This window comes from Monodelphis domestica, chromosome 2 (assembly GCF_027887165.1).
Source record: "Monodelphis domestica isolate mMonDom1 chromosome 2, mMonDom1.pri, whole genome shotgun sequence".
Lineage (NCBI taxonomy): Eukaryota > Metazoa > Chordata > Mammalia > Didelphimorphia > Didelphidae > Monodelphis > Monodelphis domestica.
Window position 1 is genome coordinate 334,656,624 of NC_077228.1, and position 72,089 is coordinate 334,728,712.

At 36.7% G+C, this 72,089-nt stretch overlaps 1 long non-coding RNA gene across 1 annotated transcript; it reads left to right on the forward strand.

Annotated features, from left to right (window-relative positions):
* The first annotated feature begins 17,671 nt into the window (after positions 1–17,671).
* LOC130457009 (uncharacterized) lies at positions 17,672–24,042 on the forward strand. The gene is made up of 3 exons (XR_008915944.1): positions 17,672–17,783; positions 18,168–18,261; positions 21,784–24,042. It is a non-coding gene; the product is annotated as an uncharacterized LOC130457009 (long non-coding RNA).
* Positions 24,043–72,089: the final 48,047 nt, after the last annotated feature.

A 72,089-nucleotide genomic window follows, 5' to 3' on the forward strand; every position in this document is an offset into this window, starting at 1 on the left:
CACAATGTCTGGCATATAATATGAGTTTAATACATTCTTCCTCCTCTCCCTCCTCCAGTTCCATTTTTCTGTCCCTCCCTTTTCTTCCATTTTCTCTTCCTTTCACTCATTTTTCTATCTTTCCCCCTCCTTCCTTTTTTCCTTCCTTCCTTCCTTCCTTCCTTCCTTCCTTCCTTCCTTCCTTCCTTCCTTCCTTCCTTCCTTCCTTCCTTCCTTCCTTCCTTCCTTCCTTCCTTCCTTCCTTCCTTCCTTCCTTCCTTCCTTCTTTCCTTCCATAGCAGCAGGGATTAAAATCCAGTGTCCTAATTTCCAATTCAACTGTTTTTCTCAAAAAATTCTCTCTTTTAAAAACGTGGGGTGGAATAACAGACACTTAGGAAAGTAGTGGAAAATATTTGTTTAATGAGCACATTTAATTTTCAGGGACTTTAAAGACCAATTCATTTGACTTATTGGGATATGAAATGACATATTAGATGAAAAACAGTCACATCTTACAATCTGCATTATTCTTCTATACCACACACTGCACTCTACAGTGAAGCATACTATACTCCATCTCTGTGGACTCTGCTCACCTTTGAAAAATGGGGGTGGGGATGCCATTATTTCCTAGCATTGTCAGATTTGCCCTATTCTCACTGGTAGCCTTTAGAAGGTATTTTAAATTAGCTTAGATTTCTTGGTACTCTCAATAGTTTATTACTCCAGTGGTGCTAGGATCTCCACAGGCAGAATAAGTATCCATGGCATTTCAGATTTGAACATCTCTATTTAAGTTACCTTTTACAATGCATTTGATATGGCTTAAAAAAAAAAACAAGTTTGTAGGGTTAGCTGGTCTATTATGCTATGCTTTTAGTGGATAGAGAGTGACCTAGGAATAAGAAAGACCTGGGTGCAAGTCTTGCCTCTGAGACACACTTGCTGTTTGATCCTGGGAAAGTCATATAGTCTCTCATGGCCCCAGAAAGCTCCAAAGGCAGAAGTCACAAATGAATGGACTGATCAGAATCAGTAAAGGGAATTTCCACATGTAGAGTTCTTCACATTGAATTAGAGTAATCACAAGTTTATTCACTCTCCTTCCCTCTTTTCCTTCTCAAGTTTCAGTTTCTCTGTTTCACTTGTCAAGTCTTTGAAAATCCCCTTCCTAATGTTGTAGTGAAAAACGTTGTTGTAGTTGGCTTTGGAACTAGAAAGTCTAGGTTCAAATCTTTACTTTGCCAAGATTAACAACTTACTTCACTTTTCTGGACCTCAGCTCCCTTGTCTATAAAATGAGGAAATTCGATTAAATGACCCCAGAGACCTTTTCCAGCTCTAAATCCAGTATCTTAGGATCCTAGCCCTATCTTTCCATTAATATTCACAACATTGATATTTCAGTAGCAGAACTGATAAAAAAAAATATAGGTAAGGATAGAGAACTTTGACTTTAATTTTCAAACCCAATTATTTTAGCCTGTGGTATAGTGTGTATTTTTGTGAAGAGAAAAGTTTCTATCTCTATTTTATATTTTAGCAACATTTGCATTGATCTAGAATCACAGTACACATCTGTTTTCACTGAGGAATATCTTGATTCTTTGAAATAATCTTGACAGTTTATGTCAATATTTCCTGGGGAACAGTACAAAGACTGCAGGCCCTGGAGATTGAGGAACTGGATTTGAATTGTTGCATTTGTCACTTAATAACATGCCATTTGGGACATACTACCTCACCCCTGTGGGCCTCAGTTTACTCATCCACAAAATGAGAGGGTTGGGCTAGTTGGTTTCTGAAGTTCCTTCCAAATATTCCTCATTTGTTATATGGGGATGATAATAGTATCCTATTTCATAAAATTTTATCAGAATCAAATGAGATAATATATAGAATTATTCAGTCAACTTTAAAAATGCTATTTAAATGTTTACTATTATTGTGAATGCTTACTTCTTATGTTCTCATATGAGCCAATAATCTAATTCTAGATAGCTTAACCAGTGAGTAGGAAAAAAAGTTTCTTAATTCTGGGTTTCTTAAATTTTGAAATGTTTTTAATAGAATGTAGGACTTGGTCCTGTCTTAATAATATTGACTGAAAATTTATTTTCTTGATGGCCTTCTAGGAGAAGCTTAGAGATATCTGAAAAGTATATATGTATTATCCATCCCCAAAGAACTCAGTAGAGTTTTAAGCTTAGATATATGTATGTATAAATTCAAAAACAGTCTTGTACATGCATATGTACATGGTATTTGAGAAGTGAGAATCCATAATAATAACAAATATTTTTATAGCATGCTCAAAGGTAGCTAAGTAATTCCATATATTATCCCATTTGACTCTTACAATCCTTATGAGGTCAGCTACTATTATTGTCCCCATATTACAAATGGGAAGATTGAAGTTGAGAGAGATCAAGTCATTTGCTCAATCTCACTAAGTACTATTTGAGGCAGGATTAAAATTCAGGTCCTTTTAATTTCAATTACAATACTCTATTTTCTATGCCAACTAATTGCCTTATACCCAAACATACTATATATATATATATATATATATATATATATATATATATAACATATATATATATATATTTATGTTTATATACTTTTACATTTATATATATATTTGATGCCTTTTGTCTTTTTCTTTTCACTGTTGTTATTTTGTAATTTTCCTTTGCCTCTCAGAGAGCCTTCCTTTTAAAGTTTTTTTTTCAGACTGGTTCTAACTATCTTGTTGGAAGGGTAGGGGCTACTACCCATATGCTTGATCAGGACAAGGGCTTTGACCTACTGCATTTATGAACCAGTTCCATTCATCCCTACTTAGGCAACCTGAGGGTGCTCTGCTTCTGGGGGCTGACCATATTAATAATGCTGAAATTAGTGTGGACACCAGATCAGCTTAGCTCACTGTAGCTCAAAACTCCTGCATTCGAAACATCTGTCTGCTCCAGTCTCCCCAGGACCTGTGATTATAGGCATTCACCAGCATCCCTGGATGAATCACAAAATAGCCAACTGACATAATGACTGTCACTGAATATCCTTGCAGTATTCTGAATCTGCAGTCCAGCACATATGAGAAGAGTAATCTTAGAATCAAAGATTCTGGGCCAGAAAGCATCTGAGTGGTTCCCTCATTTTACAGATGAAGAAACTGTGGCACAAGATACTTAAGGGACTTGCTTGAAGTTTCAGTTGTAGTAAATGGCAGAGCTAGGTTTTGAACTCAAGTTATCTGATACCAAATTCAGTACTTTTTCTCTGTGTATTTCAGCATCTGTATTCTGGGAGGAGGAGTAGTCCTTGCATTCAATCTGAGCTTTAGCTGCCTTTTAGTGTTGTTTTTATTGACATTATTGTAGTTATTGTGCATATTGTTTTTTTAGTTCTGCCACCCTGGCTCTGCATCAGCTTCTACTCTCCCTTTACCTTTACCTCCCCACCAAACAATTGCCTGCCCAAACAGGGTGAGTTGATTGACCGTGTGAATTTCCACCAAAAGTGTATGCTTCCTTCCTCCAGTTCTCCCCTTTGATATGAAAGATTTCAATAGCTTTTCAACTTTCCCCTACAAATGCTACTTTTGTTGAAGTAACCTTCAGGCTGAATTTCTTTTGCATCTTTATTTAGCAGTGTCCTGGAAATTCTGCCCCTTTGTCTATGGGTTCCTTCTGGAGATATGCAAGTCTGGCTGGTCTGACTGAAGAAGTTAGAGCTGTCTGTTACTGCAAGAAAATTGTTCTAATGATCTACAACTGCAGAACGTTATTGCTTTGTATTCTCCTCTTGGTTACTAACTTTTAGTTTGGAATATAGTAGCTCTGGAACAAAAACTCTACAGTCTTTTCCTCTAAAGCTTCTGGTATTATGCTTTCTAATTTGCAAATTGAGTTGTTTTTATCTGGTATTTGATTAGAAGTAAGATTAAATAATGTAAAATACATTTTTAAACTGCCTTTTTCTTTATTCTTTGTCTTCTATCTATTTTTTCTAACTTCTGTCCTAGACTGTGATAGACTGACATTGTCCAGTGTAGTTTATATTTTTATAGGGCTTCTGTTTTCCCTTGATCTCCTCTTTTGAGCTATAAAATCTATAAATGTAAGTTTCAAGCTGATCTGGGAAATGTCATACACAGTAAAAGATGTGTGCTCCTCCTGGCTATTTTTCTGTGAAAAAAATGTGGTTAGACACAGCATATGCTGGATGCTACCAGTATCTCTTTATTTCTATGAATCAGTATTACAGATGGTTATAATTTTCCAGAAAAATTTATTCTCAGTAGCTAGTACCTCTGATATTGGATTATTGCTGAGATGTGAGGTGGAAAGGAAATGAGGGACAGGGGATGTAGATTAAATAAAATTGTTTTTCAAGTGCCTGCCATGTGCTAGGCACTGGAGTATATTAAGGTGGTAGAGAGAGTGATACATGAAATCAGAATGGCCTGAGTTCAAGTCAAATCAAAAAAAATATCTTTTTTTTTTTCACTCATTACTGGTTGAATGATTCACAAGATCTAAATATGTTATTCTCTGAAGGTGAGCACATACCAGACTTACTGGTATAGCAATTTGAATTGGCAAGAATAAGGAAGAGAAATGAAAGGAATATGTATCTATATAGCACCTACTATGTGCCAGAAACTATGCTTAGCCCTTTACAAATATCTCATTTGATCTGATTTAATCTGTCATTTGATAATTAAGATAATAAAGCTTTCCAGAATTTCATATTTTATTGGATTGAAAGGACTATTTTTTCCTCTTGTTTGGCTGATGCTCTAGGTTGCTGAAGTTAATATTTTACTGATGACAAATTGCTTTTAAAATATGCTTATGCAGTGAGAGGATACATTCAAAATTAGGAGTAGAAATTAGCAAAAAAGACACTTAATTGTTTATAAATAGAAACATGGTTGATAAACAAATACTTGGCAGTTAGGAAGTCAGAGCACTTTCATTGAGCCATGCCTTCTTAATGCCAGAATTCAGCACACTAGTTTCATAAATGTCTTATTTTTTTTTTCCAGGCAGTTCAAATAGAGCATAGAAAAATGACTCATCATCATGTCAGGAAAAATGACAATTATGAGAGAGTAGCCATATTCTTTGGAATTGAATTCACATGGAGGCATTTCCTATAGTGAAATAGCTATGTAGCTGGCCATATTTCTATCATCAAAAAATTTAAAAATGACAATGTAACTTTTATAAATGTATAATTTGCATAGGTCACTCATGATATATGAAGAAAATGTGGCATTAGGATCATCATGATATAAGATCTCACTGGGGCAATTCACTACCCCTTCCATATTTTTTCTCCTATAAGGTTCTTATCCTCCATGTCTCTCTATAAACCCTCCAACCAAAGAACTTCTTGTGGTCTTCCTTTTTGTTCTCTTAATACCTTGTGGGTACCAGAGTACTAGCGTTATTCATCTGTCATGCCTCATTCTTGACATGTGACTTACCCATTTGCTTTTCTAAATGATGCATGTCTTTGATTTTGCATTATGCCACAAACTCCTTACTTTGAGGCCATATAATGATGTGGCGAGGTCTAGCAGACTCTACCAAACTGGGAAAGTATCACTTGGGTCCTGGTATTCATTTTCAGAAGTGTGTCTACTAGGTGATTTTTTTTTAACCACAGTCAAAACAATCCATCAGTCAACAAGTATTTATTAAGTACCTACCTACAATATGCCAAGTGCTAGGGGTATAAATACTATGAATGGAATAATCCTTATAATGCCTCATGTAAAACAGTGTCTTTTGGGGGGCATCTGGGTAGTTTGGTGGATTGAGATTCAGAACCAGAGAGAGACAGGAGGTCCTGGGTTCAAGTTTGACCTCAGACACTTCCCAGCTATGTGTCTCTGGGTAAGTCACTTGACCCCTATCGCCTAGCCCTTATCACTCTTCTGCCTTGGAACCAATACACAGTATTGATTCTAAGATAGAAGATAAGGGTTTTAAAAAAGTGTCTTCTCTTCAACAAGTTATGTTTTTTAAGGAAGTTCTTTAATATTAGTATACATGACCTGGGCTTAAAGGTAGATATCATAAACAAATCAGAAGCAAAAGGAAAATATTACCTATCAGGTTTATGAATAGGAGAAGAATTTATGAATAAACAAATAGAAATCAGTGTGATATGTAAAATGGATAATTCTGAATTCATTAAATAAAAAAGGTTTTGTACAAATTAAATTAACATAGTCAAGATTAGAAGGGAGGCAAAAAATTAGGAAAAAATTTTATAGTTTCTCAGGTAGATATCTCATTTCTAAATAATATAAGCAACTTTGTCAAATTTATAAGAATACGAGATGTTGTCCAATTGGCCCAAATGATCAAAAGATATGAACAGACAATTTTTGGATGAAGAAATCAAAGCTATAACTATAAAAAATGCTCCAATTTATTATTAGTTAGAGAAATGCAGGTCAAAACAACTCAGAAAACATCTCATACCTATTAGGATTGGCTAAATGTCAAAAAGGCAAAATGACAAATGTTGGAGGGAATGTGGAAAAATGGAGACATTAATACACTGCTGGCGAAACTGTGAATTGATCCAACTATTCCCAAGAACATTATGGAATTATTCCCTAAGAGTTATAAAACTGTAGATCTATTGACCAAGCAATCCCACTATTAGGTGTATTTCCTGAGGTTATCAGGGAAAAATTAAAATATACTACATGTTCTAAAACATGAATAGCAGCTCTCTTCATGGTGACAAGGAACTGGAAATTGAGAGGCTGTCTATTGGTCAGAGAACCGGTAAACAAGTTGCGGCATATGGTTGTGATAGAATACTAATGGATCTTAAGAAATAATTTTGATTTTTTAAATTAAAAATATGGAGAGACCTAACAGAGATTATGAAAAGTGAACAAAGCAAAATAAGAGCACATTATATCATTATATATAGCAACAGAAAGAAAAAAGTGATTCCTGTAAAGTAGATTCTGTTACAGTAGAAGGGAGAGAATAGAGGAAAATGGGTAGTGAGATGGGATACAGCTGGACTCTTTATTGACTAGAGATGAAGACTGGTCAGAAAGGAAGGAGTGCTCCTTTGGGCAGACAAAATATTTGAATCACAAAAATTAATGGGGGATTTCATGGTGAGAATTAGCAGAGTTGTAGGATAAAGGAGATTTCTATTTGCTTAGTCCTATGAGTTCTAAAAAAACTCCTTTCATTTGGCATTGATCAATCAATTAATTAACAATTATTTATTTACTACACAATTTGTGTTGGCTGCCATGAACTTGGGTATAAGTACAAAGAGAAACAATTTCACCTTGCATTGAGGTAGCATTCTAATGGGAGACATGAGTAATTATAAATACGTAGAACATAAGTACAAAGTTATTAAATTCAAATATATACAAAGTAATTAAATATAAAATCACTTGGGAGAGAGGTCACTAGCAATTGGGAGGAATCAGAAAAAAGTTTCTTGCAAAAGATGGTACTTGAGCTGCATTCTAGAAGAAGAGAAGGACTTATGAAGCAAATATGGAGAGATTATATATTCTAACAATGGGGGATAGCCAGTATAATAGTACAGAGATAGAAGATAGAGTGTCATACATAAGGAAAAGAGAAAAGGACAGTTTGGCTCAATCATAGAGTTTAGGAGGGAGAGTAATGTCCCATGTGGCTGGAAAGAAAGGTTGGAATCAGGATATGAGGGACTTTAAAGGCTTATTGGAGGAGTTTAAATTTGATCCAAGCCACTGGAGTTGGTTGAGTAAAAATTATGACATAGATATTAATTTATTCTTACCATTCATTAAAAATAAAATTCGGATCTAATTTTCTTTCTTCCTCTCACCCCTCCCCCAGCTATCAAAAAGGCCCACTACACATGATATCCATTGTGTGAAGTCTTGTAAAACATATTTTTATGTTAGCCATATTGTAAAGAAAAAAAATAAAAACATGAAAAAATGCTTCAATCTACCCTCAGTGATCATCAGTTCTCTCTGTGGAGATGGATAACAGTTTTCATTGTGAGTCCTTTGGAATTGTCATGGATGAATTGATGAATGGATGGATTGTATTCATCAACACATGGATGTATTGATGTATACAATAATTCAATGAATGCAATAAATACAATAATAGTTAAATCTTTCACCAATGATTATCATCACAACATTGTTGTTACTGTGTACAATGTTCTTGTTCTGCCTTCTCCACTGTGCATCAGTTAATATAAGTTTTCCTAGGTTTTTCTGAGATAATTTTCTTTATCAATTCTCACAGGACAAAATTCTTCCATTACAATCTTATGCCACAATTTATTCATCTTTTTCCCAATTGATGGGCATTCCCTCAACCTCCAATTCCTTGACACCATAAAAAGCTGCTATAATAGCTGTATTCCTGAGTCTAAGTGTATGCATAGTTTTATAGCCTTCTGGGCATAATTTCACAAGGAAGGAAAATTTCTTTGACAGCAATATTTAGGAGGGACTTGAAGGGAGGCGCTAGGGAGACCATTTAGGAGGTTGTTTCAGTAATATAGATGAGGGGTGATAAAAGCGTGAACCATATTGGTAGCTATGTAAATGGAGAGAAGGGTTTGTATATGAGTGATGCTGTGAAGATAGAAATGACAATATATGGTCCCTCTTTGATATGGAGGTGAACAAGAGTCCAGAATAATGCTGAGATGCCTTATTTCATTTTGGGTTGGGGGGAATGATGCACACCCATAGGTGAGTCCACAGATAGACTTACCATGTGGTTTCCTGGTTATGTTTAGCATCAGAAACCCTGGTTCTGAAAGGAGTGCTGATGCTTAGGCTTGTGATAGTTATGGACCTAAAGAGGGTTGGTCTTTTTGGGCAGTTGGGAGAAGGATGAAATAGATGTTTCCTCTCAGGATCACAGAATTATAGATTTAGAGTTGCTAGAGATTTAAGATACCATTCTTCATACCATTTCTTCATATAATAAGTGAAAGAATTGTTGCCTAGAGACTTTCATTGACTTTCTCAATGTCACATAGGTGAAGACCTTTGACAAAGTCTTTAGTATACAGAATTTCCTTTGCTGGGTTTTTAGCAGTTGGAGCAATGGTCAAGTCTCATCTCTAGCAGATGAAGGTAGCAAGGGTTAGGCTGGAAATAGGATTGGTGACCTGAGTTGCATACACAATAGTAGCATTTGGTCAGTTGTTGTTGCTGAAGATGGTAGGTCTCTTCTCTTATGGTGGTTAATTTACAAAATCAATGAAACCTTTATGCGTATTTTAGGTTACCAGGTTATCTCTGGAAGCCAAATGATATCAGTTTAGGGAAAGGAAAATGGGTGTTATAGATTTGAAAATGGACAATATCTTAGAATCTATGTAGTCCAATGCAAAAATATGACAGATGAAGAAACTGAGTCTCATAGAGGCTGTGTCTTGCCCAATATCACACAGGCCATGACAAAGGCAATATTTGAATATTGTCCTTTGACTCCAAAACCAGTACTCTTTCCACTATACTCATTGTATCTTCTGGATGATCTTAGTAAACTAAAGTTTGAGTTGTCTGTATTCCTTGATTTGGTCTTTTGTCTCCTGGATATTGGCCAACTCTTATTACTGGGAACCTAGCTTGGGTACCTCATTGCTGTTTAGTTTTTTTTTTTTCAGTAACATCCAACTCTTTGTGACCATATTTGTGATTTTCTTGACGAAGATATTGAGTGGTTTGACATTTTCTTTTCTAGCTCAATTTACGGATGAGGAAACTGAGACAAACATGATTAAGGGACTTGCCAAAGGTCATATGGCTAATAAATGTCTGAAGGTGGATTTTAACTCAGGAAGATGAGACTTCCTGACTCCAGAGCATCATTCTATCCACTGTACCATCTAGATGCCCTCATTACTTAGGGCAGTGGTGGCAAACCTATGGAATGGGTTCCAAAGATGGAACACAGAGTGCTCTCTGTGGGCACACATGCTGCTCCCCCGCCCCCTCCAGAGTTCCTTACTGGAATGGCAGAGGGACTTAGGTGGAGCTGCTCCCTTCTCTCTCTCCACTGTGTCCAACAACATTTTTTCCACAGCTCCCACCCCTCTGCCCAGAAGCTCAATGTGAACTCACAGAAAGTAAGGTAGGCAGCTAACAGATAGCAGAGCTGGAGGGGAGCAGAGCACTTGGGCCATGCCCCTGCATTCCTCTAAATTCTCTTAGGACATTCTTCACTTTGCCTACCCCTCTGCCTAGGAGCCCAATGGGAGCGCTTCCTTCCTTCCCTGTGTGGAGGAAAGAGAGGGAGCAGGCAGTGCCAGGGACTTGGGTAGGGGAAGGGATACAGCACTTGGTCTAGGGGGTAGGGTGAGGGAAGGGCCTAGCACTCTATCTTTAGGAAGTTTGCAATCACTGACCTAGGGCTTTATCTCTCTGGCTTAGAATGTCTGGCTATACTTTGCCTTTATAACTTAATTCAACCTTATTTGTTCTATGTTTCAATGTATCAGGGTCTAGGCCCTGGTTTCTTTCAAAATCATACAGAAACAAAATAAACAAATCTATGTGAATGGGAAGAAGTTAAAGAATGTCCCAGAAGATTTACTTTCCTCAATAATTGGACTGAATTTTAAAGTCTTCAATTTTGTTGTTTATGCCAATCATGCCTTTAGGTTAGAGAGGACAAGAGGGTGGTGCCCTGGTAGATAATGAAAGAGATGCTTTTGGGCTAGGCTTTTTGTTGTTGTTGTTGTTGTTCAGTCATGTCTGATTCTTCCTGACCTCACTGGGGTTTTCTTGGCAAAGATTCTGGAATAGTTTGCCTTTTCCTTCTTCATGTTTTCTTGGATTCTAGTCCCACCTCTGACTTATACTAGGGAGGTAACCTTGGGCAAGTCAACCTCTTAAATGTATTATTTGATAAAGGAAAGTTTTGGAGAGCTCCTTTGACCTCCTCCCATTTATGTAGTTTTGTTCAAGGAATTTGTAAATCCTTTAAACAATTGAAAGGAAACAGGACCTTGACACAGCAAAATCCAGGTTTCTGGATACACAGAAGATCTTTTAACCCCAGTTTAACTATGAGGAGAAACTACTTTTTATTTCTCCTAATCTCTAAGGGTTTTTAGGGGTAGTATGAGAAGTTAATGAAAATTCAGTATGATTGGGTTTTTTGGGTGGATATGTACATGTGTGTACAAGCATGAAAGTGTGTGGGCCAAGGGGGGTGACCACAATTAAATGTAGGAACAGAGAAAGTTCTGGGGCTGCTGACCAAACTCCCCTCTGTCAGTTTGGTGGTACAGTGGACAGAGCACTGCATCTGGAGTGAAGACCTGTATTCAAATCCAACTTAACTCTTGGAAGCAATCTAACCTTGGATAAATCACTTAACATCTGTCTGCCTCAGTTTCTTCCACTGCAAATTGAGGGGACATAATGACACCTATTTCCCAGGATCGTTATCAGGATTAAATGGGATTGTATTTATAAAGCATCAACAATGCCTACCACATAGTTTATACTTAATAATTGCTTGCTCCCCTTTAATTCAAACTGAATACAGTTTATGTTTCTGTGTGGGAGGGATGGTGCTGTTAGGTGGCTAACTTGGAGATTGTCTAAATAACTTCTCAGAGTTTACTTACTGATAGATATAGATCTGTTTTAATGGTTATGGGCTCTTATTCTATAGCAGCTATGAATCATTTAAGGCCCTGAAAGAAATTTGGTAAATCTCAAAGAAACCAAGTTTTACTGTGGCTTGTAAAAAAGCAGGCCTTTCTGGTACTGTGATTTGAAGGTTCAGAAGGATTACTAGATTTCTATTTCTGTAGTTCACTGCTAATGCCATTAGTTATCAGCATTTGGAATATACTTCCAAAATGACAAAGATTATATTTGTGCAGGGCTGGGACTGTGGTGGGAACCTATCTGTAAAGCTGGATTTATGTGAATTTGGTGAGTTCTCACTCATTTGGAGGGAAAGTTGAAAAACTACTTGTTGGAGATTCTTAATGGTATCTTTTGTCCTGGCTCTACTGCATGCTCAGAAAACACTCTCTTCTCATGTCTGCCTCTTCTAATCTTTCTCCTACTTCAGAATACATCACCTTCTGTGTGCAACTGTTTCTGATTCTCCTAATGGCTAGTTGTCTTCTCTCTCTGATTAACTTGTACTTAACTACCTTTAATTTATCTAGCATATATTTAGATATGTACAAATACTTGTTCCCCTTTCCCCCAACAAAATATAAACTGCTTGATAATAGAGATTTTTTCTTTTTCTTTTGTCTACTTCAAGCACAGCATATGGCTGGCATGTAGATGCTTAATATATATATTGATTTATTGAGAGTGTCTCAGTGGTTAATAAAGTCCCTCCCCATGCTGCTATTTTGAAAATCCCTGTATTATCCCACAGTTTTGTTGATTAGTAGTCTTAAAAAGGTATTTATTTCAGTAAAGCAAGCAGATTTCAATCAAAGCAAGTTAATATAACAGCTGAAGAAAAATAAGATTTAGTTTTGAAAAAAAATTTTTTTTGGATAGTAATCACAATTTAAAAACTTACTGGGGGAGGGTGGATGTTGGTCAGCAAAAGGATCATACCTGGAAAGTCCACATTTACTCTCATCCACAGTAGTCATTCACTCAGTAAATCTCATGGAATAAAAAGTCAGCAGAATTGAATCGTTGCTAAGAAACAACCCCAAGCACAAATAGAAAAGGTAAAAAGGTTCAAAGGACTTTGGGGATTATTAATAAGACTTGAAATCTGCCAAATAATTACAGCAATAAAAGTGGAAAACTAATATCAAACAAGACTAAACATTTCAACTAACTGTTGACAGAATTTTAAAACAAGTACACGCAAGACAGGAAAAAGGCAGGGGAATGTCTTGAAGATTCCAGGGAACAATAAATGAGGAAAGAAGATAAAACAATGGCAAAGAGATTATTACAGCAAAAATTGTTTGGAATCTAGCTTTACAAATGGGAACATGCTTTGATCAGGATGAAAGATGAGTGTAGAGGGAACATGCTGGTCAAAGTTGCTAAAAAACTTACCAATATTTTAGGCTTTGAGATTTGACTGGTTTCTCAGTCCAAGTAAAATACAAGCAGGGGTGTTAAAAGGAAGTAGAAACCGAAATAGGACACCTTTTTACAGATAGTTTTACAAGTCTACTTAGCTCTGGACAGACACTTGAGAATTGACCAATATGATGGAATTATTTTTAAAGAGTCTGGTAGTGTACCAAGTGGCCCCCAGACCAGTTGACATCACTTGGAAGGAAAGTGTTAAAAGGTATTTTGAGGGTCAAATAAAGAAGTTTTTGGAAGCTCATATATATTACTTAAGGAAAGCATGCCAACCTCGTTTTTTTTTAAGGCAAAGAGATGCTTCATTAACTTGTCAAGATTCTTGATGAGTATTATTTTGAGGGCAAAAAAGAGGTGTTGGAGCTTGTCATATTCCAAGCATTTTTTGAGGAGGCAATTCACTGAATTACTTTTCTTGGGTTAAAATGACCTGTTCACTAAGATGTGTCCTAATAGGATAATTAATAGATTGACTTAAAACTTTCCAAGTTACCAGAAAAAGAAGTTAGACATTTCTAACTCCGAAAAAGAATGTCTCTAGAAAATGGATATAATTCTCTCATTCAGAAAGCACCTATGTAAAGTTTTTCTGTGATTAATATGTGAATGTAGAATTTTTTAGGTAGTAAGAGTGAGCTTTGGAGTCAGGAAGACTTGGTTTCAAGTCCTATATTTGATGTATACTAGTTGTATGATCACAGACAAGTCAATTAACCTTTTAGTAACCAGGTTATTTTATAACATGAATTAGTGGTATGCTGATCTTCATCTATGCCAGAAATTCCCCACACTAATGAATTCACAGGTCCAGATGAACACATACACACACACACACACACACACACACACACACACACTCACATACAGTCAGATGAATATACTTAAGAGGAAGATGAGTCAACAACTGTGAAAATTTTCCATTTTCTTTCACAGACAGAATTTACATACAGCATATGTAGTACCAAGGAACTTCCTTATTATAATAGAATATATAAACATATTTCAGGGTCCTTGGATGCCTGATATATAAATAATATTTAGAAAAGAATCTCTTCTTCTATATAACAGTCATGTGGTTATCCAGACTTTGTTGGAAGACATCTAGGTAGAGGGACACGTATGATGACATCTCAAAGCAGCCCATTCTTCTTTGTGATTGCACTACTTATAAGACAAGTTTCCCTTCCATCAAACCTAAATATTTCATCCTTGCATTTTATACCTTTTGCATCTAGTTGGATTCCCTGAGACCAAAGACAATTTGAATTACTGCTTTACACAACAGTCCTTCAAAATTGTGAAGACTGCTTTCCTGTTCCCTCAGATTACTCTTCTCCAGTCTATGCATCTCTGGTTACTTGAGCTAGTTCAGTTCTCATATGGCATGAACTCAAGGCTCTTCACACTTCTGTTCATTCCTCTAATTCTTCTCTACCTTATTGAAGTCCTCCCTAAGATATGGCACCTAGAACTGAATACAATACTCCAGATACATTGTTTAAATATAGTATAACTATTATTTTGTACAGCCTTTCAAGCCACCACATCTTACTTTGGACATATATAATATTATGGTTGAAAATTCACAAAACCTGATAGATCTTTTACAGATGGACCACTTTCTAGCCATACCTTCCTAAATTTCTACTTTGGATGTTAGTTTAATTTTTAAAAAATAAGTCATAGCAACGAGTGTCTCATTTGTCAGTCTCTGGATTCTAATCTGTGATCTAATGCTAATTACTACATTACCCATATTTTAGATGGCATGACTAAAATTTTCAGATTAAAATATCAATTAAATACAAGAATAATGGATATTTTTTTATACAGGATACATGTTTTGTTTCAGATACACATACATTTTGAATAGCTGTATAGTATTATAGGTTTGCATCATTTCAAGGTCCAGATTTGAATCTTCTATTAATTAATTATCTTATTCATTTACTTAATTAAAAATGATTGGTTGGGAATACATCCAATTTTATTTTCATCTGAGTCAGGTCAATATGAACTTCTTTCTAAATTCTTTTCAGTTCTGAATTCCTTCCTCCCTTCAATACTTCTACTACATATGAAGAAGGCAGGAAATACTATATACATAATACATATGAAGTCATGAAAAACATATTCCCACCTTAGTCATGTTGTGAAAAAAAGCATAAAAAATAAAGTAACAGAAAAATCTGTTTCAATCTGTACTAAGCATTCCTTAGTTCTCTGTACAGGTGGATAATTTTTAAAAAATGTGATTCTTTTGGATTTGTTATGGATCATCTCAGTGATCAGAGTAGCTATGCTTTTCTCATTTAGTTATTGTTATAATGTTATTATTGTATACAATGTTCTATTCTGCTCTCTTCACTTTACACCAATTCATATGAGTTCCCAGGTTTTTCCAAAATCATCCTCTCCTTATCCTTTCTTTTAGTATAACGGTATTCCATCAATTATAACTTGTTCAGTCCTTCCCCAACCCATGTGCATTCCCTCAATGTCCAATTCTTAGACACAATGAAAAGAGCTTCTATCAACATTTGTATACCTATGGGGTATTTTTCAATTCTATCTCTGAGAATACCTGGGTTTGTTTTTTTTTTCAAAATTCAGCTTGAAACCTATCTTCTGGTTCCCTTAGATACTAGAACTTTTCCTTTCACTTCTTCCATATTATGTTGTAGATATCTGCTTATTTTCATGTTGTCTCCCCTATCAGAAAGTAAGCACCTTGATAAATTGACTATTTCTGTTCCATTCTTTACATCCCTCAATACCATAGTGCATTGCATATAGTAATTATTTAAAATTACTGATTAATTACTTTTTAATCAATTCAGATAATATTTGTCTCATGGTAAGATTTTTGTAGGATGCTTTTGGTTTCTTTATTGCAAAAAACTGTTAATATTAAATTGTTATTTGAAAGATTGATAGAATTTGTCTTTAAATCCATTTGGTGCTGTGTTTAAAAATTTTTGAAGTTAATAATAATTATAACTGCTAAGGTTTTTATAATGCTTTTAGATTGGCAAAATAGATTAAAATTATTTTATCATTTTATCTTCACGATAACCTTAGGAGATAAGAGTTGTTATATCCATTTTACCTCACTTCACTCTATTCTTCTTTGGTTTCTCTTAAGTCACAACCAAAGTCCTACCACCTATAAGAAACCTTTCTCAACCACTCAATTCCAGTACCTTCTCTTTGCTAACTATTTCCTATTTATCCTGTATAACCCTTGTTTTGTATATATATATATATATATATATATATATATATACATATATATATATACACACACACACACACACACACACACATGTTTTTGTGTTCTCTCCTCTATTAGACTGTAAGCTCCATAAGGATAGGAAGTGTCTTTTGTCACTTTTGGTATCTCCAGAACTTAGCAAAGTCCTGGCACATAGTGAGTGCTTAATAACCATACATTTAATTAAACTGTTCCAGTTAAACTAATCTACTCTCACTGTTCTGTGAACTTGGGAATTCTAGCTCCTCCTCCTGTGCCTTCATAAAGATTCAACCACAGTATATTTTTTTGTGTCTAGAATAAGCTACCTCCTTAACAACCAACCTCTCACCCCTCCTTTGGAATCCTGTAGGAAGCTAGGTGGCACAGTGGATAGAATCCTGAGATGGGCGTCAGTAGGAACTGAGTTCAAATTTGACCTTACCGACTAATTATAGGACTGTGGGATAATAATTTTACCACAATTTGCTTTAGGTTCCTCAATTGAAAATAGAGAAAAACAATAATTATTATCTTGCAGGGTTGTTTTTGAGTTCAAATGAAATAACACTTGGAAAACGCTTAACAAATGTCTTTCCCCCATCAATTGTGAAATGGTTGATGAAGTGAAATATATGATTATAATGGAATGCTATTGTGCCATAAGAAATGATGACCAAGGGGGAAGTTGGGTGGCTCAGTGGATTGAGAGCCAGGCCTAGAGATGGTAGGTCCTAGGTTCGAATCTGACCTCAGACCTAGTTCACAGACCTAGCTGTGTGAACTTGGGCAAGTCACAACCCCCATTCCTAGCCCTTAACTCTTCTGCCTTGGAACCAGTACACAGTATTGATTCCAAGACCAAAAGTAAGGGTTTAAAAAAAAAGAAATGATGAACAGGATGATCACACACACACACACACACACACACACACACACACACACACAAACCTGGAAAATGAAGTAGGTGGAACCAGGGGAAAGTTGAACCCAGTAATAATAATGTACATTGATCAACTATGAATGACAACTATTATCAGCAATGTAAGAATCCAAGACAATTTCAAGGGACTCATGCTGAAAAAGGCTATCCATCAACATAGAAGAAACCAATGGAGTCTGAATAAAGATTGAATCATACCATTCTTTACTTGATTTCTTCCATGAATTTTTCTCTAGTGTAAGCAATATGTGCCTTCTTTCAATATGATAACACATGTACAACATATATTATCTGCCATATTGTAGAGGGGGGAAGAGTGGAAGGAAGGGTAAACGGATCACAAAATTTCAGAAAATAATTATTAAAATTGTATCAATATGTAAAAACTGCCTTTTCCTTTCCCCCTTTCTTAGAATCATATTCTTTTGGAGCTTAACTCAGGAAATATCTCTTAGGGGAAGCATTTCCTGATTTCATTTGAGGTTAGTACCTGCTACATTTTCAAATGATCTCATCCGCATACATCTCTTCATGTCATGTCCCTCTTCCATTCACCTTTCCCACCAAGAAGAAAGTAAGCTTTCTCAAAACTGTTCCATTTATTTCTATCCACATCATCTTGAACATAATATGGACTTAATAGGTGCTTATTGAATTGAAGTACATTGAATGTTTTGTTCTTGTCCCCATCTCAGCTTTAAGTCTTCTACAATACAAAATTATATTATTCATGTTTCTGAAATGAAGTATTTACATTTTCTTATTTATTCACCTTAGTATCTTTATATTATTGGGCAGACTTGTGCATACTGTATATGTGAAAATATATATTTGAGATTTGTTATTATTTATTGTTTTTATTTTAGCATGAAGACTTGAAAACACACATTTGGGTTGTTTGGGCTTGCAAATTCAAGAAACCTCTGCTGTTGCTGCCACACACTTTAAGATGAGTAAAAGGTTTGTTGCATCCAAAACAAGTGACTACTAGTGGAATTCATTTAAAAAGGTCCTACCTAGCCTAGACCTCACTGCTATCTCAGTGTCTTTGCCTTGTTTTGGTGTAGGGCAGCAAAAACCAATGTATAAACAGACAAATTTCCAGGTATGCTGTTTGGTTCAGGCAGCTGTTTGTCCTGAAGATGTTAGAAGACTGTGAGGTTTGGTATCATTTGGGGAAGTTAGGTGGTATAGTGGACAGAACACCAAGCTTAGAGTTGTCAAGACTCATCTTCCTGAGTTCAAATATGACCTCTTACTAATTGCGTGAACCTGGGCAAGCCATTTAACCCTGCTTGACTCAGTTTCCTCATTTATCAAATTAGTTGGAAGGAAATAGCAAACTCTTCTAGTATCTTTGCCAAGAAAATCCAAAATGGAGTCATGAAGAATTGGGCATGACTGATCATAGGGGTAAGTAGATAAATCTACTAAGATAAATCTAAGTAGATAAAATAGAGATGGGCATAATTAAGGTGGAGTAATGGCCTGTCCTCATGAATATTCACCAGTTATTTTTGCCTCTATCTTCATGTTTCCTCTTCCTTACTAAATGAAGGGGGGGGGCAGCTGGGTAGTGATTGAGATCAGTGGATTGAGAGCCAGGCCTAGAGATGGGAGGTCCTAGGTTCAAATCTGGCCTCAAACACTTCCCTGCTCTGTGACCCTGGACAAGTCACTTAACCCCCATTGCCTAACCCTTACCACTCTTCTGCCTTGGAGCCAAATTGGCTCCAAGACAGAAGGTAAGGGTTTTAAAAAAAATGAAGGGAATATTCCAAACAGGCTATATCAGCATCCAAATAAGTATTCTTCTTTTGGGTTATTACTTTAAGATTGTATTTAGTTACTTTAGCCATGCTGTCATTGCTTTAAATGCCTCTGGTCCTCCTCTTCAGAAGATGCCTACAGAATCTAGCATGTTATTTAGAATATCATTAATGGTAGCTAGTCTTTGTTCTTAGAGTTTGGGTTTGGTTTGGGGGAATAGTCAAAAGTAATAAAGAATATATGCTATTGATTGGGGTGGTTGATCATCCAAGGAGTGCCATTCTTGATTTATGGGATAAGTTTGAAGAGATAATGAGAGTACAAAAGAGAATGGAAAGGCACTAAAACTATTATATGTAGAGATTGGTTTTCTTATATAACTAACAAATTGGCTCTGGAAAAGTTATTTTTTTTTAAGTTCTAAAAATATTTTGTGTCCTGGGAATTAGTGGGTAGTTTTCCAAAGTGGCTAAGACAATATTCACAGGGATAAATTCTGGCCTATTTTTTTTAAAAAGTCCTATTATTCTGTAGTTATACCACATATTGTCATATGGATAAATATGTAATTCAAATCCATTTTGACATTTTCATCTTGAGCAAGTTATGTAGTGACATAGAGTTCTCATATTAACTATACTTCTGAAATTGGGCAAATTAATTAAGTTCTCTCAATATCAGTTTTCTCATCTTTAAAATGAGAAAGTTATGAGAAAGTAGGAAGTCTCTAAGGTATTCTCCAGCTTTGAAATCCTTTGTTTAGTAGAATTAACATCTACTACTACTATTGAGGCATAGAGCAAGTAGACCCTGGCTCCAAACTAGAAATTCACAATGTGTGACCCAAGAAATCTGGCAAGTCTAAGAAACATAGTATCACAATTTTAGACTTGGAAAATATTTTAGAGGCCATTGAGTCCACCTCCTTATGCTTTTTTTTTTTAGTTTATTTATTTCATTAATTAATTTTGAATATTTTCCCATGAGTACATGATTCATGTTTTTTCTCTCCCCTTCCTCCCCTACCCCATAGGCAATGAGCATTTCTGCTGGGTTTTACATGTGTCATTGATCAAGACCTATTTCTATATTATTAGCATTTTCTCTAGTCACTTCCTCATTTTTAAAGATGTTGACACCAAGGGACAAACAAATTGCTTAAATAAACTGAAAAAGATCACATGGTTTTTGTCCGAGAATTCAAGTTCAGATCTTCTTGATTCCAAATCCAGAAAATGTAAAAATTAAATTTAAGAGACTGGCTGTGGATTAATTATTTTATTAAATCAAAAGTAGTAGGAGGAATAAGATGGAAAAATAGGAGAGAAGTACAGAGATACTTAGTTTTCTAATCTGTGGCCACCATTTTGGGCCCCTACCACTGACATTGAGCAAAATAGTCACCAAGAAACACGGAAGTCCAGCCAACATAGGCTCCCCTTCTGCCTCAATTTATACAGGCTAATCTCCACCCACTAACATGTGACATCTCGGGAACCAACCTTGGCTTTCCATTTTGTCTATGCCACCCAAGGGCAGTCCAGGGAAGATCATCTTGCCCTTCTGGTCTTGTTATATTCTTGACTCTATTGCTCCATTTTTCTGGCTGTTCTATTCTTGTGAATAAATTTATCCAATGATTTCCCTGGCACAGTCCTTGCTTCTCATGCCCAGAAACTCATGCCAGGGACAGGTAGTGAAAAGTGGGGAAGAGAAATTTCCTTTTCACAATACTGAGGTGCTGACCCTGAAATCTGAGTTCAAATCCAATTTCAGAAACTTACTAGTTGTATAGGCAAGTCACTTTTTACCTCAGATTCCTGATCTGCAAAATGTGTATTATAATACATCCTAGGATTTTCATGAGGATCAAAGCAGACCTTAAAGGATTATATAAATGCTATTATTATTATTGTCATTTCTGTTGTGGTTGTTGTTATATCATGTAACTTATATTTAAAATGCAATAAAATGAAAAATTTTTAAATTTGCAATTTTTCTCTTAAAATACAATAAAATAAAAACTTACTTGGTACAGGGAGTCAGATTTGCATCACAGACATAGCTTCCTGTTCATATAAGAAATGCCCAGTAGACAAATAGTGGATTTTTCAGGCTTTCCATTATTATGTTAAGTCAACATACCCTTCCATCAGGGAATAGAACTTCCTATCAAAAATGGAATCTGAGGGGAGTGACATCTCACTCTCTGTTGTATCTTTTTGAAATTTCCTTTCCATGCAATTGTAGAGCCAATTTCCATTTATTAAAGGCTGTATAGCTTCTGAATATCTCATCCTGAGCCACTGGAGGGGGCCTGAGTTGGAGATGGCCCAAAATATGGTGATTTTATGATTTCCAGCAAAAATAGTTTATGTATATTTTACAACATCAAAGAGCCTATAAGAACAGTGCTCTGTCAACTTTAAAACACCATATACATGTAGTTTATTTTTATTAGTCAGAGGGAATAATAACATAGCAGAAATAGCCTTGGATCAGGAGTCCAGAGGAGAGGTCTATGTTTTATAGATTTATTTTTACAACCTGTTGCTACTTTTCTGAAACTATTACTTCTCTTGATTACCTTTCCCTTTTAATTCTCCATGGTTTTCTAAATAAACTATTGTGTCATATGATAATATGGATATTTTTTCCTTCCTATTTTCCACTGCTTAGTCCTTTAATTTTTTGATTTTGTCTTATTACTAGAGAAAGAGTTCCTGGAATCATGCCAAATAATATTGAAGAGAGGGGCCATTCTTGCTCCATCCCTGAATTCATTAGGAAAGTTCTCCATTTCTCTGTCACAAATAATGGTAGGCTTTGATTTTAAATAAATACTACTGCTTGCATTAAACAAAAAGTCTTTCATGCTTTTGCTTTTAGGGTTTATTTGTTTTATTTTCTGATGTTTTAATCCTAATAGGGAAGGGAGAGGATATAGGACTTGTAAGTGTCTTGTAGGTGATACCAGTGGTGGCTAGGTGATGCAGTGGATAAAACTTGGAATCAGAAAGACCTGAGTTCAAATATAACCTTTATATTTACTGGCTATATAACTCTGGGCAAGATATTTAACTTCTGTCTGCCTAAGATTTTTCATCCATAAAATAGGAATTTTAATTGCATCTACCTTATAGGATTATTATGAAGATTACATGAAATATTTGTGAAATGCTTGGCACAGTATCTGATGTAGATAGTCCATGCCTAATTAATCCTTTTAACCTTTTCCCCCTGCAATTTCCTTTCTTATTTTAAAAATTCCTTACCTTTCATCTTGGAACCAATAGTAAGTATTGTTTCCAAAGCAGAAGAGCAGTCAGAGCTGGGCAGTTGAGGTTAAGTGACTTGCCCAGGGTAACACAGCTAGGAAAAGTCTGAAGCCAGATCTGAACTTAGGACCTTCCATTTCTAGGGACTCTAGTAAACTTCTGCTTTTAGTAATTCCGAATAGTGGACTGATCATTGACTTATAATGGTTTAGTGGTTTTTATTCATCCCTGAACTTTAACCTGGACTGTCAAGTCTGATATTCCTGATAGATCCAATTGAGGGAGATTTTTCCAGATTGGATTTGTCAGCTGTTCTGTCTAACATGGACTAGCACACAAGACTCTGCAATCATGGTAACAAAGCCACTGCCCAACAAGTATTTGATAGTTATTCTATCTCAGCATTAATGGTGATCATACATGGCTTTAGCACTTGGAGGATTGGGATGTGGGTGTGCAAGACACATACTCTAGATTGGAATACTAACTTGCTGCACATTGGCCTCATTGAGCTATATCTATTTAGGGGAAGCCAAGATTGAGCATACATGTCAATAGGGTGGAGGTAGCTGGAAGTTTGTGTAGGACAGCCTAAATGTCGCCATAGTAGTGAGTCAGTGACAAGTGTAGACTTGGCTAAGGAGGCTATGGACCATTAGTGAGTAGAACATTGTGGGGGAAAAGCAATTGATTGAGCTAAGAACAGAACAGCATACTCTCTTTTAATTACATATAAGTTTTTATTGATATCTTCTGGGTTTTTTTGTCATTATTATTTGCCCAAATATTTCTCCCCTTCCCCTTCTTCCTAGAGAGCCATCCCATATAACAAATAGTAATTTTGAACAAAAAAAGGGGGAAATATTTTAGAACAACTAATCGATACATTGAAAAAGTCTGAAAACATGTGCAATGTGCAATACCTATGGATCTCCAATCCCCATGAAGGAGTGGGTTGATGGTGCATTCTTAAATCTCTTTATTTCAGTCATCCTTGACCTTATACTTTTGTTATATTCATTTTTGACTTTTTGATATGTGGTCATTCTTGTTGCTATTGTGTATATAGTTTTCTTGGTTGTGCTTACTTCACTCAGCAGCTGCTTTTTGTAGATTTTTTCATGCTTCTGTGTATCCAATCACATTAATCACTTCTTATATTATAGTAATAGTCTATCATATGGAACTAATGAAATTTATGAGCTTCTCTTTTGTTTCCAATTTCTTGAGATCCCCAAAAAGTGCTTCTTCAGATTAATCTCTTTTTTTCATTGAATTCTGAGGGTCAGTTGGAAAAAGGCCAATGGAGAACCTGTCTAAATGATAAGGAAATCTTAATGGCTTTTGAAACTAATTTGTAGAAATGAAAGAAATCATGCTTTCCTTTTAGCTTCCATATATTAATATTTATTAAGTTGTAATAGTTAAGAAAATCTTTTGAAGAAAGGCATCATATAATATGGGCAATGATATGGTATAGTGGATATAATGCTGGGCCTGCAGTCAGACTCATCTTCCTAACTTCAAATCTGACCTTGGATATTAGCTATGTGAACTTGAACAAGTCACTTAACCCTGTTTGCTTCAGTTTCCTCACCTATAAAATGACCTAGAAAAGGAAATGGCAAGCTTCTTCAGTTTATCTGCCAAAAAACAAAACAAAACAAAACAAAAAAAAAAACAACAAAACAAACCCAAGTAGCATCATACAGAATTAGATAAGACTGAAAAACAACTGAACAATAAAATCAATAATATAAAATTCTATTGTTATCACTTAATCATTCATAATTTATAGATTATAATAGTTAAATTTGAATTCATATATCCAAAAGTTTATTGATATATTGGCCACATTTTATAATGCTAAACATTTATACACACATAAGTATGTATGTATGTATGTATGTATGTATGTATGTATGTAGGTAGGTAGCATCTTTTCTTTACTTTACTTATACTTAAACCTTAGATTCCTTGCCTGAAGTCTTCTGGTTACATTTATTTTCAGTAAACTTCGTTATCATCTGTAGAGATGGGAAGACAAAACAAATTTTATTGATTGCAGTTCCACTGAGTGAAAGAGTGATTGACTTATATGAAATTTATTTGTTCTCCTCTAAGAAATCAGAACAAAATATCTTGCTCCATTCCATATTGTTTTCTGAGTTATATCACAGAATTAGACAGACTCATAATTCAGAATGCTGTGTCAAAAATGCTTTGAATTTGAGAGAAATACTACATTTTTTATGGAAAGATTTCTATGTCTCCAAAATCAAATCTGCTAGAATGGCAGCTTACCTAAAGAATTGCATGATGTAGTTAGTGCACATTTGGAACCCTCTTAGTCCTAGGGGAAAGCTCAGAATAGCCACTAACATCACTTTACAAGTTTTCAGTAATGCTCTATTTGGGATAAAGAGGCAAATTGTAGGTGTTGATTTTAATCATGATAACAAATTCAAGCCCCAATAAATGTTGAAATGTCAGAGACACTGAACACTATGAATCTGAAGTCAGAGGGCAGCTCAAATTCTATTTTCCCTGGGAAACTTCTCTTGACTCCCCCATCCCTATTAGTGACCTTTCCCCCATCCATCTTACTACTAACTACTTTTTAAAAATTTGCCTTCATTATCATTATATTTGTTACATACTTAGTGGTTTTCACCATTAGTATATAAGGTTCTTGCAAGTAGGGATTATTTCTTTTATTATTTTGGTATCTTTGATGCAAGGATTGTGTTTAAAAATGTTTCAATTTCATTCATTTAATTGGAAAAGAAGCTGTTTTGAGGTGTTTTTTTTTTTTGCATTGCCTTGTCTTTGTTTTGTATATGCTCTGTATATATATTGTCTTTCATTAGAAAGTAAACAAGTCAACATATCACTTTTTCTAATATTGATCCTCTTTGTAAACAAAGGGTTGCAGCTGGATGGCTCAGTGGACTGAGAGTGGGGTGTAGAGACTGGAGGTCCTGGAGGTCCTAGGATAAAATCTGACCTCAGAAACTTCCTAGCTGTGTGATCCTGGGCAAGTCATTTAACCCCCATTGCCTAGGCTTTACCACTCTCCTACCCTGCAACCAACATATAGTATTGTTTCTTAGATGGAAGGTAAAAGTTAAAAAACAAACAAACAAACAGAAAACAAACAAAAAGGCCCCAAACAAGAAGAATATAAATTCCTTGAAGGAATAGATTATTTTGCTTTTATCTATATATTCTCAACCCTTATCCCATTGCCTGTCATATATTAGGCAATTAATAGCTTCTTATTCAGAGATTTGTCTGTTTCTTACTTTTTCCTCCTTTACCCAAAAATTTACTGGTAGTAGATTTTTTAAAAGGGGGAAATTGAATTAAGCAACAGCCATTAACAAATCAATCATGTCTAATAGTATATGCAATAGTCCATACTTTTAGTTCTCCATCTTTGTAGAGAAGGAAGAGAGGAACATTTAATTTTTTATTTTCATAAAGCCCTATTATAAAATCTGGATATATTGTAAGTCAAACAATATTGTCATACACAATTTAACAAATATTTATTAAATATCTATTGTGAGCAAGTGACATATAGTGTATCTCTTCCAGCATTATGTGAAGAATCTATTATGTAGAAGATGTGTTCATGTCCTTTGGCACTCATATAACTTGGAGGAAGTACCCTGTATGCTGTAGGCTCAAAGGTCAATTAATAGAAGCTGTATAATAATAACGCTAACAATTGGTGACATATTTGACTAGTAATTTCCTGAATGTGCCCTCATTATTAATCTTGGGCCCAGTCTAAATTTCTCTAATGAATAATGTATTTTTTTTCATGGAACTCTTTGTGCCTGGGGTCAGTGACAGTTTCTGTCTCCAGAGTCCCCTGGCTTGCCTCTAGTCCAAGTTTCGATCTTTTCTGCCCAAAGCACACAATGATAGGCTCGCCAGTTTTTTGGTTTGCCACTGGCCCCTGTACTAGAGAGCTTTCCTGGCCCAGACCCTCAGAAAGACTAGGCTTTTCTTGTTGAACCCTTTCCCTGCAGGCTTCTGACTATCTCAATGAGCCAACCTAAGCTGGCAAAATATATTTACTATAGTTTCTTTTTTGGATTTTTAAAAAATCATTTCTGGCCTTAAAAAATTCTTTGTTAGAGTAGTCTGTGAAGTACCTGGGCCATTTTTCTTTAGCTCACTCCACCATTTTGGGAAGAGTCTTTGCTGAATTCATTGTCTACCTGCAGGGCTTATCAAATAAATAAATGGACAAATAAATAGACTAGCATCACAATGGACTTGCCATACAAATTTAAAGCTTTCATCCCTTTTGTTTTTCCTATATGTATACAGTGATTGTTTCCTTAATTTACCCATGTTTGTTCATTTTTAGCACCTGAGAAAAGTGATTAATTTGTAAGAGGTATGTATTTTTTCATGACTCCATTACTTATAAAAGGGTAAATCTTCATTTGAATCCATAGAAAAATCCCCAAGAGTATCAAAAATGAGGGGGATGCTAGCACTTTTAAATCTTAATAATGTACTTAGGTGACCACATTCACTTGACTTGGATTTGCAGCCTTAATTACTTACCATGGCTTATCTTAATGAATCCAATAAGATTCTATAAACTTAAAAACAAAATTTCAAGGCTGGGGAGAATTTTGTTCATTAAACAAATTGAATGATGCTTTCAGTAAGTTTTGATTTCTTTTTCCAAATAGGGACCTGAATTACTTTTATTTTTTCTAATTATTTGAATGTCAAGAAGATATTTTTATTGTACGTTAAAAAGTATTCCTGTAGCAAAAATGCTCTATCTAGGGACTTCTGTAAGTCTGTCAACCAACAAGTATTTATTAGGTTTTCTATGTGACAAGCCCTATGCTAAGAGTTATGGATATAGAGAAAAGAAAAGAAAAGAAAACAAATGTTCCTTTTCACAAAAAGCTCACAATCTAATGAGACAAGATGTAAACAACTATGAGCAAACAAGATATATACAGAATAAATTGGAAAAAATCAATATTGGGAAAGACAAGACATTGTGGAGAAAATAAAAAAGGGTTCACAAGTTAACATCTGGTTAGATGTATCATGGTATAGGAAGAAAAGATCTGGTCCTGGAATCAGGAATCCATGGATTTAAGTTCTACTTCTGAAATAGTCTTACTATGGGTTAGGGTTAGTATTAGAAACATATTTATGGTTATGGTTAGGGTTAGGGTTAGAAACAAAAAGGTATTTAGGATTAGGGTTAGGGTTAGAAACGTATTTAGAGTTAGAGATGTATTTAGGGTATGACACTCTATGCAAGTCATTTAGCTTCTTTGTTCTCAAGGTTATTCTCTATACATTATGGAGTAAATTCTAATCTGCATTTATAGAAGAAATTTCCTCCTTGGTAGTCCAAAATATCACTGGCACTACAGGTCCAATAAGAGGATTCACTAGATTCCCTATTTTGTTTAGAGAGAGAGTGAGCCAATGCATAAAAGGTATAGTGTAAAGGATAAATTTTAGCATTGTGACCTAAATTATATTAATTATTGGTCACCATGGATATCCCAAATAATAAAATAAAAATACCCAAGTCAGTCTGAAATTTTATGGTGGTTTAATTAATATAGTAGAAAGAAATTAAGAAGGGAGAAGGAAAGGGAGCCAGGATGGAAGATTACGGGATCTAGAAAGTAAAGTTTTGGAGGGTGAAGGAGGAAGGAATCAGCCTGAACTTGAAGAGGGCTCAGTCAAGATACCTGAACCTGAATTAGCTCAAAGGCAAACTCACCACCAAAACCCAGACAAATAGCTGCCACCACTTCAAAATCTTGGCATACTTAGCACACTGCCAGCCAGAGCCGCTTCTCCGGGGAAAAAGAGGCCAAAGAGAGCAAGCAACTTGCCCTATATAAACGGTTTTACATCACTTTCCTGTATCTCATCTGTACCAATGTTAGCTTAGCTTAACTTAGGACAGCCCAGAGTCTGTCCATTGTTTCTGCACATGTCTGTTGAAGGTTATTTTCTCAGACACTTAATCCTTGAGTATGATGCAGACATTCCAGACCTTGTTAAACTAAGTAGGGTGGAGAAATATAGAGTTCCCAAGACTTGATTCTGCTAAACCAAGTATCTCCGCTACTAATCAGGAGATAGCTAGATCAGATCTTCTAAAGCACAGTCTGAGTAGGGTGGAGTTTTGGTTCGCAAGAAATAGCTTTCTAACAATTTGAGCTTTCCAAAAATCAGAAAGTCTTTCCAAAATAACAAGCTTGACATAACTGGACATGTTTAAGTAGTTGTTGGATGCTCTTCAGTTGTGGTTGTGTTCAAAAGCATTCTTATGATGAGAAATTAGATTAGATGACGTCTGGGTCCCTTCCAACTCTCATGGAGTCTATGATTCTTTTAATATTTCAGTCTATCTCTCAATGACATTAGGCAAATAGATTATGAAATATTACTAGCCTTTGTCATTAAAAATACATAAGGCCAGGTATTTATGCTTATAGGAGAATGGGATTTTATAGCTTGAGGATGTCCAATAGAATTCCAAATCATTCCATCATTTCATAATTATTGAGTAAGAGATGATAGGAATAGATGGTATTTGAAGTCCTTGGTAGGCTGTGACAAGGAAATCACTTTAAAAGACTGATATATATTAATTTAAGGTCGCCAAGGAATTCAGCTATGTAATTCCTAAATGAAAACTCAAGTGAGCCGTCAACCTTTTATAGAGTTTAATTACAAACAGGAGGAAGGAATTAGAGATAGAGAGAGAGAGGGAGAGAGAAAGGGGAGAGAAGGGAATAGGGCTTAAATACCCCTTCTGTTTAGGCTGGGCCAAAAGGCCCAAGCCCTTAGATAGCTGAGGCAAAGAAAGGAGATCAGTCCCTATTACTCACATGACCAAAATGGAGAAACAGTCTCAGGGGCCTCCACCTCCAGCTTCCTTCAGAGCAGCACAACCTCTCAGAGTCAAAAACTCTCCAACCAACCACCCTCAGTCCTCAGACCCCTCTCCCTTTAAGGAAACCATCCAAGTTCCCTCCCCTCAGTTCTCACATCTACCAATCACTGTCCATGTCTTCCCTGTGCCAATGGTGGCTCTAGCTTAACCCAGGACCGCCCAGAGGTCTGTGGCTTTGCACATGTCTGTTGAAAGTCATATTCTCAAATAATTAAATCTTAATCTTTTGCTACAGCCCTTCCTAAATCCTGTTACCCTGAGTAGGGTAGAGATTGGAATAATTAAATTTTGATCTATGCTGCAGCCCTTCCTAAATCCTGTTAGGACTGAGTAGGGTGGAGATTGCAATTTCCAAGACCTGGTTCTGTCATTCCAAGTATCTCCATTGTATCAATTCTAAAATCAATCATGACTAAAAGAAATTCCTCTTCTATGCTTAAGCATAGGTCAAAGCCCTTTCCATTGTTCAGCAAAAGGTTTCTGTCCTAAAGTAATCTTAAGAAGGGAGGAGGAGGAACCTCCCATGCCAATGGAGTTCACATTCCAATAGAGTTCCCACTCTCAATAGGAAATTTTTCAAGTATGAAATTTCCCAATGGTGAAATTTCCAACATTTATAAGTCTAAGAAATTTTAAGGTTTACAAGGCCTAAGTCTATGATTCCATTCTATGAAAAACTAGAAGATGACAATCATTGACTGAAGTATTATATTGCTTCAACTATCTGTGATTTTATTGATGTTAGTACTTTCTTTTCTAATGTTTATTGCAAACTTTCTGTAACTTTGTAGATGAGATGATTCCTAATGGTGTCTATGGCCTATAGAGTCAACTGCTGTGGCCATCCTAGTGATGTTTCTTCTAATTTGAATAGGCTGGTCTGGAATAATTCTTTAAATCTTTCAAAAATGGTAGAAACCTCCAGGGCTTAAGCTCTACTGGCTTCGGCTTAGAAATGTGAATATTATAAATCTATGCAGTGGTAAGTCATTAGAGAAGAATTTTATTGAAGCATCTGAAAAAATATTCATTTAGATATTAAAATGCTATATGGGTATAATATGCCACATCATATTTTCTCTGATAATGCTAGTTGCTAGTGCCCTTCCCTCACAACTATATACACGCATGTGTGCATTATATATACCATATGTATAAAAGCTCATATTAATCACTAAGCTTTTTTGGGGGGGTATATATTGCCTTTCTTTTGATATAATGTAATCTTGAGAGTAGGAATGATTTTATTTTTGTCTCTGAATCCTGAACACAATGAATTAGACATGGTAATTGTTTGTCCTTTATATTTAAAGAGGATAAATGACATCCCAGGATGATATCTTGACTTGCTAGTAAACTGCATTTAAGTGTGTTGGAACTGTATAAAGTCATCAGCCTTACTCTCTGACATAGTCATCAAAGTGTGGTGGCAAGACAAAAGACAAAAGTCAAGACAAGTGGTGATGACCTTGGATGTGGTATCTTCAATGTCAGACCAGGATCTAAATATTCCACAGCATCAACTTGAATCATTTTCATGGCCATTGAAACAAATTGTTCAAATTCTCCCATTCCACTAGGGGAAGTTTTCATATGCTTGCTATATAGGTGGTGCTTAATAAATGTTTGTTGACTGATTGAATATGGACTTGTCTTCCTCCCACCTTTCACTCTCCATTCCTGGGGGCAGTAAGCAATTTAAACTTGGTTATGCATATATTATCATACAAAATATATTTCTATTTTATTCATTTTTGTAATAAAATAATCCTATAAAACCAAACTGAAAATAAAACTCAAATAAACTGAAGTGCTAAAGAGTATGTTTTGATCTGCATTCTGAATTCATGAGTTCTTTTTCTGGAACTGGATAGCATTCTTTGTTGTAAGTCTCTCGGAAGTGTCCTGGATCATTGTATTACTGAGACTAGCTAAATCTATCGCAGTTGATCATTCCACAAGATTGCTGTTACTGTGCACAATGTTCTTCCAGTTCTGCTCATTTCCCTCTGCATCAATTCAGGTAGGTCTTTCCAATTTTTTCTGAAGTCATCTTGTTCATTCCTTCTTATAGCACAATAGTATTACATCACCACAATTTGTTCAGCCATCCCCCAATTGATGAACATCCTCTTAATTTTCAATTCTTTGCCACCACAAAAAGGGCTGCTACACATATTTTTGTACATGTAGCCCCTTTCCCCTCCCCCTTTTTTGATAGTTTTGGGATATAGACTTAGTAGTGCTATTACTAGATCAAAAGGTATTCATTGTTTTATAGCCCTTTGGTCTGAATATGGACTTTGAACGAAGTAATTATATGTATTAAAAGAAGCATAGGAAGTCAGAGAGAATAGTTTGCTGTAGCTCAATTTGACTTCTTCAGTAGTCTTCCATTAAAAACACTATAAAATACTTTAAAAATTATGTTCCTTTGAGAGTTGAAGCACTGAGGCAAATTCAGGAGAAAAATCTCCTAATCAGGTCAGAAAGTTGGAACATTGACACTTTGCAGCTTATATTCAATGACTTGTGAATGCATCTCATGTGTTGTCATCCATAATAATTACCTGTGCTTTGATTGGATATTTCCCAGTGGACATAGATGCTCTGCAAACACAGGTAGGATACAGAAATGAACACTGTGTGGCAAGGTCTATAAGTAATTGTCCATTATTTCTTATTGGAAAAACCCTTTATGGAATCATAACATGCCACAATCCATGCAGGCTTTCACACCTACTCATATATATATATGAATTTGGATCACAACTGAGGTGTGTGTGTGTGTGTGTGTGTGTGTGTGTGTGTGTGTGTATGGCATTGGGTGTAGGAAAAAATATTCCTATGCAAGCTGAGATAATTTAAGGCTTTCATAGTTATGTTTATGATGCTACATCATTGAGGTCCTGTAGATGTTGACCATCACAGACCCTATACTCTCTCCAAGTAAGGTGTATAATTGGCAGTCAGCTCTACTTGTTGCTACCTGTCTTTTTTCTCCCTTTACCTTCTTACCTCCATTTCACTCAGGAACCTGATGCTCATTCTGAGCCAAAGAGAAACACTGCCTGGGGGTTTAGCAGTTGGAATTACATGAATTTGCACTGGCTTATTATTTACTATATTAAAATGGGACACAACTCCTTTTATCTCTTGCTGCTCAAATGAAGCCTAGTTATTTCAGTAAATACAGTGCTTTATTCCAGTTGCCAGGGCACTGCCTGTGATATGAGGTAGTGTCATGTCTATGGAGTCAGTATTTTGGAGATTCTTTTTTTTTGAAGGAACAAAAAGTTAGATGTTAATTATTGATGAAAGGAAACTGTATTTAACTGTCTGTATTCAAAGTAAAGCTGCGGGGTTTAGCTCCACACCAGAGCACAATAGCTGTCATGTGAATGCAGCCCAGACTTTGCTTTGATAATAGTGGAAATGAATTAGCCTCTGTTTGGTCTGACTCATTAGTTATTTTCCTACTGAACTCATACCAGAAAAACTGTGAAAATGTATTTGGTAAAAGCAGCTCAACATGAGATCCTTGGGAGAGATTTCAGGTTGGCCTTACTTAGAGGGGGAGTAAGGGTGGAGATGGGCTCCAGCCCCCTTCTGGCCCAATGACTTGATGAAAATTTATTACCACAAAGGGAAATACATCGAAACTTTCTGACAACACATTTCTGGGTCTGTAGTGAATTGGCTATGAGCAAGAGTTTGGCAGGGGAGAATTTGTCTTCCCAAGAGGCCTACCTCCCGCCAGCTTCTTAGAACATCTGTGTGTTTTTCTTTTCGCCCCATTCCATCCCTGTTCTCAATTTTTTAGTCTTCTACTGAGGTCGTCTGAGACCCAGATTCCCTCTTCTGCGAAACATCATTAGGTACAGAATAGGGATTTGAAAGAGCATTTAGATAAGAAGAGAGAAAAGGGGAGCTAGACTAGGATAGGTAAAACTCTATTGCACTTGTTGTACTCATACATTTTATAGATGGACTCTGGCAAGTTGCATAAATGATAATGAATTTTAAATAATGAGGATAAAAGAACCAAAATTATTAAATATCCTAAATACAGGAGACAAAAGAAAGTGAGGGGGCATTAGATAGTAGGAACTTTAATTAGAATAGAGGAGGTACTTAATAAATGTTTATGGATTGTTTGATTTAATGCATGTGAAGAAAAGATAAGAAAATCCCATTTTTAGCTTGGATTTCCCTGGAAAGAAATAAAAAGTTGAGTCTATCATTTTAATCATACTCATGCTGATGTAATAAATAGCTGAAATTGCCAAATAGATGGGAAGTTATTACTATCTAGACCCTGAAGTTATAGTAAATTAAAACTCATACTTGATTGTTCAGGGATTTAGAGATATAATTCAACCCTTATCCAATGCAAATCAAATAGAGAAGGTACCTCTTGGGAATATCTATTTGTAGGACAGAATTAACTGTGATTGTTTTTCCCTGTCCAAGACAATCAACCATTCAATCAATGCACACACTTATCAGGCCATGTGCTAAGTGCTGGAGGGTGTAAATACAGGAGTAGCAAAGACCCTTCCTTCAAGGATCTTAAATTCTACTTGTGAGGTACAATCTGTTCTTAGGTAACTAAATACAGGTCATGTACAAAGTAAATAAACAACTGGGGATACCAAAAAAGAGGTAACATTTGAGCTGAATCTTGAAGGGAAGTGATGAGAGAGAGCATTCTCTGTATGGGTCACAGTTTAGGCAAAGGTACAGAGAAGGAAAATGGGAGTGCCAGGTACAAGGAATAGCAAGTAATTTAGCTAGAGAATAGAAGTCATGAGGAAGAGTAAGTAATATATAATGGATGTGGAGAGAGAAATTTGAGCTGGAGTGTGAAGGGATTTAAAAGCCAGAGAAGTTTGTATTTTATACTGGAAATAATGGGGAGCCACTCAAGTTTCTCAAGAAAGGGAGTGACATGATTACATCAGAAGTTTGAAAATATTAAATTGGTCCTTGTGTTGGGGCTAGATGGGGAAATTAGGAGGAGGGATGTGTTTATGGAGAAAAATAATTAGTTCTGTTTGGGAAATGAATCTGAGACATCAAAGGAACAACCAGTTGGAGATGAGGAACAGAGAAGTGGAGATGTTGGGCTGGAGCTCGTGAGAGAGATGAGAGCTGGATAGGTTGATGAGGGAGTTATATGATTGTCCAACAGTGCCAAATGCTATGATGGGCTCAAGAAATATGATGACTGAGAAAAGGCCACTAGATTTAACAATAAAGGGTCATTGGTGACTCTGGAGAAAGCAGTTTTTGTCAAGGGATAAGGACAGGAAACCAAATTGCTAAGGGCTTAAGTGAGAAGCAGATGAGAAAGTGGAAACAACTGGTGTAGTTAGCATTTTCTCAGTTTGGCAACAAAAGGAATGAGAGATATAGATTATGTATAACAGTGAATTCCCTCATCTCTGAATTTTCACTTGCATGCACTCTTAAAACTTTTAGGGGTATACTTGAATTGGTCATTATTTAGAATTGGTTCATTTCAGTCATAGGGAAGGGCTCTAAGATGCCAGTTTTCATCTACTGGCTTCTAGGCTATAAGGTTCTAAGTCTCCCAGTGCCATACTGGTTTTCATTCTTCTGGAGATTTTAAAGTAGAGGATTGCTTGTAATTTCCTCTTTGGACAGATAGTCATATCTTATAATCCTCTTCACTAAGGATTTCCTCATGTCTAACCCAAATTCCTCCTAGAGCAATTTAAGTCCATTTCATTTTGTTATAGTTTCAATGAAAATTGCACAAAATATCTATATTACATTCCATTATACTTGAAAACTTGTTAAGTTTTCCCCCAATAACCTTTTCCCCTGCTAAATCACTCCTAAGCTTTCTTCTTAAGCTCTACTTTCTAAATCTTTCGTCTTCTCCTTTGTTGTTTGTGAGTCCTCTGTACTTTCCTCTGGAAATTTGGGCCTGCCCCTCTGAAGCTTTCTCCCCAGAGCTAACTTGGAGGGCAGGATTACCTTTTGGGACCTGCCCTCACCTGCCACTGCTGAAAGGGACTGCTTTTTCACAACACTGCTTTACTGGCTTATGTTCAGCTGCTGGACCCTTGGGTTATTTTCCCTCCTCAAAATGTCCTGGCTGTTCCCTGTGGCCTCCTCTGACAGGCTTGATGGGGTTGTGCGAAGAAACATGGACTGTTCCATGAGGCATGAGGATACTGAAACTCCCATTGTGATCCTTGGAATTCCCATTGCAATCTGTTTATTAAGTGACATTATGATCCAATCCCTATTTTGAGGAAAGGTGATGAGAAGTGCAATGTTAAAAAATAACTTTTTTCTCATGTCCTTGTTTTTAATGAATGGTTTACACACATGCACATTCCCCCCCCCCCCTTAATGTCCAGAGACTGGTTTTCATGTAGGAAAGGGAACAGAAAAACTCTTTGTGCAATTCTTCTTTCACAAAAGGGAATTTTTCTATTGAGTTTCCCTGGAATGAGATGAGGTTACCAGAGCAGTTTTTTTTTTTTTTGGCACATTGGACCATATAGGACTCTACAAAGTCATTACTTTAAAGTTCAAGAAGGGCTTGAAATTGTTCCAGGCATTTAATCATAGTCAGTTGTGGCTGGCATTGTACATTAAATACCTACTGATCAGGGTGCATCTTTTGAAACACAGTAAGCAAATATGGGAGTTGTTTCAAAGCTATGTAATTACCTCTAAATTATATGAACCATAGACCCAAGTCAGAAAGAGACTTGGAGACTTTAAATATAGTATTATTTAAAGTCCAAGAGGCTGGTAAATAACATATAGTTATAACTGTTGTTTGTGCATTAGCAGTACTATGGCATAGAAATATAAGAGGGAGAATTAAAATGCAAATGATAGATTTGGGACATTTAAGATTATACTAATATAGATGATTTCATCACATATGGTAAATAGACACATATATGTCTGCCCATTTACCTGTCTGTTTATATTGCAGGAAAGAGAACATTGAATCTGAGGCCAGATGATCTGGGATCAAATCCCAGCTCTTCCAGGTATTAGCTGTGCCCTCTGGGACCAAGAAAAATGCATTTAATACATCTTCATGATAATACTAATTAAAATATCAATAACTGAAGACAATTCCCACATTCTCTTTCCACCCTTCCCCCAATCCAATATCTTCACTTCTTCAGGTTAAACAGTCCTTCTTGTCAATTGATCTGCATATGGTCTCCTTCCTTAAACACTTTCAATCTAATCAACAAGGTCCTTTCTAAAATAAGATGCTATAATGGACATAATAGTCCACATAGAACTATGATATACTTTAGGGTGTTGTTGTCAAAAAATAAGTCACTGTTTAGAATTTGGGAACACATGTAGTTTTTCTCTTCAACATGGCATTCGAGAGAGATTAAAGCATCAGAAGATTTGTATTCACGAAGGATTGTAAGATCAGATAGGTTAATGCCCTGTTTGACAACACCCTTATTGACAGTAGTGCTTCATAAGACAACAGAAAACCTGGGCTTGGATTCCAACTCTGATAGTTACAGTTTCTGTGACCATAGACATGTCACTTAATCTTTATGAATCTCAGTCTTTCAGAGTTGTTGAGAAAAATAAATCATTAAAGGGGCTACACATGTAATTAGGCTCATGGGGTATTCCAAGATAAACAGAATTCATCTATTCCTCACCTGCAATTAAAAAAATGAGCATTCCTTATTTTACACATTTTTATACCATTAATTTATAGGGGATTGGTTTTAACAACTCAGAATGTTAAATTCTCACTGTGTACATCTTTTGATGGAGATAACTTACACTAAAGCTGAACCCAGACTCCTTTCTCTGATTTTCCTTTTCTTATGATTATTTTCCTTCACACATTTTAGGAAGCTATTGCTGTGCTTAGCTTAGGTGACATAATCAATATTTATGTTAATTTTTACTTTGTTTTTCCCCCTTAATTCATTTGTTTATGACAATTTCAGTATCAGACTCTTCTGGGCTTGCCTTGATAATGCACTTATAGGATATTCCTTGCTGAACGCCACCCATCACTTTGATATCTGTAATATCCTTCTTGCAGATCAGGGTTCTGAACCATTTTTGTGTCTTAGACTCTTTTGGCAATTTGATGAAGCCTATGATTGAATGCCTCAGAATAAGGTTTTTAAACATAGAAAATAAAATTCATAGGGTTATAAAGGGAATCAATTATGTTGATAGAGTTATCAAAACATTAAAAAATAAATTCATAGGCCCTAGGTTAAGAACTTATGAATCAAATATGCATCACCCAAATCTATGTTGACAAAAGGGACTAGAGATAATGGAATATCCCTGTCCTTTCCTTTGTGTTAGTCATTTTAGTAAGTCACCAAAAGATGACAGTGGAGTCATAAGAAAAACATTGATCATATTATTTTATCATATTGGGTTCTTTGGGTAGATTTTTCTCTCTTCTCTAGGAGACAGAGGAGCAAATATTTATATCCATTTTTTTCAGATTAAAGAACAAGGAAGTAAAGAGATTTGGATATGGTCATATAAAAGACAATGGCAAAATCCTATGCATTTGTCAGTTAGCTTGTTTGGATGATTACTTGGCTTTTCCTACCAATATCTCCAAATTATAATAATTTTTTCATCTGCAAACAAACATCCACATAAGACAATTTTAGGCTTCTTACCCCAACCAAGATAACTCCTCTGGGTAAGTTTTTCCCATGTCATTTTAATAATTTCTCCTCTACAGTATCCATCAACATGTGGTTACTGTGGTTACTTTTATTTCAATGAACCCTTCCTTTGTAATAAAGGTGTTTTGTGGACAATTGAACTCTCAGTACATTCTTTCCTTCCTGTAATGGCCCATTAAATTACACAAGATAGAACAGCTTTCAATAATACATCTTGGCCCCCAGATTGTGAAGCCAGAAACGAGTTTCCATATTCCATTATCAACCTCTTAAACCATCTAGTTCCCAAGGGTATGTTCTTTCTTGAGTTATATGGTTAGGAGGCAAATCAATAATGCATTAACATTTTCCTCACTCAAAAGCCATGAGTTGGTTTCTTCCCCTCCAGTATTGTAGTTAAAAATAGAAAAGGGAAACTATTAAAAATACATGTTTACTGACAACTCTGGGGATATTGCTAGCTTTTTTTGTTACTCCTCTATAAATGATTGTCTTACTTTAAGCTATCCATAATTAGGGTGAATAAGTTGTGAAAGTTTTATTATTGGTCAGGAATTATGCACACAACACATTCACATGATCTATCAACATTTTCCATTCCAATTCTTTGGCCAGGGTTGGTGGGAGGAAGGGAATCATACTGACTGGAGAGAGTAGAGTAATGGCAAATGATCAACTTCTTGTGAATTGAGTCTCAAATGGAAGCAGGAGGCTTGAGTTACCCTTTCTGGATGGAATCAAACAGTTGGAGAAACTTGTCCACACCCTGCCTTTGGGAATATAAAAGGACTTATTTTAGACAATGAGTTTCAACACAATCTATTTGCAAAAACAGAAGTAGCTAACAAGCCCTAATGTTTTTTTTTTTTGTTGTTGTTTTGGTCCTAGAAGGGCTGAATTCAATGATTTCATCAGTGGAGGGAATGCTTCCAATGATTTTGATGTAAATCACCAACTTTCCCCTAACTCAGAATCTTTGAAAGTTGCCTGGGGTCACTGAGTTTCGGTGATCTCTCCAAACTCATATCGTTAATGCCAATCAGAGGCAGGACTTAAAAGCATAATCATAGGTTTAGGATCATAGATCTAGAGCTAAGAGGGGCATCAGATGTCATTTTGTCTCCTTCATTTGTCCAGTTGACATTCCATGATCTCTAAACCCCCCACAAGAACAACAACAAGAACAACAAAACCTCTGAAACAAAAGTGAAAGTCAGAGCAGAAGAACTGACCCCTGCTATGCTCTTGGTGGACCTCTAGTACAGAGAGGAGACATTTGCCCCACTCTACACACCAAGCCTCTTGCATGCTCACCTGGTTCCTCTTGGTCTACACATATCTTTAAATAGTGAGTCATACCCAAGGCCCTGGCCATGAGGAACGCAGTGACAGCTTCTTTCCTGTCACCCTCTTTACTCTAAAATTCACAGTTGACCATGGGTAACTAAGAAGGAGGAAAGCAAGACTGTGGATGGTGGAGGGAACTATCTACCTGTATTTTCTATTTCACAGAAGAGGAAATTTCAGCTTGGAGAGGTTAAATTACTTGCCACTGATGACACAGTTGTCAAGAATTGGAAATGAGGACATAACTCAGGTCTCCTGACTATAGGTTCAGGTCTCTTTCAGGGACACTAAATTCCTTTTCTAATTTGGATCAAAAGTTAAGAGCTACCTTAGCTGATAGTTTAGCATTTGGTATGCCACTTGTCATATAATACTTTATAGAAGTATTTTTGACACTTAAAGTTCTTCAAAGTGCTTTTACATTCATTGTCCGAACATTTTAGAAAGAACACTGGCTATGGTGTTGAAGTACCTGACTACAAATTCCATAACTCCACTTTTAAGCTTTGATAAGATTTTCTTTGAGTTTCAGATTCTTTATCTGTAAAATGAAGACTTTCCTCACAAATCTCTGATCCTAGCACCATTTCTATAGTAAATTACATATGATCAGAGGTTTGAAGTCAGAAGGTATCTTGGAAGTCTTATAAGTAGTAAGTAATCTAGCCAGAATTTAGACTCATGCCTTTCAACTCCAAATTCAATCCTATTTACATTAAAATCTCTTCATAGATCTTTTCTTCCTGTATAGCAATGTACACAGCCAATTATATTCTTCCAAACAAGGTATGCACATTTTCAGAATGAATAAAGAGTTGTTCAGTCATTTTGGTTCCATTCAATCTCTTCTCTTCATGATCTCATTTGGGGTTTTCTCGGCAAAGATATTGGAATGGTTTGCCATTTCTTTCTCCAGTTCATTTTATAGCTAGGGAAACTAAGGCAAAGAGTGTTAAGTGATTTGACCAGTGTCATACAGCTAGTAAGTGCTTAAGGTCAGATTTCAACTCAGGAAGATGAATCTTCCTGATTCCAGGTCTAAAAACTGTGCCACCTTGCTGCTCAAATGAATTGAGTAGCACTCCCTTAGAGCCCTATGCCATATTCTGTTCCAGACACAAACTTACATTCTTTTCCAGGATGTCATTTGCTTTCCATGAATCCATTATTTTAGAAAGAAATTCTTGAAGAATTTAAGAAAAGAGACTCACAAATAAATCTACCCTTTTGAGTAGGGGTATAGACTATAGGCAGCCATGTATGTATTGTGATTGGAGAAGTTGAAAAGAAAATAAATTCCTGCTTATCTTTCTTTCCCACTGTCCTACTGCAGTCTGAAATTCTTATCCTCAACCATTTAAGCATTTAAAAAATACCTACTGGGTGATCAGGAACTGTGTTAAGTCCTGGGCATAATATAAAGGCAAAAAACAGGGCCTAACTTTCAAGGATCTCACATTCTAATGCCAGAGTCAACATGCAAACAACAGTACCATATATAGTGCCTCAAGCTCATGTTTTCTATTAGTTTCTTATGGAAATTAACTAGCATTCATATGAACAAGAATCAACTTAATCTGATAAAAAGATCAGAAGTATTGTCCTATGGCATCTTTGGCTAAGTTCTGGAGAAAACAACTCTAGTCCTGAGTTCGTAGTTCATAGGATCATAGAGATGCATTCCTCCTCCTAATCCCTGCCTTCCTTCTTGTCATTTTGCATATAAGAAAATTAAAATCAGAATTTTCACTTGACTCTCCGAGCTCTGATCAGGGATTATATGACAGATCTGCATTTTGAAACATGTCTTCTATATCCAAATCCACCTCATATTTATCTGTTACATTGAAATTCCCAAGTATCATGTTTACTTTGGACTGTTCTCATCCTTTAGCTGAAGCCCTAGTCACCTAAAACCCCTCTCAACAGAGCATCCCACTAGCACCCTACAATATTTCCATCTTCCAACTCTTCCTCAACCACATCAAAAGTTATCTGGTCAGTGTTCTTGCCTTACAGCACAAAATATATTCTATTGTCAGTTTAGCATATTCTATGCATATAGGTATGCTAGGTTCTAGAAATGAAATGATGAAAGATAATAAGGGCTGTAAGAAGCTTAAAAATCTAATGGGGAGAGGGAATAGTTATGGCATGTACTCAAATATGTATTATTCAAAACAATGTGCTAGTGGTGAGGAAACAAACTAGACAAAATACTATGTGAAAATTTGAGGATGGAGATCTGAGAATGATTGCTGAGTAGAGAGAAGATCAATGAACAGTTTGTGGAAGATCTGGTATCTGTATTGTCTTTGAAGGAGGAGAAGGAGCTTATTAGGTAGGACACTTATATAAGGAATGATTTGTGAATAAATGAAATTGTGAGAGAGTAGTATGAAATAACAAGCATAAAAAAGCATAAAAAAGCTACTAGTCAAGTTTGGTTGGAACATAGGGTACCTGAAAAGGAATAATAGGAAATAAGGTTTAGAAAATAAGTTGGAGGAGACTCCAGGAAACCCTAAAGGTAGTTTGTATTTTATCCTATGGGTAATAGGGAGTCGGTGAAGGCATTTGAACAGGGGAGATGCATAATTTTATGCATTAGGAATAATAATTTGTCAGCAATGTAAAGGTTAGATTAAGTGAGAAGAGATTAGAGATGGGGAAATTGGTTAGGATGATCTTATAATAGTCTTGGAGATGGAAAGGTGATGAAGTCCTAGTAGCATGGAGGTAGATTTTGGTTTATCATAAAGATTAATTACTAACCTTTACAGTGATCTAAAAGTGGAATGGACTATTTTTGGTGGTAGTGATTTCCTTATCCCTAGAGATCTTCTAGCAGAGCACAGGGAACCACTTATTAAAGATGTCATGGAAAAAAGTTTATATTGTGTCTAGCAGTTCGATTGAATGACCTTTCAAATAAACTCTATGATTCTCCTCTATTAGGTCTTGTAGCCCATACTATTCTTTATGTTTACTGAATTTCTTTAACATAAAATAAATCACTTATTCTTGTTATTTCACAGGCATGTGCCTTGTTGCCCCATGAGATTGTAGCTCTTTGAACCCAGAGATGGCATTTTACATTTCATTTGTGTCCTTCACAGTGTTTGAGTGGGATATGGAATAAGTGCCTCAAAAATAAATGTGGACTTAACATGTTGAATTGGGCCTCTAGATAATTTTGAACACTGAAAAGAATGTTGGACAAGAAAGCTGGAAGACTTGGGTTTCAATCCTACTTCTGACTTTTTAATAGTTGTGTATCTCTGGATAAGTCATTAATTCCACATAGTCTTTGTTTCCTAAATTGTTAAATGGGGATGATGATGATGATGATGATGATGATAATGATAGCGATGGTGACATTAATATTTGGCCATGGAGAAGGAAATGGTAGACAACTCTAGTATTTTTATCAAGAAAGCCCTAAATGGGGTCACAAAGAGTTGGACAAGACTAAAAACCAACTCAGAAATAAGTCCATGATTAAGTTATTGTGGGGGCTCAAATGAGATCATAATGCAAAGCATTTTGCAAACTTCAAAGCAAGATTATTATTTTTTATTCAGATATCTTATGTTTCCAATTACATGTAAAAACAATTTTCAACATAGGTTTTCTGATGTTATAAGATTGAAAATGTTTTCCTCCTTTCCTTTCCTCTCTCATCTCTCAAATGGAAAACAATTGGATCTGGAATAGACATGTATCATCTTGCAAAACAAACTTCCATACTGGCCATTTTTGTAAGAGAATAATCATATAAAACCAAAACCCCCAAATAAAACTGAAAATAAATAATATGAAAGATAGTATAGTTTGATCTATATCTGACTCCAACAGTTCTCTTTCTGGAGTGGATTGCATTCTTTGTCATAAGTCCTCCAGAATTATCTCAGGTCAATGTATTGCTGAGAGTAGCCAAGTCTTTCACAGTTGATCATCATACAATAATATTGCTGTTACAGTGTACAATGTTGTTCCAGTTCTGCTTATTTAGTTCTGTATCACTTCATGTAGATCTTTCCACCTTTTTCTGAAATCATTCTGCTTGTCATTTCTTTTAGCACAAAAGTATCCTATCAGCAACGTATACAACACTTTGTTCAGCCATTCCCTAATTAATGGACATCTTCTTAATTTCAAATTCAAAGCACAATTCTATGTGGATCATTACTTTTCTCTTCAGAACTTCCAAAGACATTCCCTAATCTTTCACAATTCACCCATGTCAAGACTTCACTCAGCCATAGCAAAAAGAATCCCTAGAAACTCTCATGTGATTATAATAGAAAATGGGTTAAAATGGCTTTACAACTGAAAAGTAAAAAAAGAAACCGAGATATAGCTCCTTATGAAACTTCTCCAACATATTCTATAATACCAACCAGTAGAGGGAGTGAAAGGAATAGTGATATTTTCCTGCTTTTTCTTTGTGGATCCTGTAATACTTTATTTTGAATGAGCTCAAATCTAGTCTCAGACAGTGACTAACCATGTGACCATGGGTGAGTTAGTTAGTTATCCCAACTGTAAAATGAGGATAATAGCATGTATTTTGAAGGGTTATTGTGAGGATCAAATGAGAGAATATTTTTAAAAAGTACATTGCCTGACACATTGTAGGCACTATATAAATGTTTATTCCTTTTATCCCTTCCAATCTGAAAATAATATCTTTAATATTTTAATATTAAGGAAATCCTAAATTTCAGTTAGAAGCTAGTAAAAAGAGATATTTTTTTCCTGTCCAAAATTAAGTACCCTTTCTGAAATCTGGCCATACCCTGTGCATTCCTGATTAAGAATCCCTGTTCTAAGGTTTCTTTTGGTTTTAAATCTTGTGACCCTATACAACCGTAGGACTTATTATACTGTTTAATTCAGAATTCACTATGTCTCATATTCAGAGAATTTCAGAATTATGCTGATTCTACTTAATTTCCTGAGATGGTCTTAATGAAAAAAAATAGAATGATATATATTTCTCTGTAGATTTTTTGTTAAATCCCTTCCTCAGTCTCAAACACTAATCAAATAATAACATCTAGGTCTTCTGCAATATACTTGCAACATTTTGGAAAGATATCAAAATAGATATGCAAAACATAGAGAACTAGATTTGGAGTCCAAGGGCCTGGTTTGATACCCTGTGGAATGAATGAAGAAAGCATTTATTAAGTGCTCAATATTTTGTGCAGTGAATAGAGTGCTAGGCCTGTAGTCAAGGAGACTTAGCTTCCTGAGTTCAAAACTGGTCTCAGAAACGGCATCATCAAGAATTCAAAACACATGAATAACAATAAGATTATTTGTCTTTTATGAATTGTTAGTCCTTTCCCTTTCATACCTGGGGTCCAGGGATGATAACATTACTTTGTTTTATGATGTGCCTAAATACATAACAATGATTCATACTGCTATAGTATTTTTAAGTTTACAACATTTTTTTCTCCTAAAAACCCTGGAAGGTGGATTTTATATGCATCATCCATTGTCCAGTTAGTGGAGCTGACATTGAGAGCACCAGTCACAATGGAGAGGAGCCCATCTTCCTCACTGCCACAGCATCATCTGCTAATAAATTGCTCTCCATGGGTAGGTAAAGCCAAGGTGTCTTGGGAATATCAGTAACTGCCAGATCACCAGCCCTGATTTCAGTTCAGCTCCTTAGATCTAATACCCTAGGAAGTCACCCTTGTGGAGGAGAGACCTGACAGCCACAGTTACTAAAGACTTATGAAAAGAAAATTCATGTCACCAAAGTTCTTAGTGTTGTTATATGGTTCAATATCAGAAACATGTGTGATTTTATCAGTGAAGATGTCATTAAGGAATATGACCATGTGAATTGCTGTTGTACTTGAAAGCCCATAGGACCTTTCTATCTGATTTGCAGTGAAAATCTATATATGCTATCTCCTATATTACAAAGTGAGCTCCTTGAGAACAGGGCTGCCTTACTTTTGTATTCTTCTCTGAAAGCAGGAAGTGCTTTGTTAGTCATTCTTTAGTAATATTCTTTGGCAAGGCTTTGCTTGGCCCCAAAGGTCTCCATAGCCTCTCTCTTTTCTACCATTTTTCTTTCAAGAACTCCTCAAGATTTCTGCTGTATGTGAAATCTATATCCCTCTATAGGGGACCCAGAGGAACCTCTTGTTGGCTTCCTTTCTCCCTGGGGTAGGAAGAACTAGAACTCCTAGGGTCTTTGTGTTTCTGAAAGATTGGTGGAGATTTCTACATATTATTGAGGATTTCAAGGTTGTGCAAATAGAGGTTAAGTGAGATCAAGTGAATGGCCTGGGATCTCATACCTTATAAATGGTAGGATCCATATCTAGACTTTCTGTCTCCATATTTTCAGTATAATATACTGAAGTAAAGAAAATCTGGAATAATAATCTAACTTCCTGAAAGGGCACCTTAGATTCAGCTAGCCTCACACAGTGCAAATTCTACCTCTGACAGGAAGCCTATCCTAATCCGCAATTGCTATTGCCTTCTCACTAGTTTACTTTGTATGTATTTTGCAATAAATTTTATGCCTACATATTGTCTCTATCCTGTTTTCCTATATCCTCCCATGTAAGTTGCTAAGAGGAAGAGAATTTTCATGCTTATTTTCATATCCTTAGATATGAAAATCAGATTCAGGCATATAAAAGATATTCCACAGATAGTTGTTAAATTAACAAATGAAATGAAAAAAAGTTCTCAATGTGGACTGGTTTCCTGCATCCAAGGCCTGATTCTATCACTTACTACATGCGTGACAAATCATTTGACGTCTTTGAGCCTCAGCTTTCTCACTTATAAAATGGGAGCAGTTAAACTTAATGCTCTCTGAAATCTTTTCCATCTCTAAATCTAGAATCTTTTCCATCCATACTCTGCAAGTTAGATATAAATACTCCAAATGCACAGTGCATTTGGGATATGATGAAAAAACCCATCATCTGGAGGTGATTCACCTGCTATGAGTCCATTAATGCTTTTATAGAAATGACATGTATCATATCTACATATAAAGTATCAGCTCTTGCTCAAAGTATTTTAAAGACAATCTACTGTATCCTTTGCACTCTAAATCAGAAATTTATGTCAAGCCCAATTTCAAGCAGAGAGGGACTGGGAGGGAGGCAAGAATTTAGTGCGACTTACTTTGTGACAAAACTATAAGAATTCCATTCCTCATGTTATTTTGATGGATTCAAGATGGTGTGTCTTACATGTATCGAATTATGTTTCCAATACTGTCTCTGACCTTGAAAAAATTATTTAACCACAAAGAAAGGGAAAGGGAAATAAAAGATGGATCAAAATCTATGAGAATAAAAAGCATACATATATTTAAGATGGTGTCATTTTATTAATTTGCTCTGGGCTGTACAGCAAGGGAAATATTAACACTATGTATAATTTAAATTTATAAGAGAAACTAATTATGAGATATAAAAGCTCTATGACTTTTATGTGGTGGTAATGACAGCATGGTCAAAGAGAGGAACTATATAATCACACAGGCTTTGGAAATTTCCAGAATCCATGTATGGTACTTAGACTCATAAATGGAACATTCACTGCCTAATTCTATTTTTTTTAAAGGGAATTACTGCTGAGCTATTGCAAGCAGGTAGGTCATTTCCATCACACGTAATGTCTGATTCTGAACCACAACCTTTGGAGGGTGCTTGGTTTAATATTTAAACAAAAAGTCAAATTTAGATGCCACTGATTATGGCTACAGAAATCACATCAGGTATGTGTAAAATACTGTATGGACTTCAAGGAAAATTGGAAGTATTTTTTTCTTTCTTTTTCTTTTTTTTTGAACATTATTTTATTTGGTCGTTTTCATACATTATTCACTGGAAACAAAGATCATTTTCTTTACCTCCCCTCCCCCCCCCCCCGCCCACCTTTCCCTCTCCCATAGCCGACGCATGATTCCACTGGTTATCACATGTGTTCTTGACTGGAACCCATTTCCCTGTTGTTGGAATTTGCATTATAGTGTTCATTTAGAGTCTCTCCTCAGTCTTATCTCCTCCAACCCTGTAGTCAAGCAGTTGCTTTTCATCCGTGTTTTTACTCCCACAGTTTATCCTCTGCTTGTGGGTAGTATTGTTTTTTAGATCCCTGCAGATTGTTCAGGGAAATTGCATTGATAATAATGGAGAAGTCCATCACCTTTGATTGTACCACAATGTATCAGTCTCTGTGTATAATGTTTTCCTGGTTCTGCTCCTTTCGCTCTGCATCACTTCCTGGAGGTTGTTCCAGTCTCCATGGAATTCCTCTACTTTATTATTCCATTTAGCACAATAGTATTCCATCACCAACATATACCACAATTTCTTCAGCCATTCTCCAATTGAAGGGCATCCCCTCATTTTCCAATTTTTGGCCACCACAAAGAGCGCAGCTATGAATATTTTTGTACAAGTCTTTTTGTCCATTATCTCTTTGGGGTACAAGCCCAGCAGTGCTATGGCTGGATCAAAGGGCAGACATTCTTTTATCGCCCTTTGGGCATAGTTCCAAATTGCCCTCCAGAATGGTTGGATTAATTCACAACTCCACCAGCAATGAAATAATGTCCCCACTTTGCCACATCCCCTCCAGCATTCATTACTTTCCATAGCTGTCATGTTAGCCAATCTGCTAGGTGTGAGGTGATACCTCAGAGTTGTTTTGATTTGCATCTCTCTGATTATAAGAGATGTAGAGCACTTTTTCATGTGCCTATTAATAGTTTTGATTTCTTTTACTGAAAATTGCCTATTCATGTCCCTTGCTGATTTACCAATTGGAGAATGGCTTGATTTTTTGTACAATTGATTTAGTTCTTTATAAATTTGAGTAATTAAACCTTTGTCAGAGGTTTTTATGAAGATTGTTTCCCAATTTGTTGCTACCCTTCTGATTTTGGTTACATTGGTTTTGTTTGTACAAAAACTTTTTAATTTGATGTAATCCAGATTATTTATTTTGCATTTTGTAACTCTTTCTAATTCTTGCTTGCTTTTGAAGTATTTCCCTTCCCAAAGGTCTGACATGTATACTATTCTGAGTCCGCCTAATTTTCTTATAGTTTCCTTCTTTATGTTCAAGTCATTCACCCATTTTGAATTTATCTTGGTGTAGGGTGTGAGGTGTTGATCTAAGCCTAATCTTTCCCATACTGTCCTCCAATTTTCCCAGCAGTTTTTATGAAATAGTGGATTTTTGTCCCAAAAGCTGGGATCTTTAGGTTTGTCATATACTGTCTTGTTGAGGTTGCTTGCCCCCAGTTTATTCCACTGATCCTCCTTTCTGTCTCTTAGCCAGTACCAAATTGTTTTGATGACAGCTGCTTTGTAATATAGTCTGAGATCTGGGACTGCAAGACCCCCTTCCTTTGTATTTTTTGGTCATTATTTTCCTGGATATCCTTGATCTTTTGTTCTTCCAAATGAACTTTGTTATGGTTTTTTCTAAATCAGTAAAAAAATTTTTTGGAAGTTCCATGGGTATGGCACTAAATAGATAGATGAGTTTGGGAAGGATGGTCATTTTTATTATATTGGCTCGTCCTACCCATGAGCAGTTAATGTTCTTCCAATTGTTCAAGTCTAGTTTTAGTTGTGTGGAAAGTGTTTTGTAGTTGTGTTCATATAGATCCTGTGTTTGTCTCGGGAGATAGATTCCTAAGTATTTTATTTTGTCTAGGGTAATTTTGAATGGGATTTCTCTTTCTAGTTCTTGCTGCTGATCTGTGTTGGAATTATATAGAAAAGCTGATGACTTATGTGGGTTTATTTTGTATCCTGCAACTTTGCTAAAGTTGTTGATTATTTTGATTAGCTTTTTGGTTAAATCTCTAGGATTCTTTAAGTAGACCATCATGTCATCTGCAAAGAGCGATAATTTGGTCTCCTCCTTGCCTATTTTAATGCCTTCAATTTCTTTTTCTTCTCTAATTGCTACTGCTAGTGTTTCTAATACAATGTCAAATAATAGAGGTGATAATGGGCATCCTTGTTTAACTCCTGATCTTAATGGGAATGGATTTAGTTTATCCCCATTGCAGATGATATTAGCTGATGGTTTTAGATATATACTGTTTATTATTTTTAGGAACAACCCTTCTATTCCTATGCTTTCTAGTGTTTTTAATAGGAATGGGTGTTGTATTTTATCAAAAGCTTTTTCTGCATCTATTGAGATAAACATGTGGTTCTTGTTGGTTTGCTTGTTGATGTGGTCAATTATGTGGATAGTTTTCCTAATGTTGAACCAGCCCTGCATCCCTGGTATAAATCCTACTTGATCATGGTGGATGACCCTTCTAATCACTTGCTGGAGTCTTTTTGCTAGTATCCTATTTAAGATTTTTGCATCTATATTCATTAGGGAGATTGGTCTATAATTTTCTTTCTCTGTTTTTGGCCTGCCTGGTTTTGGAATCAGTACCATGCTTGTGTCATAAAAGGAGTTTGGTAGAACTCCCTCTTTGCTTATTATGTCAAATAGTTTGTATAGTATTGGGATTAACTGTTCTCTGAATGTTTGATAGAATTCACTGGTGAATCCATCAGACCTTGGGGATTTTTTCTTAGGAAGTTCTTTGATGGCCAGTTGGATTTCTTTTTCTGATATGGGATTATTTAAGAAAACTATTTCTTCTTCTGTTAGTCTAGGCAATTTATATTTATGTAAATATTCATCCATATCACCTAGGTTGGTATATTTATTGCCATATAGTTGGGCAAAGTAGTTTTTAATGATTGCCTTAATTTCCTCTTCATTGGAGGTGGGATCCCCCTTTTCATCCTTGATGCTGTTAATTTGCCTTTCTTCTTTCCTTTTTTTAATTAGATTAACCAGTACTTTGTCTATTTTGTCTGTTTTTTCAAAGTACCAGCTTCTAGTCTTGTTTATTAGCTTAATAGTTCTGTCACTTTCTATTTTATTAATTTTTAGGATTTCTAGTATGGTTTTCTTCTAGGGGTTTTTAATTTGTTCATTCTCAAGTTTTTTGATTTGCATTTCCAATTCCTTGGTCTCTGTCCTCCCTAATTTGTTAATATATGCACTCAGGGATATGAATTTTCCTCTAAGTACTGCCTTGGCTGAATCCCATAAGGTTTGAAAGGATGTTTCGCCGTTGTCATTTTCTTCAATGAAATCGTTAATTGTTTCTATGATTTCTTCTCTAACTATCCGATTTTGGAGTATCATGTTATTTAATTTCCAATTAATTTTTGATTTGTGTCTCCATGTACCCTTGCTGATCAATATTTTTATTGCCTTGTGATCTGAAAAGGCTGCAGGTATTATTTCTGCTTTTCTGCATTTGAGTGCCATGTTTCTATGACCTAGTGTATGATCTATTTTTGTGAATGTGCTATGTGGTGCTGAAAAGAAGGTGTATTCTTTTTTGTCCCTATTTATTTTTCTCCATATGTCTATTAACTCTAATTTTTCTAAGATTTCTTTCACCTCTTTTTCCTCTTTCTTGTTTATTTTTTGGTTTGATTTATCTAAATGTGATAGTGGTTGGTTCAAGTCTCCCACTAATATGGTTTTACTGCCTGTTTCCTCCTTCAATTCTCCTAGTTTCTCTATTAAAAATTTGGATGCTATACCATTTGGTGCATACATGTTGATTAGTGATATTTCCTCATTGTCTATACTCCCTTATAGCAGAATATATTTACCTTCCCTATCCCTTTTTATCAGGTCTATTTGTGCTTTGGCTTTGTCAGATATCATGATTGCAACTCCTGCCTTCTTTCTATCAGTTGAGGCCCAAAAGGTCTTACTCCAACCTTTAATTCTAACCTTGTGAGTGTCAACCCGTCTCATATGTGTTTCTTGAGGACAACATATGGTAGGGTTTTGGGTTCTAATCCAATCTTCTATTTGTCTACATTTTATGGGTGAGTTCATCCCATTCATGTTCAAAGTTATGATTGTTATTTGTGGATTCACTGGCATTTTGATATCTTCCCCTAGTTCTGACCTTTCTTCTTTAGCTTTCTCCTTTTGAACCAGTGATTTACTTTAGGTCAGTCCCCCTAGTCCCCTCCCTTAAGATGCTTCCCTTTCTAGCCCCTCCCTTTTTATGATCCCTTCCCCTCCCCCCTCTTTTTCCCTCCCTTTTTGTACTCCCTCCCCCCTTCCCCTCCTTAATTTTCCTTTCTTTCTTGCCCTATTGGATAAGATAGAATTCAGGATCCCACTGGATCTAGATGTTCTTCCCTCTCAGATTTGCTTTCACTGAGAGTAAGGTTTAAGTAATTCCACTTCACGCTCTCTTCCTCTCCTTCTCATATGAGAGTTCTTCCCCTCCCTTTCCCATGTGTATCTTTATATGGGAAAGATTATTCTATTGATTCCCCCTCCCCCTATTTCTTGAAGTTTATCTTAGTATTATCGATGGTTTCCCCCTCCCTTTTCCTTTCTTTGCCCCCACTTTCCTCAAATCTTCTTAATGCCCCAATCTTTCCCTATGCATGTTTCTTCTAACTACTCTTATGATGATACAATTTATGAGAGTTACACAAAACATTTTCCTCACATATTAATATATATAATTTGATGTAAATGTAGTCCTTATAGAAGAGAGTTTGACTTAGAGAAAAAGATAAGATTTATCTCCTTTTCCCTTTCTTACATATTTACCTTTTCATGTTTCTCTTGCTTTCTATGCTTGGATATCGAACTTTCCACAGAGCTCTGGTCTTTTCTTAGCAAATGCTTGGAAATCTTCTATTTTGTTGAATGCCCAAACTTTCCCCTGGAAGTATATAGTCAGTTTTGCTGGGTAGTTGATTCTTGGTTGGAGACCCAGCTCTCTTGCCTTTCTAAATATCGTGTTCCATGCTTTGCGGTCTCTTAGTGTGTTAGCCGCTAATTCGTGTGTGATCCTTATGGGAGCCCCCTTATATCTGAAGCTCTTCTTCTTGGCTTCTTGTAGGATTTTCTCCTTTACTTGGAAGCTCTTGAATTTGGCAATTACATTCCTAGGCGTTGTCTTTTGGGGATTTAGTATAGAAGGTGTTCTATGAATCCTTTCTATTTCTATTTTGCCCCCTTGCTACAGAACGTGAGGGCAATTTTCTTTTATAATCTCCTGTAGAATAATATCGAGTTTATTGTTTATCTCTGGTTTTTCTGGGAGACCAATAAATCGGAGATTTTCTCTCTCCCTCTGTTTTCCAAATCTGTGACCTTCTCAGTGAGATGTTTTATGTTTTTTTCTAATTCATTAATTTTTTGGGTTTGCTTTATTGATTCTTGCTGTTTTATCATTTCGCTTTCTTCGAGGTGCTTAATTCTGGTCGTTAGGGACTGGTTTTGCTTTTCAGCCTTGTCTGCCCTTCTATTGGATGCTTCGCGTTCTTTTTCCAATTGAGAATTCTTATCTGTCAGACAGCTGATCTCTTTCTCCCATTTTTCTTTCCAGGTTTCCATCTTTTGGATAAGTTCCAGTTTGAGATCTTCCAGAGCTTGTTGATAGTTTCCATTTTGGGAGGTGTGTTCTGAATTTTTTTGGATTTCCTCCTCATGCTCCTCTTTTCCTTGGGTACTTCCACCATAAAAGTTTTCAATAGTCACTTTTTTCCCTTTCTTCCTGGAGGCTTGATTTTGGGCCATGTGAGCCATCCCTTTTGTGGTTTTATTCCCCTTTCCTTTTTGGTCTGGGATCTGGGTTATATGGGCGGTTTTTCTGTGAATTTAGATTTCTTCAGACTAGTTCTTCCCAGCCTCCGAGGTTTCTTAGAGTGCTGGATCCCTGATTACAGCCACACTGCCCAGGTGTTCAGCTCCACCCAGATAATCAACACGTGGTCCACCCCTGGTGTTTAGCTCTGCGGAGATGTTCAGTGCAGCCGCCCCAAGTACAGCTCCACTGAAGAGCTGGATTCTCCAGTGAAACCGCCCTGAGATGTTTTTTCCTGGCAGTCCCCAGATCCCAAGGACCCTGGAGTGCCCCCCTCCCCAGACAGAGATGTTCCCCACTCACTCGCTGTCCCAGTGAGCGCTCAGGTAGCTCACTCTGGTTTAGTGGGGGATGTGGGGTGGATAAGGGTGGCTCAGTTCACTTTTCTGTGCAATCTTTTCCTCCTTATTATAGTGTGGAAATGTTCAAGCCCCACATACCTTCGCCTCTGTGAAGTACTGGGAGTACTGGGGTGTCCTTCTGTTCCTCCAAAGGTGATTTTTATGCTCCTTTGATGTAGTCTATTTAGTTCGGTGCCGTGGAGAGGAAGCGTGTGGCGTCTAGATTGCAGCCATGATTACCCGGAAGTCCAGAAGTATTTTTTAATGCAGTTATTCAGTAGCAGAAAACCAGTCTTTTATTTGCTATTCTAGAAGGAAGAATAATCCCTTGAAATTCTCATGAATCTGCTTTCTTTTATTTTAACTAATTTGTGTGTGTTGTCGATCAATCAACAAACTTTTATTAATTACCTACTATGTGTCAGACACTGTCCTAAGTGCTGGAAGTAGTAAACCAAAACCAAAACTGTCTCTACTCTCAATGAGCTTTTATTTTAAGTTTTGGGTGGAGATAATATGTTTGAGAGAGTTACATGGAACAGTGGACAGACAGTCCCAACTTATTGTCAGGAAGAACTAAGGTCAAACTGCCTCTCTTAGAAATTGTATGTCCTGGGGCAAGACATTTAAGCCCTTTACTTCTTAGTTTCCTTATCTATAAAAAAGGAAAGAAATTAGATTTAATGGCTTTCAACATCTCTTCAAGCTTAAATTCTATGGTCTAATGTACATAGATAGATAGATAGATTAAATAAGACAGATGTAATACAAGGTTATATTACAGGGGAAGATAATAGCATTGAGAGGAAACAGAAGAAAGATGAGGCAGAATAGAGTTTGATCATTATTTGTATTAGAGACATACCTTCTCTATGTAACTAGATTTCTGTAGGTAATAGCAACTTTTTCTCTTTTGTGATTAGGCAAGTAAATTGAGCAACTCATGGAAAGACTAGCTTTGTTGCCTGGCCATGCACACTTTGTTAACTGCTCTATGAGAATATCCTAGAATGAAAGTATGACTGACATTCACTTGGGATATAGGAGTTTGGTTTGTTTTCTATGTGCTGTCATAGAGATTAAAAATAAATTCAGGCTAGGAATTCAAATTAATTCAGGCTGTAATATGAGTGTGCCATACCTCTCACATTCTTTACAAATAGAGCCTTTTTGAATTGTTTCTTCTTATTGTTATGATTAAAATTATCTCAAGAGACTGATTTTGGGGTAAGAATATACATTTATTTGTTATATCAGATTTATTGGTTAGGCCAGAATCATAGGTGATATAGTGGGTCTCTGTGGTTCTTTTGTGACTAGGGGACCACCTGAGCTGAGTTAGGCAATCTAACAAGTAGATTTTATGGAACTCATTATTGAGCCCCTCCCTTGACCATCCCAAGAAATCTTTATTAGATGATAATGGATTAAGAGGTGGCCAATCAACCTATCCAACCATCCCTATCCCCATAGGTGGACAGGTCATGTCCATAAGAAAAAAAAATCCTTATCTCCATTTCTTAACCAAATTCTGTTCAAAAGGAAGTCATTTTTTTTTGTGATTTCTAAGGAAAAAGAAAATGCAAAAAGCAGCAGACTAGATGGTATCTCTGAAGCAGATGCCAGACACAGGAATAGGAATATATAGTAATTCTCCCTAACATAAAAGAATTTATGCAGTGTGTGAAAAAAAACAGTTTCTCACATTATTTACCTGATTGTGGCTAAACTTTTTTTAAAAAACAGGCTGTGATACTTCTATTTACTACTGGGGAGATAGCAGCGCTTAAACAATGTTGGACAACTTCTTGCCTCACTACCATTTTGCCTTTTCCATTTGACAAAACATCCTTTAACTCCTTTCTTCTGAAGCCTTGGTTTAAGGGAAGAAATACATAGTTAATGAATGTCTGAGGCCAGATTTGAAGTCAGGAAAACAAGTCTTCTCTACTCCAGGCCTGGCACTCTAAATACTATGCCACTTAGCTGCCCAATCAATCGCTTACTTGAAGCTTTTTCTTACCTTTCTTTTCTCCTGGATAAAGAATCCAAGTTTCTCTAACTAAATCTGAACTTTTTTTCTGCTTATTAATGCTCTTTTTTTTTTTCAAATAAACTAGTTTACACTTATCTTTGCATTCAGTCTTTACTCAATAGAATGTAATACCAGTGAGAGAAGGGAGTTTTACATTTGCCTTCACTGGACAAATAGTAGATGCTTAACAACTTTAAAAAATTAAAATTTTAAATTAACTTTTAAAATAAAAAAAATTAAATGGAAATGTTAACTCTTCCTCCATCTCTGTCTTTTGAAATTCTAGTCATTCTTCAAGACTGAGCTCAAATGCTTCCTCCACAATTTCCTTTTTAGGATTTGATATTTCTTTTCTCACAGAGAACTTTGAAGCTGTTTAATTATATTCTATTGTTTACTGCAGTTCTTATACAGTATTATACATTTGAGCTTGTACTATATCCACTGGTCTAGACTGTAAGCCTCATGAGGGCAGGATCCCTATCTTGATTATTTTCACATATCCCCCAGCACCACAGTGCTTTGCACATGATAGACACTAAATGAATTACTGATGAACGGGTAATTTTTTCCACAAAGCCTTGAGCTTTAAATCCTACATTATTATGGTGGTGGTAAACTATAATACCTCTTCAAGCTCTCCACCAAGTGGAGGAACTCATTGTGAGTGTTGTGATTCTCAGCAGGGAGATATTTCAGTTCTTCAATCCTAAAGGATGAGTTGAAGCCTTGTTTCCAGGGTCCTAACATAACCCTTCTTCTCAGTATGCCTGGTATTACTGGAACAGTAGAAGATGCACATACCTTTCCAGTGATGCATGCGAATGAAGTGTTAAAGCAGGCTCCTGGTTTACCCTGGCTTATACTTTCCTGAGAAATGTCAGAATTGGCCAAGTATCCTCTTTCTTAAAAGATGGAAAAAATTCCCCTGAAAACAAGCATCCATCACTTCTTATTTATCATTTTTCTATCTATTTCAGCCTGGCACTTTCTGTCCATCAACATTCAGTTGAAAAGTGCACGAAACATTCTTGTTTGGGGTTTGGCCTCAGAATTTTTAATTTTTTTGTAATTTGATTTATTGTTTGCCATAAATATTTTAATACCTCTGATTGTACAGAGAGTAAGAGCAAAGGCCAAAATGAGTGTGCCAATCTGAAGGTTTGCTCATCAAACAAGGTGGTTGACAAGGCTCAGCATGATGTTTTTATAATTGCTAAGGGACATAGTGTAGGGACTGGAAAGCTGGCCTCAATGCCCAGAAGACCAATGATCAAATCCCACTTCTGATATTTCCTGGCTGATGGACTCTGGGCACTCACATCTCAGTGTCCTAGGTAACTCTTTAACACTGAAAACTGCAGAAAAGATATTAACTTTCATTTTTCTTATTCAGGTATTCTCCATATCAGTGAAATTACAGGGCTAGGGATAAATCTTTCCTTTTTCCTCTCTGAAAATTGTAGGCAACCCAACCAAACATTTGTGTAAAATTTGTATGTCAGTAAAATGAGATAGCAGATCTGACTAATTTTACCCTTCTCCAAATCAAATAGGGGTTTTACTCACTTACTTGACTCAACAAATACAGGTTATTTTCCATGCCATGCAGACAGAAACTCATTTGACTAGCTTAAGTGTTAGGCAAAGCATATGCATTCCATTTTTTTTTTTTTTGTAAAATGAATGGATTCCAGTCAACCAAATGAGGCTGAGGAGATAATCAGATAGAGAAGTAATGTAGAAGTTAAGGAAGGAGAAGGAGAAACTATTTAGGAAGAGGGAATAGTCAGCTATATCAAAAGCCATCCAGAGTTCAAGGAGAATAGACACTGAGAACAATGCCATTAGATCTAGTGGATAGGAAAGTATTAGTAAGTTTTGAGAGAACCATTTCAGTCAAATGATAAAGATAGAAAGCAGATTGATTTATTGGAAACTGAGGGAAGACAAGGAAATGTAGACATTGTGGGGAGAGAGCTTTTCCCAAGTATTAGCATATTAAAAAGAAGACATATAGGATAGTAGCTTGAGAAGAGGTCAGTCAGGTGATTTTTATTATTTTTAAGGATAGAAAAGACCCAGGTGACACTTTTGTAGGATGCAGGGAAAGAAGCAGTGAATAGGAAGAATTTGAAAGTGGAAGAGAGAGGGATTTGGTGGCAGAGTAAATAGAGTTTGAGATCTGTAGTTGGGAAGATGAGTTTAAATGCTAATTATATCATCATGGGCAAGTCAAATGATGAGTATCATTTTTTTCCCTAAAATAATATCTAATGATAATAAAATAAAATAGCAACTTGCTAACAGGGTTCTTGTGAGGATCTAATGAGGTAATCTGTGAAATACTTTGAAAACCATAGAGCTCTATATAAATATTTGTTATGATGATTATGATTGAAAGGAAAACCTCCTTGAGGAGACATTATTAAAGGAATAAATAGAAATAATTAGGGTCAGTTGCTTTTCAGAGTAAGAAGAAAGGAGGAAAGGATGGTGGAAGATTTTTGAATTTTGAAATGTAGAGGAGAGAGAGAGAGGCTCCATAAGAGAGACTTGATTTTCTCAGTTAAATAGGAAGCTTTATATGATATGATATATGATATATGATATGATATATGATACTTTATTGAGAAATGAGAAATAGTGTATTAAAGGACTTATTGGAGAGTTGTGAAGGTTTGCAAGAATTACTTCAAAGAATGAGAGAGATAATCAAGGAAGAATAATTATACAGTAATAAGGGCTAAGTTGAGATTAGATTGCAAAATTTTTGTGTATCTAATTGGAAGTTGTATTACTCCTTCAACTTTTATCTAGCAAGTCATGAGTAGGAAGGGAAAACACAAATGGTGGGAGTGAATCAGGTTGGAGTTTGGCAAGGCATAAATGGTGATAGGATGAAGGTGCAAGGAAATTATCATTGAACAAGATGGAAATTGTGAAGAGAGGAAAATGAAACCAGAAAAGAGATAATAGCCTAAGAGAGCAAAATAGGGGACTGGAGTAATTTGGAGGGTGTGTAAAGACAAAAAGTAGTTTAAAAGGCTTAGATTTTAGAAGGTTAAGAAGACATTATAGTCAAAAGAAATTTTAGAATTTAAGGTTATTAGACACTTTCCTCCTGGAAAAGAACAAAAAGAGAAATATCCCCCTCAGGCCCCTAGAGAGATGCCTGATTGCCCACTAAATTAGGCTCCATTTGCCTCTGAATCTTCTCTCAAGTCAATGTCATGAAGTAAACAAAGGCCCACAAGGGTGAATTGTGGCTTTGTCAAGCAAGAGTCTTACTAATTGTGTATAGCTCTAGGGCTGACAACTGATCTCATATGGTAAAAGTTCATCCAGAATTTGTATTAGAAAACAAACAATCCTGCCCAAATCCCACAAAAAATATTTCTTAGAAGATAGGGGGTTAGGGGGTGAGGCTGGGGAAAGGAGGGGACTAAGAACTCTGTCCAGATTCTCACTAGTCAATAAAAAAGTTCTAAAGTAAAATACTCAGGTCTTGGGCTCAGTTAGTACCCATTCCCAGAAAGAAAGAAAAAAAGACAAATGCCAAATCAAACTAAATGAAACTATGGTCCCATTCAAGTAGTCCTTGTAATATTTTTTCCTTACACAATCACTCTTTTGGAAAGCTGTTAAACAGGCTGTGAAATGGGGTGGTGGTGATAGATGGACTGGTAACAATTATTTTCCCATAGCCTTACTGACTTGGATAATGCTCCCAGTTCTTTACTCCATGCAGTCAAACTGAATGTGCTACAGATCTAGTGACTAACCTCCAGGGTGTGTCAGGATGGCTGGGATGCACTATTTGCAACTCATCCCTCTCTATTCAAGCTCCCAGGTTTTCCAGATGTATGTAGGTGGTGAGGTAAAACTTACAGTCTCTCTATCATGACTCATCATAGTTAAGTTCTTTCATAGGGCAACTGATAAATATTAGATCTCCCTGAAAAATCTCAACTCTGATGCTTCTAAAGCATCTCTTGGGTGTATTTGACTAGAAAACAAACCAAACACATTTGTGGTTTTCCTTGACCATCCATTTAGAAAATATATTTGTGGACTTCCGGTCAAGATGGCAGCTTAGAGAAAGCTAAAGTTTGGAGCTCCAGAAACCCTTCCTTACCGATCTCAAACGGAATGCTCCTAGGGCATCAAAATTCAAAACAAACAGCAGAATAGACCCTGGAAACACTCCTCCTAGACCTGGATCTAAAGATACAGTCCCCCAAGAGTCTGAGCCCGAGATCACTCGGATCTAAGGGGAAGGCAAAGGGAAGGTCCCAGGACCCATCCCCCCCCCCCCAACCCAGAGTGCTGAGTCTGAGGCAGCAGCAGAAGGAACCTCAGGGCAGGCAGGGGGGCCTCAGGAGCCAGCTGTTCTGAGGGCCTCCCCCTGAAAATGACCTGAGCCAGTCACGGGGGCACCCAGACAGCAGGGAGGCAGAGGGGGTGGGGAGCTTGTAGCCCCCTGACCAGAACCTTCCATCTGGGTCTTACTGAAGATTGCTGCCTGAGGGCATACTCAGTCTGAGGTTAATCCTATCACCAGCCCTCAGAGCTCCAGGAAAGCAGGGCACCTCCCCTCTCAGAGTGCTGGGTCTTTTGAAACAACAGTAATCCTCAGGGCTGGCAAAAGGGCCTCAGAGCGAAGGCTGAATCCTGAAAACAACCTGACCCAGTTGAGGGGGCACCCAGACAGCAGGGAAACAGAGAGAGACAGGAGGAGCCTGTAGCCTCCTGACCAGATCCTTCCATCTGAGTCTCACTGAAGGTCCTTGCCTGAGGGCATACTCAGTCTGAGTTTAATCTTATCACCAGCCCTCAGAGCTCCTGGAAGTGCAGCCCTCAGAGTGCTGGCTGAGGCACAGAAACAAGGGCCAAGCCATAGAATGGACAATCTGCCTAGGGCTAAAACCTCTGAACACCAGACAGAGATAAGAAAAGCTAATCCTCCCCACTCAGATAGAGATGGCAAACTCCACAGAAGCACAAAACCCCCAAATTCCAAAAAAAAACCCCAAAAAACAAGAAGGGGGCGACTTTGGACACATTTTATGGAGCAAAAGTACAAAACACAGAGGAGATAGAAGAGGAAACACAAGCAAATGCACTGAAACCTTCCAAAGGAAATGGAAACTCTCCACAAACCCATGAAGAATATGAATCAGAAATGATCAAAAAGATGGAAGCCTTCTGGGAGGAAAAATGAGAAATAATACAAAAGAAATTCACACATCTACAAAACCAGTTTGACCAAACTGAAAAGGAAAACCAGGCTTTAAAGCAAGAACTAATAAAGCAAAGCCAAGAGACAAAGAAATTAGAAGAGAACATAAAATATCTCACTGACAAGGTGACAGATTTGGAAAATAGAGGGAGAAGAGATAATTTAAGAATAATTGGACTTCCAGAAAAGCCAGAAATAAACACCATACTCAACATCGTGATACAAGATATAATCAAAGAAAATTGCCCAGAGATTCTAGAACAAGGGGGCAATACAGCCACTGACAGAGCTCACAGAACACCCTCTACACTAAACCCCCAAAAGACAACTCCCAGGAATGTAATTGTGTGAATTTTAAAAGTCTCCATTTTGGTCTAGCACCCAAAAATTGTGCACACCCACACTACACGGGCATGCGCTAGTCAATGACAAATCAGAAATAACTAACTGTCCACCTGGGCTGTCCTAAGCCAAGCTAGAGCCAACCATTGGATTTGTGAGACACAGGAAGTGAGGTAGGGAACAGCCTCTGAGATTCGCGGAACTTCCTGTGGGGAGAGCGAGAGAGGGTTGGTGTTAGGAGCTTGGAGAGGGAGGACGCCCGCAGACAGCTTTCCTTCAGATCGGTCACGTGAGTTAAGGACTGATTCTTTCCACCTGGGCCTTTGGGCCTAAAACTCCCCCTGCCTTGGTCAGAGGTTGAGTAGCCTCTTTCCCTTTTCTCTTCTCTCCTTCTCTCCCTAACCTTTTCCCTACTCCCAGTGTGATTAAACCTTCATAAACCTCATTCTGACTTGAGTGTTTCATTTTAGGAATTTCATAAGTAAATTCCTTGGCGGCCATTGTTAAATATTATATAAATCTTGTAGCCACATTTGTAACCATTACTATATTATAACCTTCTCCCAGAAGCCTTAAAATTTCCCATTACAGTTTTGGCTAACCACGAAGGGAAAAAAGAACCTTATCAGTCTTCTGATCTCCTTACTATCACCTGGGAGAAATCCCACCCCGGCTACCCCCCCCTGGCTCTTGGCCCTGCCTTAGTGCTTGGAAGGTTTCTAGAACCTCAATAAATTTCCTGAATTTTCTTGCCTTTTCAACCCACTTATTGCTCACTCCCTCAGTCCTGTTACCAAATACCTTGGCTTAAAGACACAGCTGCCAGAACAGGTGAGTATAAAACACCTTTTCTCTTTTCCCTTTACCCCTTAAGTTAAATTGGGGTCAACAGGATTTTTTTTTTCCTTCTCCTCTTTGTCTCTCATTTCCGTCTCCTTTTACTTTAAGGAGGTGGCTCAGTAGAGAGAGGCAGGCCAGGCTTACCTAATCAACTAAGCAAGGAGGAACCTCAGGAGAAGGAGCTCTTAGGAGCTCCTAGCCCGCAAAAAACAGCTGAATACAGCTAGGGAGCTAACTTAAAACCCATTTTTTTTTCTGTTTCCTGGCCTTTCTAGTCTTAAAAATTTAAGTGGGCTTTGCTCAAGGAAGATAGCACATGGTCATAGGGGCTTTAGCCTGAGGGCCAAAGAAGATTGCTGGGACCCACCCACATACACTTTGTAAAGAAGGAGAATTTACAATACAATAGGCCCTTAGCCTGTATAGGGTTGTAGACTCAGAGCCACCTACTGTAAAAAGAAAAAGCCTGTGGAAAGTTTGTTGCTTTGCCCTGCTCCCCACTTGCTTTGTGAAATTACAAAATATACATATAAAAATGAGTACTATATCCTTTGACAATTATAAGGCAGCTGAAGAAGTAGGGGCATTGAGGAATGAAGGATACCTCCAAATTTTTATATTAATAGGTACTGTCATTTTTGTACTCCTCAATACTATATTTAGAGATGAAAAAATAAAAAAAATTGAGGATAAAATAAAACAAAATGAGGAGAAAATAAAACAAAATGAGGATAAAATAGAAAATATTGAGGATAAAATAGAAAATGTTGAGGATAAAATAGAAAAAATTGAGGATACAATAGAAAAAATTGAGGATACAATAGAAAAAATTGAGGATAAAATAGGAAATATTGAGAATAAAATAGAAAAAATTGAGGATAAAATAGGAAATATTGAGAATAAAATAGGAAATATTGAGGATAAAATGGGAAATATGGAAGATAAAATAGGAAAAATTGAGGATAAAATGCAAGCCCAATTAGAAGATCTAAAAAGTTTCTTACAGGATCAATTGACAAACAACCACTCTACCAGAAATAGACCTGTTTCTGAACCTTTGAATGAGGAAATTTCCTTCCCTGAAATAGAGATGGAAAGCACCTTTCCTATAGCCAAGTTAACAGACTGCTTCTCTCGTGTAGTGCAAATCTTGTCTGAATTTAATCCCCAAAACCCTTCCCCGGCAATCCCAGATTCTCATGTTCCTTCTCCTACAGAAAACCAAATTCCAATGCAAGAGAGATCTTGTCCCCCTAGAAAAACCTGTCCTTGTCAAACTGACCCACAGGTGCAAAATCCAACTAGAGGCCTGTTTCCTCTAAGAGAAGTACCTGAAATAGGACGAAATGGGGATGTGGTGACTTTAAGACATAGGATACCGTTTACTCCCCAAGAAATAAATGAATTTACACGAAATATTCCCACATATGAACAAGATCCTTTTCTAGTAACAAAAAAGATGGGAGACATATTTTTTCAGTATAATCCGTCTTACAAGGACGTTGAGAGCTTACTCCAGGTTTTTTTAAGTGAACGTGAAAAAAATAAAATAATTGCTCATGTCAACAAAACCAGGGGGCGTAATGCAGCACATTGGCCATCTCAGGATCCCGAATGGGACTATAACAATCCTGAGGATTATCTACAACTATACCGTTGTAGAGAGGCCATCCTCACGTCCATGAAGGAATGTGCGGACAGTACAGATAAGTGGATGGAACTGGAAAAAATTAAGCAAAAGGAAAATGAAACACCCTCCAGATCTATGGACAGAATTATCGAGTTTGGGGACAGATACTTAGATTGGGACTTAACTAAAGAGAGTAGTATAAGACAAGTTAGAAGAATCTTTGTAAACAATTCTTGCAAAGCAATTAAAAATTATTTCAAAACACAATGCCCAAGATGGTCAGATATGGACCTTGAAGAATTGCGAAAAACAGCTATATATGTTTTAAAGGGAAACGAAGAAAAGGAGAAAGAAAATGATGATGAAATGGAGGAAATGAAGAAAAAAATGAGATATTTAATAGATAGGATAACTAAATTAGAAAGTGGGCAGGGTAATGAACCAACGACAATTGCCCCTCTCCAGAAATCCAATTATCAATCCATTACTTGCCACTTCTGTGAGAAGAAGGGCCACAAAATGATGGAATGTAGAACCTTTCTTAAGATGTTTGGAAGGAATACACAGTTTAATAATAGTTTTAGAAATAATAACTATAATGAATATAGAAATAAGAACTTTAGAAACCAGAATTATAGAAATAGGAATTGGGAAATTAATGACAATGCTCAAATTGAAGAAAATTTTAATGATAATACTCAACAATATATGAGAAATGGCGCTCGTCCAAAAATTACTCGAGGTACTAATGACTCTCAGAGAGGTGCCCTTCAGGGGGGTGCCCAAGGAATATCCCAAACACAATGATGGTGCCCGAGGGGGGCTAGGGCACAGGAATCAGAGGATACAACCTTTGATTTCCCGGACCCTGATGTCCTACTACCCGTTGTCCCTATCCACTGCCCTCCCCATACTAATGAACCCCATGTTACCTTAAAGGTGGGTAACACCTATTATGATTGTCTATTAGACACCGGAGCTTCCTGGTCTGTATTGAAGAGAAAACCTGATTTACAATGTTATTCTATTGGCTCAGAGAATGTAATGGGAGTATCAGGAATAACCCAAAGAGTTAAAAGACTTCCTCCTAGAATGGTGTCTGTAGGACCCCTAGAGGTACAACACTCTTTCCTTTTGATGCCTGACTCCCCTTTAAATTTGCTGGGGAGGGACCTTCTATGCAAACTCAGAGCCACAATAACCTGCTCCCCAGATGGCTCATTATCATTAGAAGTACCAGAGGAATCTTTAAAATTACTCCCTGTACTTCTCTCGGAAAACCAGGACGCAAAAGAGCCTTCCATTTTCGAAATACCTAAAGATATACCTGAGTCTCTTTGGGCCACATCTTCTTCTGATGTAGGATTACTTAAATCTGCTGTTCCTGTGCAGATAAAAACTAAATCTAGCCCACCTCCTTCTATCCCTCAGTATCCCCTCTCAAAGGAGGCAATTGAGGGTATTACACCAGTTATTAACTCATTAATAGAACAGGGAATAATAATCCCTTGCAAATCTGAATACAACACGCCCATCCTACCAATTAAAAAACCAAAAAAAGGGCCCGATGGCAAGCACATCTATAGATTTATACAGGATCTAAGGGCAGTAAATAATCACGTTATAAAGAGACACTCCGTAGTTTCTAACATACATACTATTATTTCATCTATTCCTAGCACAGCTACATACTTTACAGTAGTAGACTTGTGTTCAGCCTTTTTTTCCATACCAATACATGAAAACTCCAGACATATTTTTGCTTTCACCTGGAAGGGCTCACAATATACCTGGTGTCGGCTGCCACAGGGTTATGTCGAAAGTCCGAGCTTATTTGAGCAAATTTTGAGCCAAGACACAGACAATATAACATTTAAAAATAGCAAATTAATCAAATATGTAGATGATCTACTCTTGGCTTCAACAGATGCAAAAACATGTCAAGAAGATAGCAAACACCTTCTTTTGGAATTGCACAAAAGAGGTCATAAGATCTCGAAGGACAAAGTTCAGTGGTGTCTCCCCAAAGTAGAATATTTGGGGTTCATTCTGACAGCTGGTGCCCACTCTATTTCTCCCAAGCGAATTGAGAATATTCAAAAATTGAGTGCTCCTACTACTAAAAAACAGTTAAGAGCAATTCTGGGAGCAACAGGGTTTTGCAGACAATGGATTCCTTGTTATGGGGAAATTACTAAACCTCTTATAGCACTAACAAGGGATGTAGTCCCTGAACCCCTCAAATTAGAGCCTGAACACCTGTCAGCTCTATCAGAGCTAAAAAAGGCTATCTTATCTGCCCCTGCTCTAGGCATCCCAAATTACAACAAGCCATTTACTTTATATGTACATGAGCGAAGAGGAGTAGCCTCAGGCGTTTTAATTCAGACTTTGGGACCTTCTCAGCGCCCAATTGCCTATTATTCTGCCCAACTAGACCCAGTAGCAGCAGGAGCACCACCATGCCTTAGAGGAGTAGCTGCTACAGCCTTACTAGTAACAAAAACCGTTGATTTAGTATTGGGATGTCCATTAACAATAATGTGCCCACATGAGATTGAAGCATTATTGGTAAAACATAGAACACAGGCATTCTCGGATCAGAGAATTACAAGGTATGAAATAACCTTATTAAATAGTGAAAATATTACCTTGAAACGCTGTTCAACTCTTAACCCTGCCACCTTGCTTCCAGATTTACCTACTTCAGGAGAACCACTACATAACTGTGAAACATTAGTGTCCATGGCAGAAAAGCCTCGAGATAATCTCTTGGACACTCCCTTAGACAATGCAGATCTGATTTTATTTACCGATGGTTCCTCTTTTATGAGGGATGGCATACGTTACACTGGAGCTGCCGTAGTCTCAGAATTTGCCACTGAATGGTCAGCTTCACTACCTTCTAACATTAGCGCTCAAGGAGCAGAGCTCATAGCTCTGAAACATGCCTGTATAATTGCCAAGGATAAAAAGGCAACAATTTATACGGATTCTAGATATGCTTTTGGCATTTGTCACTCAGTCGGGATGCTATGGCTCCAGAGAGGATTTTTAACCTCAGCTGGAAAATCCATAGCTAATGCAGAAATTATTAATGAAGTTCTTTCTGCTCTCAAACTGCCTAAAGCCCTAGCTGTAGTTCATTGCTCTGCCCATACAGGAGGCTCAGACCCTGTCTCTAGAGGAAATGACCGAGCAGATGCCGCTGCAAAACTAGCAGCCATAGAAGGACCTGGATTAATTTTAACATTAACAACCACTGATAATTTAAATTTATCACTCTCCTATAATGAAAAGGAAGTGGAAAAATGGAAACAAAAATTTAAAGCAAAACAAATTAATGGAGTATGGGTGTCATCTGAAGGAAAACCCCTGCTCCCTAGAAGTTTCTATAACCAAATTTGCCAATCTATTCATAAAAATGGTCATTTTGGTACCCAGGGCATCGTGGACTCTGTTAAGAGAGTATGGATAGCCCCTGGTATAACTACCATAGCCTCTAAAGTGTGTTCATCCTGCCCTACCTGCCAGGCATATAACCAACATGCCTTTCGTGGTAAAGCCTTTGGTGGACGTCCTCTGGCTTACACACCTTTTGAGCACCTGCAGATAGATTTTATAACGATGCCAAAGGCTGGACAATATAAATTTTGTTTGGTCATAGTAGACCAACTGACCAGATGGCCGGAAGCATTTCCTACAGCCCGAGCCACAGCAGCTTTTGTTGCTAAGGTGCTTTTAAAAGAAATTATTCCTCGTTTTGGCCTACCAGCACGTATTGACTCCGATAGAGGGAGTCATTTTACCGATTCTGTCTTAAACCAGATATATTCTTGCTTGGGGATAACTCCCAAATTCCATGTTCCATATCATCCCCAGAGTTCAGGCCAAGTTGAGAGGATGAACAAAGAACTTAAAACTATGATTGGAAAATTATGCACTGAGACCCATTTAAAATGGCCTGAAATTCTCCCTTTGGCCCTATTTTATCTTAGAAGCAGGCCTAGAGGAGACTTACATATTTCACCATTTGAGATGCTTTTTGGACATCCGCCTATACAGGCTAAGCCTTTCTCCCCGGCTTATACATCGTTATTAGGGGGAGATACTACTATTGCTTCCTATATACAGGAATTACAGCACAAACTGCGTGAGCTACATGAATCCGGAGCTGCAGTACAAGCTGGACCACTAGACTTCTCACTTCACGACCTGAACCCAGGAGACAACGTGTATATAAAGAACTTCCAGCGTACAGGAGCAACCCAGCCTTCCTGGGAAGGACCATTCCAGATATTGTTAACTACTCCAACATCTATAAAGGTTGGAGAAAAGGACTCTTGGATTCACTGTTCTCATGTAAAGAGAGCATCTTCTGTTGAGACTGATTGACTCTATCCTATACATGCATTGGAGATAACTATACATTGACAAGTGGAACTGTTTTTATTCTGCTTTTGACACATTGAATTCCTAAATTTAATTTTTTTCCTTTTTTCCTTTTTTTCTCTTTTCCTTATTTTATTATTATTATTATTTTTACATTATTTTATTTTTTTCCCTTTTTCTCATTTCTATGTACTTAAGGTACATATGATCAATATTAATTTTTATTCTACAATATTAGTTTAAATATATATATACTTGTTGTTATTATTAATACGCACCCAAACAGCTTTAGACTATGGGAACCTGCCATTTATTGATAATTGTTGTGGGACTATGATTAATGTTTATGTCTGATTCTAGATATGAGATCAAACAAGGAGCACAGATATAACCTGGATAATGCCAAAAGAGCTCACAGGTCTAAAAATCAAAAGACCAATCCAGGTAGGATTAATGCATTTCTAAGCCAATACTAAGGACTTGAACCTAGTGTGAGACTCGGGGTTGCGACACTTGACAGACGTTAAGATGTAGGCCTTCCCTGTATCCACACTCTTCGTGAAAATACCTACAGACAAGTACCTAAGGTTGGCTACCATCCTGGCTCCATCCATCCCTGAGAACGAAGGTAAAATCAGAGGAGGGAATGACACTTCCCTAGAGATAAAATAAAAATCTGGTCCTCTTTTTTTCTCTCCTATAGTATGGCAACTTCCTGTAGCCTTGGCTGCAAATGGGGAAGTAAAATATGCTGCATTCTGTCTTACAGACTTGTGGGATTAGAAATTACTTAACTGGACCCTAATACAGGGGCCTGTGGAAAAAAAAAATATTTTTTATTCTTACTTTCTAAAATTTTGTATACATAGATTTTTTTTGGATTTTGATACTGATTTTGAATTCTTTAATGTAAATATGCATATATAAAGGGTTATATTTTTTCCCTTAATTTTTTCCCCTTTTCTTCTTTTGATTTTGATTTTTGATTTTATTTTCATATTGTTTTGTTTTTCTTTTGGATTAACTCACACACCCCCACAACTAAAACTTGAATCCTCAGCTGGACTCAGTGTTTTTTCAACACTTTCTTCAGGGGGGATTGTATTTCATCAAATCCAAGATTTAAATTTTGTTCGAGAGAAATCTTCAGAGAAGAAGCTTGCTAACTAACTGAATCCAGAGAATGAACTGTTTGCAGAAATATATCTAAACCTTTTCACTACAGGAAGATCCAGAATGAACCTTGGGGTGTGGTTGATTGAACATTCTTTGAATGTACACTCTTATGCCAAAGGGGATTGCCCCCTAATTGGCTTTTGTCAATGCGCCCAGCAAAACATTGGTTTGCTGTCCTTCTCTCTCCTCTATTTCCCCATATTTACAACTATTATAATTTTCCTCTTGGTGGGTAAAAAAAAATTTTTGTATACACATATAGTTAGAAATTTTTGGGGTGCAGTATGCTTATGTTTAGTGATCAATTGGGGAGACTAGTCTCCCAATCATCATCAGGGGGGATTGTGAATTTTAAAAGTCTCCATTTTGGTCTAGCACCCAAAAATTGTGCACACCCACACTACACGGGCATGCGCTAGTCAATGACAAATCAGAAATAACTAACTGCCCACCTGGGCTGTCCTAAGCCAAGCTAGAGCCAACCATTGGATTTGTGAGACACAGGAAGTGAGGTAGGGAACAGCCTCTGAGATTCGCGGAACTTCCTGTGGGGAGAGCGAGAGAGGGTTGGTGTTAGGAGCTTGGAGAGGGAGGACGCCCGCAGACAGCTTTCCTTCAGATCGGTCACGTGAGTTAAGGACTGATTCTTTCCACCTGGGCCTTTGGGCCTAAAACTCCCCCTGCCTTGGTCAGAGGTTGAGTAGCCTCTTTCCCTTTTCTCTTCTCTCCTTCTCTCCCTAACCTTTTCCCTACTCCCAGTGTGATTAAACCTTCATAAACCTCATTCTGACTTGAGTGTTTCATTTTAGGAATTTCATAAGTAAATTCCTTGGCGGCCATTGTTAAATATTATATAAATCTTGTAGCCACATTTGTAACCATTACTATATTATAACCTTCTCCCAGAAGCCTTAAAATTTCCCATTACAATTGCCAAATTCCAAAGCTCTCAAACAAAAGAAAAAATCCTACAAGAAGCCAGAAAAAGACAATTTAGATATAAAGGAATGCCAATCAGGGTCACACAAGACCTTGCAATTTCTACTCTGAATGATTGTAAGGCATGGAACATGATCTTCAGAAAAGCAAGAGAGCTGGGTCTTCAACCAAGAATCAGCTATCCAGCAAAACTGACAATATACTTCCAAGGGAAAGTATGGGCATTCAACAAAATAGAAGATTTCCAAGTTTTTGCAAAGAAAAGACCAGAGCTCTGTGGAAAGTTCAATATTGAAAAACAAAGAGCATGAAATACCTAAAAAGGTAAATATGATGGAAAGGGAAAAGGAGAAAAACGTTATCTTCTTCTTTTACTCAAACTCTCTTCTATAAGGACTACATTTATATCAATCTATGTATACTAATAGGTGGGGAAAATATAATGTGTAAATAGGGGGAAAAGAAAGACCAAATAGAATAATCTTTCTCACACAAAGATTCACATGGGAAGGGGAGGGTAAGAAAACTCCTATAAGAAGGAGAGGAAGAGAATTTTCACTTAAACCTTAATCTCAGGGAAATCAACTCTGAGAGGGAAAACCACCCAGATCCATTGGGATCTTGAATTCTATCTTACCCAACAAGGGTAGAGAGAAGGGAAAACTAAAGGGGGGAGGGAGGAGAGGGAAAACAAAAGGGGAGGGAAAGAGAGGAGAGGGGGAGGGAACAAAAAGGGAGGGACTAAAAAAGGAAACATATCAAGGGAGGGGACAAGGGGGACTGATTTAAAGTAAATCACTGGACTAAAAGGTAGAGCTGAAGAAGAAAAGGTTAGAATTAGGGAAGGATATCATAATGCCAGGGAATCCACAAATGACAGTCATAACTTTGAATGTGAATGGGATGAACTCACCCATAAAATGTAGACGAATAGCAGAATGGATTAGAATCCAAAACCCTACCATATGTTGTCTTCAAGAAACACACATGAGGCAGGTTGATACCCACAAGGTCAGAATTAAAGGATGGAGTAAGACCTTCTGGGCCTCAACTGACAGAAAGAAGGCAGGAGTGGTAATCATGATATCTGATAAAGCCAAAGCAAAAATAGACCTGATCAAAAGGGATAGGGAAGGTAATTATATTTTGTTAAAAGGGACTTTAGATAATGAGGAAATATCACTAATCAACATGTATGCACCAAATAATATAGCACCGAAATTTCTAATGGAGAAACTAGAAGAATTGAAGGAAGAAATAGACAGTAAAACCATATTAGTGGGAGACTTAAACCAACCATTATCAAATTTAGATAAATCAAATCAAAAAATAAATAAGAAAGAGGTAAAAGGAGTGAATGAAATTTTAGAAAAATTAGAATTAATAGACATATGGAGAAAAATAAATAGGGACAAAAAAGAATACACCTTCTTCTCAGCACCACATGGCACATTCACAAAGATTGACCATACATTAGGTCACAGAAATATGGCACACAAATGTAGAAAAGCAGAAATAATAAATGCAGCCTTTTCAGATCACAAGGCAATAAAAATAATGTTCAGTAATGGTACATGGAAAACCAAATCAAAAACTAATTGGAAATTAAACAATATGATACTCCAAAATCGTTTAGTTAGAGAAGAAATCATAGAAACAATTAACAATTTCATCAAGGAAAATGACAATGGCGAGACATCCTTTCAAACCTTCTGGGATGCAGCCAAAGTGGTAATCAGAGGTAAATTCATATCCCTGAGTGCATATATCAACAAACTAGGGAGAGCAGAGATCAATCAATTGGAAATGCAAATAAAAAACTGGAAAACAATCAAATTAAAACCCCCCAGCAGATAACCAAACTAGAAATCCTAAAAATTAAGGGAGAAATTAATAAAACTGAAAGTGATAGAACTATTGATTTAATAAATAAGACAAGAAGCTGGTACTTTGAAAAAACAAACAAAATAGACAAAGTACTGGTCAATCTAATTAAAAAAAGGAAGGGAGAAAAGCAAATTAACTGTATCAAAGATGAAAAGGGGGACAGCACCTCCAATG